General features: G+C 34.4%; 7 protein-coding genes and 1 non-coding gene across 11 annotated transcripts; 3 read left to right on the forward strand and 5 right to left on the reverse strand.

The window, feature by feature from the left end:
- The first annotated feature begins 23,942 nt into the window (after positions 1-23,942).
- LOC120072637 (large ribosomal subunit protein eL20) lies at positions 23,943-25,849 on the forward strand. The gene is made up of 4 exons (XM_039025057.2): positions 23,943-24,113; positions 24,310-24,425; positions 24,582-24,645; positions 25,307-25,849. The coding sequence occupies exons 1-4, from the start codon at positions 24,099-24,101 to the stop codon at positions 25,646-25,648; spliced, it is 537 nt and encodes a 178-aa protein (XP_038880985.1). The 5' UTR covers positions 23,943-24,098; the 3' UTR covers positions 25,649-25,849.
- Positions 25,850-27,423: 1,574 nt separating this feature from the next.
- On the forward strand, positions 27,424-31,230 carry LOC120072710 (uncharacterized protein At4g18257-like). The gene is made up of 3 exons (XM_039025173.2): positions 27,424-27,812; positions 30,249-30,566; positions 30,776-31,230. Exons 1-3 carry the CDS (start codon positions 27,538-27,540, stop codon positions 30,933-30,935), a joined length of 753 nt encoding a protein of 250 aa, XP_038881101.1. The 5' UTR covers positions 27,424-27,537; the 3' UTR covers positions 30,936-31,230.
- A 1,290-nt stretch (positions 31,231-32,520) lies between these two features.
- LOC150036980 (uncharacterized) lies at positions 32,521-33,662 on the reverse strand. The gene is made up of 3 exons (XM_090311835.1): positions 33,636-33,662; positions 33,165-33,389; positions 32,521-33,078 (listed from the first exon to the last, which is right to left on the reverse strand). Exons 1-3 carry the CDS (start codon positions 33,660-33,662, stop codon positions 32,599-32,601), a joined length of 732 nt encoding a protein of 243 aa, XP_090167961.1. The 3' UTR covers positions 32,521-32,598.
- On the reverse strand, positions 33,368-38,605 carry LOC120072826 (NAD(P)-binding Rossmann-fold superfamily protein). Of its 2 annotated transcripts, XR_016528380.1 has the most exons (8): positions 38,370-38,605; positions 37,951-38,166; positions 37,752-37,871; positions 36,336-36,608; positions 36,034-36,248; positions 33,805-34,625; positions 33,636-33,723; positions 33,368-33,492 (listed from the first exon to the last, which is right to left on the reverse strand). XR_016528380.1 is itself a non-coding variant. In XM_039025337.2 (5 exons), the coding sequence occupies exons 1-5, from the start codon at positions 38,508-38,510 to the stop codon at positions 36,084-36,086; spliced, it is 915 nt and encodes a 304-aa protein (XP_038881265.1). In that variant the 5' UTR covers positions 38,511-38,605; the 3' UTR covers positions 35,888-36,083. The 2 variants fall into 2 exon arrangements, 1 of the variants encoding a protein (XP_038881265.1); XM_039025337.2 differs by lacking the exons at positions 33,368-33,492; positions 33,636-33,723; positions 33,805-34,625 and having other exon boundaries at positions 35,888-36,248.
- A 2,161-nt stretch (positions 38,606-40,766) lies between these two features.
- MCM3 (Minichromosome maintenance (MCM2/3/5) family protein) lies at positions 40,767-46,802 on the reverse strand. Of its 2 annotated transcripts, XM_039025228.2 has the most exons (17): positions 46,614-46,802; positions 46,414-46,523; positions 45,833-46,041; positions 45,030-45,160; positions 44,711-44,949; positions 44,293-44,529; positions 43,885-44,039; positions 43,589-43,797; positions 43,302-43,467; positions 43,037-43,230; positions 42,790-42,849; positions 42,485-42,574; positions 42,186-42,370; positions 41,857-41,925; positions 41,609-41,750; positions 41,378-41,473; positions 40,767-41,054 (listed from the first exon to the last, which is right to left on the reverse strand). In XM_039025228.2, exons 1-16 carry the CDS (start codon positions 46,677-46,679, stop codon positions 41,414-41,416), a joined length of 2,322 nt encoding a protein of 773 aa, XP_038881156.1. In that variant the 5' UTR covers positions 46,680-46,802; the 3' UTR covers positions 40,767-41,054; positions 41,378-41,413. The 2 variants fall into 2 exon arrangements, with proteins under 2 accessions (XP_038881156.1, XP_090168568.1); XM_090312442.1 differs by having other exon boundaries at positions 46,414-46,784.
- Positions 46,803-47,738: 936 nt separating this feature from the next.
- Positions 47,739-51,333, forward strand: LOC120072680 (HMG-box (high mobility group) DNA-binding family protein). Of its 2 annotated transcripts, none has more exons than XM_039025121.2 (6): positions 47,739-48,155; positions 48,933-49,115; positions 50,051-50,108; positions 50,229-50,273; positions 50,789-50,869; positions 50,973-51,333. In XM_039025121.2, the coding sequence occupies exons 1-6, from the start codon at positions 48,073-48,075 to the stop codon at positions 51,021-51,023; spliced, it is 501 nt and encodes a 166-aa protein (XP_038881049.1). In that variant the 5' UTR covers positions 47,739-48,072; the 3' UTR covers positions 51,024-51,333. The 2 variants fall into 2 exon arrangements, with proteins under 2 accessions (XP_038881049.1, XP_038881050.1); XM_039025122.2 differs by having other exon boundaries at positions 50,229-50,266.
- Positions 51,334-51,450: 117 nt separating this feature from the next.
- Positions 51,451-51,522, reverse strand: TRNAW-CCA (transfer RNA tryptophan (anticodon CCA)). Its single transcript has one exon. It is a non-coding gene; the product is annotated as a tRNA-Trp (tRNA).
- Positions 51,523-52,635: 1,113 nt separating this feature from the next.
- Positions 52,636-56,948, reverse strand: LOC120072690 (uncharacterized protein ycf23-like). The gene is made up of 9 exons (XM_039025141.2): positions 56,582-56,948; positions 56,188-56,253; positions 54,762-54,836; positions 54,614-54,676; positions 54,423-54,482; positions 54,105-54,194; positions 53,911-54,018; positions 53,090-53,212; positions 52,636-52,972 (listed from the first exon to the last, which is right to left on the reverse strand). Exons 1-9 carry the CDS (start codon positions 56,777-56,779, stop codon positions 52,841-52,843), a joined length of 915 nt encoding a protein of 304 aa, XP_038881069.1. The 5' UTR covers positions 56,780-56,948; the 3' UTR covers positions 52,636-52,840.
- Between the last annotated feature and the right edge of the window lie 14,009 nt (positions 56,949-70,957).

A 70,957-nucleotide genomic window follows, 5' to 3' on the forward strand; every position in this document is an offset into this window, starting at 1 on the left:
GTATTCAGACTATAGCCATGGATATGTTTATTGGATTTTCATAATAGAATGCAAAATCAACAATTTACTATTATTGATAAATAGAATGTTTAACACGAACTGCGAGTTTTAGAAAATTCCCAACAATCTCCCACTTGGACTAAAAGAGAACAAATATATACAATATAATATTGAGAAACATAAAGGGAAAATAAAATAAACTAGGGCATCTCTAATACCATGGATATTCTCCCACTTGCCTTAGATTACATTACCCAGAGTTCTAGTCCAACTAGGTGGCCCTCGAACACTTTAGCCGAGAGGGCCTTTGTAAATGGATCAACAAGGTTGTCTTTAGAGACAATCTTTGTAACGATCACATTTCTTATGTGCACTATCTCTCGGATGAGATGGTACTTTCTTTCAATGTGTTTTCCACGTTAGTGACTCCTTGGTTCTTTTGAGTTGGCAACAACACCATTATTGTCACAATACAGTGTGATAGGCAGGTGCATATCTGGAACAATTTCCAAATCAACCAGGAATTTGTGTAGCCATACTGCTTCTTTAGCATCTTCACATGTAGCCACGTATTTCGCTTCCATCGTGGAGTAAGTGATATAACTTTGCTTAATGCTTCTCCAAACTATAGCTCATCCGTTAAGAGTGAAAACTGATCCTGAAGTAGATTTCCTCGAATCTATGTCAGTCTGAAAATCAAAATCAGTGTATCCTGTAAGGATCAAATCCTTAGGTCCATACACAAGCATATAGTCCCTCGTTCTCCTTAGATACTTGAGGATGTTTTTTACAGTAGTCCAATTACTATGTCCTGGATTGGATTGGAACCTGCTGACGATTCCAACTGCAAAGTATATGTTAGGGCGAGTACACGTACATCAAACTCCCAACTGTAGATGCATATGGAATTCTTGTCATCTCCTCAACATCTTGAGGTGTCTTAGGACACTGTTTCTTCGATAAATGAATTCCATGTCTAAAAGGTAACATACCTTTCTTGGAATTTTGCATATTATATCTTGATAACATCTTGTCAATATAAGATGCCTGAGATAGTGCTAATGTTTTATTCTTTCGATTCCGAAAGATCTGTATTCCTAGAACATACTGAGCATCACCCAAATCTTTCATTTGGAATTGTGTTGCTAACCATCTCTTTACATCAACAAGGAAACTTGTCTTATTCCTAATGAGCAAGATATCATCAACATAAAGAACTAAGAATGCTACAATTATGTTGACTATCTTCTTGTACACACAAGGTTCGTCAACATTATGTTTAAAGCCATAAGATTTGATCGCAGTGTCAAACCTTATATTTTAGGATCTGGATGCTTGTTTCAATCCATAAATGGATCGATTAAGCTTACAGACTTTTTGTTCCTGTCCTTTTTCAATGAACCCTTCTGGTTGAGACATAAAAATACTTTCATCAAGATAACCATAAAAGTTGTCTTGACATCCATTTGCCATATCTCATAGTCATAATATGTGGCAATGGAAAGAAGTATTCTTATTGACTTTATCATGGCAACAGAAGAAAAAGTTTCTTCATAATCAACTCATTCTCTTTGGGTAAAACCTTTTGCCACGAGTCTGGCTTTATAGGTCCGTACCTTGCCAGTTTGGTCTTGGTTTCTCTTGTAGATCCATTTACAACTTATAAGAGTAACCCCATGTGGTTTATCTATAAGTTCCCAGACAGAGTTGAAGTACATAGACTTTATTTCATCGTCCATGGCTTTTATCCACTATTCTCTGTCAACATCTTCCATTGCCTTTTTAAAAGTTAATAGATCATCTAAACCATCATCCTGTATGATGTTTTGAGTTTCTGTTAAACCCATATAACGTTCAGGTTGTTGAATAACCCTCCCACTACGTCAAGGCATCCTCAACTCTTGAGATGGACATGACGGGACAACAACAGTTGTTAATGGACTAGCTTTATCAACAACTCTTGTTGATGTTTCTGTAGTATCTTTAGTCAATTCTTGCAATATTAGTTTACTGTGAGGTAGATGATTTTTAATATGATCCTCTTTCAAGAATGTAGCGTTGGTCGATACAAATACTTTATCTTCTTAGGGATCATAAAACAATCATTATTTTGTCTATTTGGGGTATCCTACAAATAGGCATAATTTCGAACGTGTTTCTAATTTTTTAGGATTCTGTACCAACCAGTATGCTGGACATCCCCATATACAGAAATGACGTAAACCCGTTTTCCATAATTCATACAGTGTTTTCGAAACACTTTTTGATGGAACAACGTTTTTGAATAAATACTGAATACCCCCAAAAGGATTGAGGTAAATGAGCATAAGTCATCATAGACCGAACCATGTCCAACAAGGTTCGATTTCTCCTTTCTACAACACCATTTTGTTGTGTGCTTCAGGTGCTGTGAGTCTGGATTGAATTCCATGATCTACTAGATAGTTCTGGAATTGTAAATCCATATACTCACCACCATGATCAGATCGAAGTGTTTTGATTCTCTTACTTAACAAATTTTCAGTCTCATCCTTAAATTCTTTGAACTTTTCAAGAGTTTCAAACTTATGACTAATTAAGTAAATGTAGCCATATCTAGAGCAATCATCAATAAAACTGACGAATAACTGATAACCTCCTCGAATTTTAACATTCATCGGACCACATAGGTCTGAATGTATAAGTTTGAGAGGCTCTTTGGCATGAAGACCTTTGTCACAAAAAGATCTTTTAGTCATTTTTTCTTCAAGACATGATTCACATGGAGGTAAAAAACTATCTTCTAACTGATTTAGATTACCGTATCTTACCAATCTCTCAATCCTGTTGAGATTAATGTAACCAAGTCTGAGGTGCCAAAGATAGGCGTTAGGAGAAATTTTTCATTTCTTATTATGAGTCTCAGCCATTTTAAACATCTCTATTTTTAAAATGGCTCTTGCTTCAAATGGTTTTAATATATACAAGTTATTTTAAAGTCTTGCAGAACAAATATGAACACCTCTTGAATAAACAAACACTTCATTACATTCAAAAGATATACTGTACATATTTTCTAGCAGACAGGAAATGGAGATCAAGTTTCTTTTCATCTTAGGTACATAGAATACATTCTTAAGTAAGATAAAAGAATCTCAGAAAAACAATTTGACATCTCTCACTGCTTTAGCTAAAATGACTTCACCCGTACCCACCTTGAAAGTCATTTCTTGTTCAGAAAGTTTCTTCTAATAACTATTTTCCTGTAGAAAAGTGCAAACATGATTAGCGGCGCCTGAATCCAATATCCAGGTAAGGTGAGAATTCTCCACTAGACATGTTTCAACAATTAGTAAATAAAATTTACCTTGTTTTGCCTTTTTTTACTTTCTTTTTAGCTAATATTTTAGGCAGTTACATTTCCAATACCCAACTTCTCTGCAATGGAAACATTTTAGTTTTATTTTTGTTTTTCTTAGTAGTGGCTTTCTTTTTCCCTTTTTCTTTCTTCTTCATTTGTACAGTTTTGTCCTTTGAAGAATAAGGACTAGACTTCTTATCATCAGTGGGTTTCATTCCAGACGTAAACCCCTTATAAAAATTCTTAGGTTTCGAAACAACATTTATTTCTTTTTCCTTGAGTCTCATCATTAATTAATAAGTCTGTAACTCATTCAACAGCGTCGTCAAATTATAAGTGATTTTGTTCATAACAGCGTTTATTCTGAACTGTAGATAACTCTCCGGGAGAGATTCCATATCATGCTTACTTGATGCGTCTCATCTATCATCGCCCCGTGAGCCTCCACAACATTAAAATGAATCATCATATCGAGAACATGTTCTCTTACGTTAATTCCATCTTTCATGTGCGTAACATAGACATGCTTAATGGCTTCATGTCTAACAAAGGATGACGGCTGCCCGAACATCTCCTATAATGACGCCATTATCTCACGGGCGGTGGGCATGACCTCATGCTTTTTATTGTGTACATCAGATATACTCGCTAAGATATATGATGCGTTATTTTATGATGTGAAATTATGGATGAAATGCGATGATGAAAATGCGTTGAGCACTCAAGTTTTCTTAGTGGAATCCAAGTGTAAACCCCACTGAGTTTCCTGGTAAGTCAGGGTCGAACTCAGGGACTTAGGAAAACATGTTGCGGTGGTAATTTTCAGGAAAACTTTGCGGTAACCGGTAACTCAAATAGTTGTTGGTTTTGTTTGTTGCGGTAATGAAATAAATAAATACGGCGAAGTTTGAAAAGAGTTGATAAAATAGAAGATGCGATGAGTATTCGGTGAACGGGTTAAGAAAGGTGTCGGCTAACACTTCCTAGGATGCGTTCATACTATGCGATCATGCAACACACATACAATAGTAAACCATCTCTCGATGCGAATGCTACGGCTTCTAAAGCTAGAATGCATGCGATATATGCGATAAGTCTATAAGACCTACACATAAGCCTCTATTCTTATTTATGCGATGACAAAATGACACACACACAAATAAGGCAACCACATAATATCATACCTATCTCTAGGATGCATGCGATGCAGGTTGACAAACAGAGCTTATCTCTAAGTCCCTATCTCTTGTTTATGCATTTTAAATCTTGCTCTCTCGAGTCTAGATTCTAACCTAGCTCTCTCAAGTCCTAGGTTCTTACTTTAGACTCTCTCTCGAGTAGCTCTAAAGGGATGTTTGGCACATCATAAAACAAGATAATTACAAGCAATGAAAATCCTAGGTCATGTTAGCTTAGTTCTTCTCAACCCATTCGACAAGTTTAGCTACTCATGCATGCTAAGAGAGTGAATAGATGTAAAATAAGAACTTCCATTGTATAAATATAAAGATGAAGTACAAAATAACAATGCATGAAGAGAATAAAGAGCCTGGTAGCAATCTCTTGCTTCCCAGACTTTTACACTGTCTTTCTACTCTTGTTCAAAAGATAATCTCGCTCTCTGCTTTCTACGCCTCATGATTCTCTCTCGAGTTGCCTGAGCAATCTTCCGGCGTCTCTACTCTTCCCTTACTCTGCCTTAAAAATAAAGAAAACTATGAACACGGCTAAAGCTCCTAAATCGGTGAATAGGTGAACCCTTTTTCTGAAGGATGCCTTTGGTATTTATAAAGCTTCAGGGTGAAGGGCGACTTCTCTCTTATGATTGCACAGATGGGATGGCTTTAATTCCCTGATTGATGCGCCGAATATTTGTCACCAAAAAGGTGAATGTATTTGTTATCGTTAGCGGCTGTCAACTTAATTTGGATTCGACCGTCATCAACTTTCTGTCCCATCGTGATTAATTATGTCTTTCACCCAGATGCGCCCACCAGGTTGCGCCGGCTCTATACGGCAATCCTTCTTGAGCAGATGTTTGCGAACAAAAATCACCGCAAAGCCTTGCGGTAATGCTGCGCTCGTCCGTTGATTTCTTATGATCGCTCTTTTCGCCTTGCGTCACCCATATTCTGCATAAAAATACAAAAATAAGCTGTTTCTATACGATGAACACATGTGACCACAATATTATAAACTTAATGCTTTTGGACGCAATCTAACATATTTTATCAACACAAACCCTCATTGTTTAATAACTTAGCAATGTAATAACGTGCATTTCTACCCGTTATCACACCCCCAAATTTAAACAATGCTTGTCCTCAAGCATAAGCTAAAGATTTCTTTTAGCAAGTCGACCTAAATTCTCTTTTCTTAGATTTCTCAAGGATACTTCATTCAAATCCTATACACTAAAATTTCCTTAAGTCTTATTCAAGTCTCCTCTAAAAATATTTCTAAGACCTAGGGACTGCAAGTTTAACCTTAAAAAAGACTTTACTAAATTTCGGGACATCGCATGATTTATTTCAAAAAGAAAACTTTTCCACCAGGGTGTCAAATGATTTTTATCCTGGCATATTTCTTGACATTATTATTTTTTTCTGACCTTGTGCTGATCCAAGTGTCTTGCCTTCGTTTTGGCTTGCCCCCACGTGTGTCATGCAGACATCCAACAATGAGCAATGCGCTCTTTCTAAGACTAAACTCATACCTTCTTGGCAGCGAAGTTGTGGTCATTGTATTTATGCATTGATCCTGGCGACTTACTTTCGTTTTGGCTTGCCCTCACATGTGTCATGCGGACATCCAACTACGGGTAAGTGCCCTACACAACTTAAGTCTTATCAACATGGGATTTCCCATTGCGTTGACAGTGGAGTTGTTATTCTCAATTTTTTTTTATAAAGCTAAAAATAGCAAGGTCGAAAATAAATACCTCACCCCAAAATTTAAAATGCGGCAATGTCCCCATTGCCAAAAGATTGAAAGAATTCATACGATGTTCTTAGAAAGCTACGTAAAGAGAGTTTGAAAAAAAAGCTAGCAGACTTCTAACTTCTAGAAATGTTTCATGAGGTGACTTTTCTAAGATTAAATTGGTTCTAGTATATATGAAAAAAAAATAGAAGCATGTGTTTCATCATTGAAATTATAATTGGCAAAGAACTCATGTGGTGACTTACTGAATTTATCAATGTTAAATGATTGCAGTAATCAAAGAGGATGTGGTGATAAAACTTTCAAAATTAAAATGCGATGCGATAGTGCAAAATTTGAAATAAAGTTAAGGAAGAATACAACCCTCAAATTTGCGTTGTCGCCCGCATTGTTTGTTAATGCATCCTGCTTTGCGGCAATCTTCTATCTTTAGATTGCGATGACAAAATAAGATAAGTTGCTTCTTCGCGTAGCGCCTCCGCAATCATTCATCTCGATCGTTGCAAGAAAAATAGAGAGATGGTCAAATAATATTAAACAAAATCAAATTTTTACCGCAATCGTTCAGCACGATTGCCCCCTCTCCCCCTGTTTTAGAATAAGATAGATAAAGAACTGAAAAGATATAGTGAAGTGAAAATTCTGAGTAGTAGAGAAGAGTTGCAGATTACATGATTCCAAAACTTGCGTCCCTGATGAATTTCGATCGTCTGATAACACAAGGACCATACTTCTTTCTTTATTCAAAGTATCTCGACTCCACGGAGTGGACTTGGCGATGCTAGCCTTCTCCATGATACGCTTTTACTCGCTGCTCATTAACTTTGAATCTGTTGGTTCCGTCATCATTCGATAATTCGACCGCGCCATGCGGAAATACTTCTCTAATTATGAATGGTCCAAACCAACGTGATTTTAATTTTCCAGGGAAAAGTCGTAATCGTGAGTTGAATAGTAAGACCCTCTGCCCGACTTGGAGGTTCTTGACGCATATATTTTTGTCGTGCCAGCGCTTTGTGCGCTCCTTGTAAATCTTTGCGTTCTCATATACGTAGCTTCTCCATTCCTCCAGCTCGACCAGTTGAAGTTTTCTTGCTTCTCCTGCTTTTCTCAAGTCAAAGTTTAGCTTCTTTACCATCCACAGTGCCTTGTATTCCAGCTCCATATGCAAATGACACGCCTTACCAAATACCAACGCATATGGGGACATACATATGGGTGTTTTAAATGCAGTCTGGTATGCCCACAACGCATCGTCGAGCTTTGCTGCCCAATCTTTTTGCAAAGGCCTTACCACCTTCTCAAGTATCAGCTTAATCTCCCGATTGGACACATCGGCCTAAGCATTCGTCTACAGATGGTATGCGGTGGCACTTTGTGGAGAATGTTATATTTGCACAGCAGCTTCTTGACGGTATAATCGACAAAGTGAAACCCTTCATCACTTATTATGGCACATGGAGTGCTAAAATGAGTGAAAATATTTTTCTTCAGGAATTGAGAGACTACCGCCACATCGCTTACGCGTATGGCACTGCCTCTACCCACTTGGATAAATAATTGACGGCTAACAAAATATAATTTTTACCATTCGATGGAGGGAATAGTCCCATGAAGTCGATACCCTATACGCCGAACAACTCAAGCTCTAAGATGATGTTCATTGGCATTTCATGTTTCCATGAAATGTTACCTGGCGTTGGCACCAATCACACTTCATTACGTAGTCAGCTACATCCTTAAACAATGTTGGCCAAAAGAATCCACTCTGTAAAACCTTAGCTGTGGTGCGTTGTTCTCCAAAATACCCACCATATGGTGAGTCAAGATATTGTGATAATATGCGTTGTTGAGCAGCATTTGGTACGCATAGTCGCAGAATCTGGTATGCTCCCTTTTGTATAGATTCGACTCATCCTAGAAATATGATCTACATTCTTGCTTGAGCCTCCTCTTCTGGTGGTCAGTATATTCCTCCAAAAATTGCTCACAAACCAGATAGTTGACTATGTCAGCATACCATGACAATTCTTCAACATGGAACAACTGCTCATCTGGGAACATCGCACTCACCTCTGATTCGTTGCGATCAACCTTAGGGTTTTCCAATCTAGACAAGTGATCCGCAACTTGGTTCTCCGTCCCCTTTCGATCAATTATTTCTATGTCAATTCTTGGAGGAGGAGAACCCATCTGATCAACCTTGGCTTCGCATCCTTTTTTGTCATTGAATACTTTATCGTCGAATGATCAGTATGGATGAGTACTTTTGTTCCCAACAGATATGCTCTAAATTTTTCCAATGCAAAAATTACTGCAAGTAGCTCTTTCTCTAGGGTGGTGTAGTTGGTCTGAGCAGGATTTAACATTTTACTAGCATATGCGATGGGATGTAAGATTTTTTTTTTCTTCTGTGCCAGAGTTGCTCCCATCGCATATCCGCTTGCATCGCACATTAATTCAAAAGGAAGCGTCCAATCAAGTACAATTAACACAGGTGCAGAAGTCAGTGCATTCTTCAAAATTCTGAATGCATTGAGGCAATTATTGTCAAAATCAAATTTTCTGTCAGCCTCCATCAATACACTCATTCGTCGTGCTATTTTCGAAAAGTCTTTGACAATGCGTCTGTAAAATCCGGTATGCCCCAAGAAACTTCATACAGCCTTCACGTTTGTTGGAGGTGGAAGTTTTTCAATTGCTTCTATTTTTGCTTTATCCACCTCCAACCCGTCCCAAGAAACTTTGTGTCCCAACACGATGCCCTCCTTTACTATAAAATGACATTTTTCCCAGTTAAGAACGATAATCGTCTCCTTGCATCTTTTCAGTATCTTCTTCAGGTTGGCCAGACAGACTTCATAGGTGTATCCATAGACAAAGAAGTCATCCATAAATATTTCGATGGAGTCTTTAAGATATTCTGAAAAGATGGCCATCATGCACCTTTAGAACGTGCTTAGCGCATTGCAGAGGCCGAACGACATGCGGTGAAAAGCAAAGGTCCCATATGGGTAGGTGAATGTGGTATTGTCCTGGTCCTCTAGAGCAATCATAATCTGGTTATACCCGACATAGACATCCAGAAAGAAGTAAAAGTCATTTCCGGCTAGACGATCTAGCATCTAGTCAATGAACGGTAGAGGGAAATGATCTTTCTTTGTTGCCGTATTCAGCTTGCACTAGTCCATGCAAATACGCCACCCGGTGACGGTTCTTTGCGGTATCAGCTCATTATTTTCGTTTGGGACTACCGTCTTGCCACATTTTTTTGGCACACACTGCACGAGGCTCACCCACATGCTATCTGCTATCGGATAAATAATACCCGCATCTAACCATTTAATGATCTCCTTTTTAACGACCTCTTTCATCGCAGGGTTGAGTCTGCGCTGATGTTCGATCGCTGCCTTATGGTCTTCTTCGAGGCGAATTCGATGCATACAGTAGGTTGGCTAATTCCTCGAATGTCGGCGAACGTACAGCTGATTGCTCGCACATGTTTCCTCAGAATGCTCATCAACACATTCTCTTGGTCTTCATTATGTTCCAAGGAAATTATTACTGGCAGCTTCTCATTCTGCCCCAAAAATGCGTACTTTAAGTGGTTCGACTAGGTCTTTAATTCCATTGTTGGTGGTTCTACTAGGGATGGTTGCGTTATTTTTCTTTCTTCTTTTACTATTGGCTCTTCTGCTTGGGTTGCAATCATCTCAACTTCCTTGTTTGTTTTTTTTGAGATCGCATTACATGCAGCAATGGATGGGCTTGCATCCTCTTCTTCATTCTCTTTGTCAAGCTTTTCTTCTTCAGTCAAATTCTGGTCGCCGTCAGAGTCATGCAGGTCTTCTTCGTCAGGAAACTTCATGGCACGAATAATGTTGAACTTGAGCTTCTATCCATTTATGCTCAAAGTGATCTCCCCTTTATGCACATCAATCTGGGCACGACCTGTTGATAAAAATGGTCGCCCCAGGATGATGGGCATATCTTTATCAGCTTCGTAATCCAAGATGATGAAGCTGACTGGTAGAATAAATTTGTCGATGGTGATCAGCACGTCCTTCACCTTTCTCTCTGGATGCACCAGAGATCTATCTGAAACTTGGATAGTCGCGGTCGTGGGCACAAGTTGCCCCACATTCAACTGCTTAAAGATCGACAAAGGCATCAAGTTGATGTTGGCTCCAAGGTCACACAAGGCTTGCCCGATGTACAATCCTCCGATTGAGCACGATATAGTAAAACTCCCAGGATCACTCATCTTCGGTGGAATTATTGATTTTGAGCTTTGCGTTAAAGCCACCATGGCAAATTACCAACGCTTCCTGTCTATGTTAAAACAATTTTATATTAATATTCCATTCAGTGAAGCGATTGAGAAAATGCCTGCTTACGCGAAGTTTCTGAAGGATATGGTAACTAAGAAAAATACCCAGAAAATATCATATTCGTAAAGCAGAAACATAAACGTACTCCTATCAATGTGGAAAATATACTGGATTAGTCGATTCGAATTGAGTCTCTGCGGGAAAGATAGTAACTGCACTCTCACGGTCCCCTTTTCTGTTGGCTTAGAGGTGGACGAAACTTCTGGCTCTATCACTTCTTTTTCCCTTCCTTCTTCTTGGGCCACCACAATTTCAGGTTCCAATACAATGGGAGCAGTCCGGCTAGGCTCTTTTCTTTCTCCCTCCACAGTTTTTCCACACCGCAATGTCACAACCTGGCATTGCTCTTTACCTGATCCCCCCGGGTTACGTGGAAGTTCTATTGAACTCGATAAAGCCCCTTGCGATCTGTTCTTTAGCTCGCTTGCAATCTGGCCCATCTGTAATTCTAGATTGTGGATGGACGTAGTCTGACTTTGAAGCACAGTTTCGTTTTTCTCTATATATTGCTTCAACAAGCTTTCCAATGAGGAAGATTACGGCGGTTGCGAGCTACTGGCTTGATTGCTTGTCTGATCGTTATTCCGTGGGAAGAATCCAGGTGGCCCTTCTTTTTACGCCACAGATTGGATATTCTGCTATTGATTCTTCCATGCAAAATTGGGGTGGTTTCTCCACCCGGGGTTGTAGGTATTAGAAAATGGATTATTTTTCACAAAGTAAATAGACTGTGGATTTTGTGGGCATTCTTCCATTGCGTGTCCATCACCGCAAGTCGCACACCTTTTTTACTAATTGCGTTGACTTGCCCATTTTGCAATGTTGGATTGTTGATCGCAATTCCCTGAATTAAGTTCATCATTGCGGTTATTTGATTCTATAGTGAAGTAATAGCACCATTACTTGCGTCTTATCCTTGATTCTCAATCTCTGATCACTCTCTCTCCAATCCTCATGGTTTTTAGAGATGCGATCCAAGATGTTCTTAGCCTTATACGTTTTGTCTAGCAGACCACCAATGGCTGCCATGTTGGCAGCGGTCTGCGAAGCGAGATTTAAACCATGATAAAAGATTTCCATCTAAAGGCAGTCTGGTAATCCATTGTATGGAAAGTCCTGGACCAACTTCTTAAACCTCGCCCAGGCATTGCTGAGCGATTCGTCCATGTCTTGTTCAAAATTGGTTATGAGTTTCCTTCATCTAGCATTCTCAGTAGGTGGAAAATATTTCTTCACAAATTTCTCTACGACCTGTTCCCATTAAGTGATCTCTCTAGGCTCGAGGGAATACGCCCATTTTCTTGCCTGATCACAAAGAGAAAATGGAAACAGAGTTAGTCAAACTTCTTCGACAAAGATGTTCAAGAACACAAAAGTATTGCAAATTTCTATAAAGCTACGGAGGTGGGCGTGTGGGTCCTCGCCATGCCATCCTCTGAATTGTCCTGCAGTCTGGATCATCTACAGCATCACCGGTTTCATTTCAAATATGCTTTTCCATCGAGGGCAGACCTCATGATTCCTAGAGAGAAATCATAGAGGTTTGGCGATGCATAGTCCCTAATGGGCCTATTGCGATCGTTTGCCGGCAGGATTAGATTTGCCATGACGTTATTTTTGTTTGATACTCCGTTTCCAAGCTACTCCGTCATATCTTCTTTATCTGATTGTTGCTGTTGGCGGTCTCTTAATCTTCATCTGAACGTCCTCTCAATCTCCAGGTCGTAATTCGCCAGAGATTGAGAGTCTGCAAAGAAATTAGAAAAATTTTCGTTAGCACACTGTTTTGCCGAAGTCTCCGGCAATGGCGCCAAAAACTTGATACGTTATTTTATGATGTGGAATTATGGATGAAATGCGATGATAAAAATGCATTGAGCACTCAAGTTTTCTCAGTGGAATCCAAGTGTAAACCCCACGGAGTTTCCTAGTAAGTCCAAGGTCGAACTCAGGGACTTGGGAAAACAGGTTGAGGTGGTAATTTTCAGGAAAACTTTGCGGTAACCAGTAACTCAAATAGTTGTTGGCTTTATTTATTGCGATAATGAAATAAATAAATGCGGCAGAGTTTGAAAAGAGTTGATAAAACGAAAAATGCGATGGTTATGCGGTGAACGGGTTGAGAAAGGTTTCGACTAACACTTCCTAAGATGCGTTCATGCTATGCGATCATACAACACACATACAATAGTAAACCATCTCTCGATGCGAATGCTACGGCTTCTAAAGCTAGAATGCATGCGATATATGTGATAAGTCTATAGGACCAACACATAAGCCTCTATTCTTATTTATGCAATGAAAAAATGACACACACACAAATAAGGCGACCACATAATATCATACCTATCTCTAGGATGCATGCGATGCAGGTTGACAAACAGAGCTTATCTCTAAGTCCCTATCTCTTGTTTATGCATTTCAAATCTTGCTCTCTCGAGTCTAGACTCTAACCTAGCTCTCTCAAGTCTTAGGTTCTTTCTTTAGACTCTTTCTCGAGTAGCTCTAAAGGGATGTTTGGCACATCATAAAATAAGATAATTGCAAGCAATGAAAATCCTAGGTCATGTTAGCTTAGTTCTTCTCAACCCATTCGACAAGTTTAGCTACTCATGCGTGCTAAGAGAGTGAACAGATGTAGAATAAGAACTTTCATTGTATAAATATAAAGATGAAGTAGAAAATAACAATGCAAGAAGAGAATAAAGAGCCTGGTAGCAATCTCTTGCTTCCCAAACTTTTACACTGTCTTTCTACTCTTGTTCAAAAGATAATCTCGCTCTCGCGAGAGTCGGCCTGCTCTTTGCTTTCTACGCCTCCAGGTTCTCTCTCGAGTTTCCCTGAGCGATCTTCCGGCGTCTCTACTCTTCCCTTGCTCCACCTTAAAAATAAAGAAAACTATGAACAGGGCTAAAGCTCCAAATCAGTGAATAGGTGAACCCCTTTTCTGAAGGATGCCTTTGGTATTTATAGAGCTTCAGGGTGAAGGGCGGCTTCTCTCTTATGATTTCACAAATGAGATGGCTTTAATTCCCTGACTGATGCGCCGAATATTTGTCACCGAAAAGCTAAATGTACTTGTTATCGTTAGCGGTTGTCAACTTAATTCAAATTCGACCGTCATCAACTGTCTGTCCTATCATGATTAATTATGCCTTTCACCCAGATGCGCCCACCAAGTTGCACCACCTCTATTCGGAAATCTTTCTTGAGCAGATGTTTGCGAACACAAATCACCGCAAAGCTTTGCAGTAATGCTGCGCTCGTCCATTGATTTTTTGTGATCGCTCTTTTCGTCTTGCGTCAACGCATATTCTACATAAAAATACAAAAATTAACTGTTTCTATGCGATGAACGAATGCGACCGCAATATTATAAACTTAATGCTTTTGGACGCAATTTAACATATTTTATCAATGCAAACCCTCATTGTTTAATAACTTAGCAATGTAATAATGTACATTTCTACTCGTTATTAATATAGGCCCGAGCTTTCTCATTTTCCCTTACCCACCTATCATAGATGTCTCGAACATTTCGGCTGGTTGTTGAAATGGAAACTGGAGGACATTCCTCAGTCAACAAAAATCTCAGATCATCTACAACTAATATCGTATTGATGTTTGACTTCCAGTTCGAATATCCCTCACCATTAAATTTATCGGAAGCAAGTAATTGTATGATTGAGTTCGACATTGCTGAAATATTTTTAAACAAACTCTATTAAATATGCATCTAGATCCATTTTTAGCAAAAAATAATAAAGTATCCAATAAATATTTATTTATTTGTAACGATATTTTAGTGATTTAGAACAATTGCTACCGAGGGGCAACCATTAATTCCTTCACAGAAGCAAGACAATTCTTGACCAAATACTATCTCAAGAATAACTTATATTCCAATAGTTATTTTGGTTATCGTTTTCGGTCAAGATCTTTACTTACAATTAGTAATTATTATAAATGTGACCCGCCATTTTCAGATCTTATAGAATGGTATGAATATGCCTCCGAAATAGAAGACAATACCCAAGATGGTACTACAAGACCCTATTCATTCTACTGAAGCCTGGGTTGTTCTAAATCCTATGTTACAACCCTCCGAGGGGATTGTCACGGTTAATGACTAGCTAGTGCCGTCTAAAAACGACAGCAGGTGCAATATAGGAATCTCACGGTTTAAACTAATGGAGGAGACCGTAGGATAATGTTGACACATTTCCTTCACCCACTTACTATGAACTACCTCCCTCATTCACCTTGTTATTGACCTATGCAAACACTTTCTGAATGGAGCAGTCGCGGTAAAAAGACACGAAGCCGAGCATGGATCTCACGGTGTGAACTCTTGAGAACGTGAGAGCTAATAACTATATATCAACTATATTGTTAATCTCCCACTGAAGTGTTCTATGTGTTTGTGTAATTTACTTAGGTGTAACGACTAAATATAAACAACCTAAGTCTAAGAGGTTTATCCAAGTGTAATGCTTATAATTGGATTTAACCCACAATGTCTAGGTGATAAACCATTTTATTACCTCACATCGCTCACACAAGGTCATAAAATCAGTTAACAACGCTCAATCTTTCGATCATAATTCCCAGGTAAGAGGTGTTCTGTAAACTGTCAACTTAAGTACCCCAACCTTAGATAGGTTTACGAACCTATATGAGTTTGTAACTAAATTTTATAAGGTAACAATCTATTTTAATGATTAAAACTAGTTGTTAACCTAAAGAGCATGCAATTGTTCTTTGTTATGGATTTTAAATGTCTAACCCAATTTTATAACAGCTTACAAAATTTTAGACATATTAAACATCCACAACATTCAACAAAGGCACTCGATATCTAATATAACCATTATATTAAATATAACCCTAATATGCATACTATATATTATAACAATTATAACATAATTTCAATGCATGTAACATGCTTCCTATGGTGGGCTTTTAAATCTACATGGCATACTGTATGCATATACGTGATTTATTTGATTATTACATACATCACATGCATAAACAATTAAATACTAACTGATATGGTTTTAGTTTTGGCACAAACAAGCAAACAGATGCCTAACTATTACAAACAGTTTTAAAACCGTCTTTGAACTGCTCGAACCGCTCCAAACCGAACCCAAGAATTTTGAATCGGACCAACAAAGTCTGAACTAGACCAGCCAAAAACCCTTTTGAGGCTGAACCGGATTGGACCTCGAGAAAAGCGGTCGAACCGACTGTTCTCAGTCCAACCTCAAAATCTCGCTAAGGCCGATCGTGTAACACTAAGGCTATCGTCTAACGCCATTGCCTAGTGTTTTGCAGAGGTACACGATCACTTAGTGTCTTTTGTCTATCGCATAGTGTGATTGTTTAGCTCTTGGGTAGAACTACACGATCGCTTAACACCATCGCCTAATGCTTATTGTCATCGTTTAGTGTCCGCCGCAGCTACACGATCACTTAGTTCCATCACATAGAACTTTAATTCATCGTTGAGCGTTGTAGCTACACGATCGCTTAGTTTAATCGCATCGTTTAGCTCATGTCGCAGCTACACGATCGTGTAGTGCCATCGTATAGCACTTCCAACGCATCGTTTAGTTCCCACACAAAGCTACACGATCACGTAGTGTTATCGTATAACATTTCAATGCATCGTTTAACTCCCATAGATACACGATTGTCTAGCATCCACCATCACAACGAACAACGCTCATAGCTACACAATCATCTAGCTTTTCTTCACATCATGTAACGCCTGGAGCTAGACAACCGTTTAGCATTAAAGCCTCAATGGCGATTTTGAGCAGAAGTTGAAAAACTAGAAACAACAGCTCGACCTTTTTCGCTTGTTTCTACAATTACATCTTAATTTCAACTTTAATAACTCCAAATAAATTACTTACTCTTAATAACACATATAAACTCATGAATCGAAAGTCAATTGCAAATTTAATTAAGAAATTAAAGAGAAATAAAATGTCAAAACTCAGAAAACCATATCAGTGCATTAATTTCATATATCTCATGAAAAACACCCACCACACCAAAATTAAACCGAATTGAATGCTTTAGGATGCTCTGATACTAATTGTAAGAGTGTATCAACATGAAGCAGAAGCAACAAAGATTAATAAGCATTCAAATTCACTAATTTTGGCAGAAACTAAAGCATGCCCATCTAATATAAGAGGGTTTTTAGTCATACCTTTGTAGAACTCTTCAAGATCTTGATCAACAGAAGTTGTCTTCTCCAAAGAACATCGTGAACCACCTCAAGATCTTTCTTACTATTCTCTTGGAGCTTTAGAACGAGTTATAGGACTCAAGAACAACTTGAAGCAATGGAAAACCAGAGAAAAGCTCACTGCACCACTTGTTTGAAGAACTCTTTCTTCAACACGAAATTTTCTATAAAATTTCTATTGAATGCATGCCTCAAAATCACTCCAATCTTCTTTATTTATTGTAGGTGAACATGCAAAGAAGAACACTGCATGAGTCAACTCATGCTTAGAGTAAATGAAGAGAAGGAAATGGTGTTTGTATGAGCAAGTAGAAGATGGGTAATGTTTTTCCATTAGTGCATGTTTCCAACTTTTCAATTTCCATCAAGACCGATTTCAAAATCAATTTTGATTTTAAAACTGAAAATTTTATTAATTTTATAAAATTAATTTTTAAATAATACTAACTAATTTAATATCAAATATTAAATTATTTTTTGCATAAATCCATCTTCATATATTTAAATCATATTTAAATATAAATTCTCCTATTCCGTTTAATTCTAATTTGAACGTTTCAAATTAACTTATCAAGCTACTCTAAAGCTTATCCATTTACAAGCTAGTAGGGGGACCTCGCGGAACTATAGATCATGGGTTCCAACGATTCGAGATTAATCAACTAAACTCATTAGACCGAATTAATCCCTATTCGTTAAATAATGGGCCACTCCACTATAGCCCATAGTTGAACTCTAGATATATTATGTCCACTTTATATAACCATAATCATTAAGTCGATCCTTCATAGGTTGTTCGTAATCACAACTAGGTCAAGATGACCATTTTACCCCTATGAATACGTCTTGTTCCTTAAGTTTCCACTGACCCTCTAATGAACAATTTTGATTCATAATCCCTATGAATCAAGTCCTTTCTCTGTCATGAGAAGGCGAGGCCTCGATTGTTCAAGACCTGGAATCAGTACTTAAGAGAACAACCTATCTGCTAACCCTAAATCGGGTAGGAGTGAATTTCATCTTGCAGGGCTATGTCCCCAGCTATTCATCCGGTCTTATCCCCAAAATTGGAGGCTTATTGAGCAGTGTTGTTGGATTACTCTCACCATTTGCAGATCAAAGGATAATCTCGAACAAACAGAAGTTCATAGCTAGCTATTTAATATAGGATGCTAGCTATTTAATATAGGATTAAGATCGAGTTAACCTAGGCTATTTAATAAATGAAATAGTCAAGTTTAACAGTAAACGGTCGTTATAAAGAAAAGTGACTATTTTTGTGGTTCAGTCTATATACAAACTCATTGCATAGGATGCCCCCACTCACATGTCTCAACATGAACGATCTGTGGATCACATCGTTTGTAGTACTTTACAACTCTTTGTAACAACTACAAAGTGGGCCGCATCCAATAGTGTTACCAAGATGAGATACCTAATTTCATCCATATACTTATTAGACCATTTAGGCTATATACTATTTATGCCACTACATAAAGTTACAGTAGTTAGACTATAATCATGGATATGTTTATTGAATTTTCATAATAGAATGCAAATCAACAATTTATTATTATTGATAAATAGAATGTTTAATACGAACTGCAAGTTCTAGGACATTCCCAACAGTTTTGGAGTTTGATTAGTGGGTTTTACTTCATTTTAGGTTTTTTTTTGTTGTTACAGCTCCTGGGTTTTAATTTTATAATTAGGTTGGGGCTTGAGAGCAATTAGTGATAGAAAATGACCAAAGTACGATTCCACGAAATCAACAGCAAAGTTGGATACAGTGGAAATATAGACCTCTGTATATGGCTGTGGTAAGGAATATTGAAATGGAAGTATGTGGTTGTGATCCATATAATGACATAGAGAAGATGTGAGAAGCATTATGGTGAATTTGGGGTGCTTTCGTTAACCTTTTTTTTAGAGAGACTTCTGTACACATTGGAGAAGACTTGAGAATAGTGAGATTAATATGAAACTAGAGGTGTTATGGAATTTGAAACAATTTAAAAACCTTTCATTTCTTAACTCATCTGTAATAGAAAATTAAAAGAGAAAGTCAGTTACCTTTAACTAATTTTCGTTATTGTAAAACTCTTGCATATAAAAGGATAACAATAGAGAGAAGAGGGGGAGCAGAAATCAGAGAGAGTTTTCTATAAGAGAGAGGGATCTTATATTGATTCTTCAACTTTGATTGAATAAAGAAATTTCTGAGTGTCTTGAAGAGTGGATGTAGGTGTTCTTCACCCAACCACTATAAACCTCCTCGTTTTCTCCATCTTCTTCTTCTTCCTTAAGTCTCTTTCTCTTCACTTGTTGCATCAAAATTACTAGAATTTTCTTTGATAGGAGAAGAATCATCACAACTTCAATTTCTTTTCTTCTCTAAAATTTGCATGTGAAATAGAAAGAGGAAAGTTAGAAGAAACAAAATATAACTGAACTATAACTGTTTTTTTCCAATGTAGAATTGTGTTTGGATCATTGTACTTGAAAACTCCTTATACTCATGTTCTACCTTTTCCTGTTTTTTTTTTTCCAATGTAGAATTGTATTTGGATCATTGTACTTGAAAGCTCTTTATACTCATGTTTTACATTTTCTTGTTTTTTTCCAATGTAGAATTGTGTTGGGATCATTGTACTTGAAAGCTCCTTATATTCATGTTCTACCTTTTCCTGTTTTTTTTCCAATGTAGAATTGTGTTGGGATCATTGTACTTGAAAACTCCTTATACTCATGTTTTACCTTAATGTAACGAGCTACCTTCATGTTCCATACTAATTAGTCGTGTATTTTATTTAGTGATCATTGGTCGTTAATTGTTATTAATGCGTATGTTGACATGGTGTACTATTTTGACTCATTGAGAACAAGTTCGCAATAAGATATCAAATACGTAACAAATATGTAAGCTAACTTTGCTTGATTTTTTTTTTTTTTTTGTGTAAAGTTTATTTCATTCTGAATATTATACTATATTCTTTGCAAATTTAGGACAATGACCATTTTTCAGTCTCAAAAGAATTTGCAAAAGACTAAAAAAAATCACATTCTAGAAAACAATAAATTATAAGAGCATTGAAAAAATCAATAGAATGATGTTTATTTAGTGCATTTGTATGATATGTATTAATTATTGGTTTCGTATTGTAGTGTCCTTTACAAGTAGGAACTGTCGAATGAAGGTATTATGTTATGAGATATACGCGAGAAATTGTGACTAAAGAGAAGAATATTATCACAGATATGATATATCTTTAAACATTATATAGTAAATAGTAAATAATGTTTATATTTGACTTTCTATGTTTTATAGATTGATACGAGGAGCTCGTACTCGCAACTTGAATTGGATGAAGTACGCGTGGAATGAGCGGAATATTTAGGTCGCTATATCTGATGGACTTCCTATAAATTTTGTGTATGTGGCTACATGGGAATGCCCAAAACATTTTTTGTGTTAATGTTTTGTTCAACCATTATAGGTCATATACTTTAAAGAAATGTGTGGTGGAGGATAGAATTTTAATCTTGTGATTTTTAGAATACAAAGCACATATAGATTGGTCTTACAGTTTTAGGATTATCATATATTGGGGTAGGTTGATAGAGTATATATTATTGTACGATTTGTCTTGTAAATTTTGGAATCGTTCATATACATGGAAGGTAATAGAAGAATGGAATTGTATATTTTAGTATTCTAAATTGTTACATTGGATATATTGGGCTGATATGTAGACCTGAAATATGTGCAACTGTTTATTTTAGTTGATGAAATTGTCTTATTGGAACACATGTAATACATGAAATGAGAAATGGAAATTAAATTTGAATGTTTAATCTGAAAAAAAAAACATAGATGACATTGGAAATGTGTCAAGAATTAGATTACTTGACCATTATTTCGTGTCAAGATAAAAATATATTTGACAAATAAAAAATGTCGAGAGTAATCACATATGATACATAATAAGTGTCAAGAATTAATACACTTGACATGTCATCAGTGTCAAGTATATTATATTACTTGACATGAAAATTTTGTCAAGAAATATTTCTCTTAACGTTTTTCTAGTATCAAGTTATTACGTTATACTTGATAGTTGAATACTCAACGCTTTTATTAGTGTCAAGTATACCCTCTACTCGAAATTGAAAAAACGTCAAGTAATCCAATTTTTGTAGTAGTGTCGTGTGATTGTATCTATTTTTCCAAGTCAATATCAAAAATATATATATATATATATATTCAAGGCACTTAGGGGTTAATTGCTTCAACTCTTTCATGCACCTAATGAACTTGCACATTTGGTATCGATTTTTTGCTTTAAACACCAAATCTTTCAGTTGCTTCAATTTGTATTTCGTATTGAAATTACTGGCGACATGATGAAGACAATATTGATGGTACACTCTAGGTTCACTCCAACCTATTTACTCATTGTTAATTGCAGCGAGAATGCCCTTATGTCTATTAGAAATCAAGCAAATACCATCTCGTTGGATAACATATTAACGAATGCCCAAAGAAACCATGATCAACTGGACGGGTTCTCTCCTCCAACAATAGTAAAAGAAAGGGAAAATATATGCTCATTTGCATCAATAGATAAGGCAGTCAATAATTTCTCTTTATACTTTCCATACAGATGAGTTCCATCAATATGAATCATGGTCTATAATATTTGAACCCTTCTCTTGCAGGACTGAAGGATCATAAAACTCGACAAAAAATAGTCGTATCTGACATATCAGACGGAAGAAAATACCAATCATGTTTCAGGATTGTAATGCACAACAAAACTCAACCAATACGGAAGCTCTAAATATGATTTGTCCCAATTATCAAATACAACAATAAATGTTTTTCTCTTGGCTTGCCATACCCGTCTATAATTAATATTATACCCATATTATTTTTTAATTGCTTCTTGAAGTATGGCCACAAGAACCCCAGAATCAACTTTAACCATATTTTGGATTTCAATACTCACAAAATTTGAACCAAATTATGAATGATCCTCTGAAAATTTTGAGTACAGACATGGGTGGTCCCCTTCAAGTCTAGTAATTTCAAACATCCCATGAGTTTTACGCCACATGCCTGTAACCTTTAATCACAACCATCATTCCACTGTTTGCATCTCACATACCAAATATCTTGGCTCGATTCTACTACAATAATCTCATAGTGTTCCGTCACGCAATATTTTTTAACGACCAGTTGTAGATATTCTTTAATGTCAAATAACATTCTATTTTATATTAGACTAGCATTATCTACATATCTACTACTCTCCTCCAATGTCGACCCTCGTTCACAAGTTGAATTAGTAATGTCCCAATCTATTTGGGGTGAATATTTCTGATGATACCAACTCAAGATCATGTTCTGCACTTCTATTGTTTCCAAATAATTCAAGTTCTACGTCAATATCACTGTTCCCATCATTCTCAGGTTCAATAATGACTAAATCTTTAGGACACATCAACATATTTACTCAAATCCTTACAACTGTTATAGTTTACAAAAAATACGTTAATACTAATAGCCCAATCCAATATTAGTCCAAAAGATAATCCAAACTCTATTTTATGATGAGTCTATAAAATTTATTTTTTTCTTTCAAACAATCCAAACATTATTTTAAACAATCTAAACCATCCAAATAGATCAAAACTCCAAATAGTCCAAATATTATTTTTTTTATCAGTACAAACTTATAATATTAAAATAAAAAGATCAACCACAACCCAAATTTTCAATCTAACTTATAATAATAAACTACAAAAAATAAAAATAAAAATAAAACAATTCAAATCTTACACAAATAGATCAATTAAAACATATCAAAACTCTAGTTTTTTTATGCATACATTTAAATAAAATAGTAGATCTATGGAGTACAATATCATATATTAGGGGAAAAAAAGACAAAATGTTACCTACGGTCGGTGGTGACAGAGAGAGTGGTGACGATGGTGGACGGTGGATAATCGTCGACGGCGGACAAGAGACGAAGATGGAGCGGCGGACGACGACTGTGAGAGAGAGGCAAAAAGTGGAGAAAGTTTGAGATGAGGAAGAAAGTAAAGGGAGAAGGTCGTGGGGTTGCTTTTAGGACCACTAAGTTGTGTACACCGTACACGATTTAGGATAGTTGTGGACCCCGTCCACGATTATTTGGTCCACTTTGCATGTCTATATATGTGACAATCTGCATGTGACAGGTCACTGCTAGGTGTGGTAGATCAACGTGCTACGAAGGAAGTCGTGGATCCCATCCACGATCTAGGGGTAATCGTGTACCGGCTCCACAATTCCACTACCCCATTTTTATCAATACTTTTAGTCAGATCCTATTTTTGTTAATAATTATTAAATTAACATTATTTTAAAATAAAATTTAGATTTTTACATTGTTTCTCATTAAAATTAATAAATGAGTTAGCATAAATGGAATAGATTTTAAAAGTTATAACAAACTAATGAGTTTATGAAGATTTTTACATTTTGTTCACTAAAATTAATAAGTGAATTAACATAAATTAAATAGATGGTAGAAGTTGCAACATTTAACCAATTATGAAGTTTAATTCGAGGGTCAAAATGAGCATAACTTATTGATATACAAAATGTACTATTAACTTCAATGTTAGAGGTTTAATATTAACCGTCTTTCCAAGTTCCATATTAAAATTAAAAAAAAAAGTACAATTCCTATACAAATTAACTATCAAGAGTAAACTAATTAAAAACTAGGTTGAGAAAAACTATTTAAGATTTATAAAAATAAAATAAAATAAAGTCGAGTAAAATAAGAAAAATGGAATAGTCAAAGTAGGAGTAATTTAACTTTCAATTTTTTTTCATGTCTGAAAAAAGAAAAAAGAAAAAACCCTTTCATTTTTCCCCTTCGTGGCTTCCTTCAACTAATGTAAAATAATAATTCGAGAAAAAAATATATAAAAGAATAAATAAAGAACAATTGAAAAGTCCATTAGGGCTTTGGGCCAGTTGCACCAAAAATTAGAACGTATATAAAGAAGAGGGGAACTAGGGTTTTCGTTCTGTCTTAGCCGCAGAAGCCCTTCCATCTCCGAGAAAACACCAGACGGAGCGTCCAGAGCTCTAAACTCGTCGCAAATGGTTACTTTCAGGGTAAAGCTTCCCTCTTTCAACTCTAATTCTCTGGAGTCTCAACTGTCTTACTCATAACATTTGCGAAATAACTGAATGGAACTGAGACCTATCTCTTTCTCTGTGTTTTCATGGAGCCATTTGTAAGCAACGAAATGATATGGATTGTGTAATTTCTTGTTGATGTGGTTCAATTTGGGGTGGCTGTTTTTTGCAGTTCCACCAATATCAGGTTGTGGGAAGGGCTCTCCCATCCGAAGCAGATGAGCATCCCAAGATTTACCGAATGAAGCTGTGGGCGACTAATGAAGTTCGCGCTAAATCCAAGTTTTGGTGGGTTTTTTCATCCCTTTCCTTGATGGCATTGTTTGAAGAGTGTCATTACGTTCTTTCGCTAATCGATTAATAAAATAGAGATTCGTTGCCTGGTTCTGAAGTGTTAGCTGAACTCTATCCATCTCTGTTTTTCCTTTTCCTGCTTTGTCTTAGGTATTTTCTGCGGAAGTTGAAGAAAGTGAAGAAGAGCAACGGTCAGGTGCTCGCTATCAACGAGGTAATTTGATTTTGTCTCATGCCCCTTCTTCCAGTCAGGAGGATCTAAAATCGTCATGCCCGAGGATATTTGTCTGATCATTGATGTAGGTGGCCTTATGTTGGCTCACATAGTAAATGCTCGATCACTTTGCATGAAAAAGATTATCAGGCCTTGAGCTGAACTTTTGCTTCTTTGTAGCTTGTGACATGATTAACTTCTTGTTCAGCGTTTTATCTTTTTTGAATGTGGTAGAGAGATTAGGATGGGATTTTGATGCTTTTCCTGTGCTTGTTCAAATGTCTTTACTCCTCTAGAATGTTTTGAATAACTGTCACTGTGAATATATTGTGAGCGTAATAAACTAATGGTGGATGAGGAATTGGGTTTTCTTTGCTTTGTACTATTGATTCAATACACAATCACCCTATTCCATCAATTTGGGATGATTTGTGAAATGGGAATGTTTTTAATATAAGAGAAAAATTTGAGTCATGTTTATGAATCATTCTGATGTGTTTATACGGTGGAAGATTCTTCTGTGATTGCAATGGATTATTTGCTTAACATTTGGCTTTCTAATCTGTTTTCTGGTTTGGGTTGCTAAGTTCCAACGTATACATTAAATCATTGGCTATGTTTTCCATTTGGATTGTTCACATGGACTTGTCACTGTCTTCAGATCTTTGAGAAGAATCCAACAAAAATCAAGAACTACGGTATTTGGTTGCGCTACCAAAGTCGCACAGGATATCACAACATGTACAAGGAGTACCGGGACACCACCTTAAACGGAGCAGTGGAAGCAATGTACAATGAAATGGCTTCTCGCCATAGGGTCAGGCATCCTTGTATCCAAATCATCAAGACAGCAACCGTCCCTGCCAAGCTTTGCAAGAGGGAAAGCACCAAGCAATTCCATGACTCCAAAATCAAATTCCCCTTGGTGTTCAGGACTGTTAGGCCACCCACCAGAAAGCTGAAGACCACTTACAAGGCTTCAAGGCCCAATTTGTTTATGTAATTTGTTGCTTGTTTAAGGAATGAGAAAAAGTTATCATCAGAGTTGTCTTATTTTGAAAGCTTCGGTAGAGACCTTCCTATCAGCGGTTCTTCAACGTTTATTTTTATTTTATATTTGGGACCAGACTTTGATTTTTTGGGTTTATTGCCATGTCTTTTGGTTTCTTATGGAAGTATATCATCAGCGCCTTATGAAGTCTAATATGAATATCCATATTGTTCTCCATACTTTTGTTGCCTCCCGATGGCTGTCCGGTGATAGAAATACGACAAATACTGGATTCTTGAAATGTTGCATTCTAACGGTGGTTTTCCAATGTCTTATAACCATGCCGGATTTTTAAAAAAAAATTAGAAATTGAGCTTTCAAGGAGGAAGAACTATTTTATCCCAGTTATATAAACATCATTTAAAAAAAATGTCTTTCCATAAACTATAGACTCCTCTGCGTGATGCTATATTTAAGGAAAGAAAATGAAAGTTTAGTACAAAGTGAATACTCTCTCAATTTTGATATCATAGATTTGATTATAGCTCCATTGGCTAAGATGTTTTCGAGGAAGAGGTCAAATATTTATAATTTCATTCAAATTAAGGGGCAGCTACACATTTTTATAACTCAAGATTTTCATCTCTTTCTATTTTTTACATTTATCAAAAAACTTCTATCTTTCTCTTTATCTCTATTTTCACATTTTTCGAATAATTTCATCTTCCACTCTTAATCTATTTTGAGGAACTGCATCTAACTTCACTTAGTTTGCCAAACGTCCTTATTGAGGGTAAAGGTTGTCTCTTTTCTCTTTATGTGACTCTTCAATCTCTAATTTTACAAATCATTCATCTCCAATTACATCGAGGTAGTAGACTCGTAGTGAGTAGACGATGACAATGAACTGTTGATAACAATAAGGTATATAAAGGAAAAGGGAGGAAGATGGTGGCTATGTCAAACCTCAAATCAACAAAATACCACTTAGTCATAAGTGTCAATTGAGCATATTAATCTCCACATTAGCCTCCACTTCATTAGGTCAAATATTATTTAGATCATTTTTCAATGTCCAAACATGAGGTCATTTTTGAAACTCCAAAGACCAAATATATATCAACTCAAAACTTTAAAGATCAAAAGTATATTTTGTCAATCTTCAAATTGGAAAACATATTTTCTAAAAGGAAAAAAAATCATTTTGACCATAAATTTGGCAAGTTGTATCAATGTAAACCTTAAACTTTCTATTTCATTAATTTAAAATTCAAAGTTGGCAAATCGTATTAATTTTAGCCTTAAACTTTCAATTTCATCAAATTGAACTTCAAATTTGATAGTTTGTATCAAATTCAATCATAAAGAGACTTAATGAAGGGTGTAAAATTAATACAATCTAAATCCTAATGGAACTTAATGAGACTTAAACTTTCAATTTCATCAATTATTGAAATTGCAAGTTTAGAGTTAAAATTGATACATGTAAAGTTCAAGGTAAAAAAAAGGAGTTTTTTTCCCTTCTTTTAATCATAAATAAGAAAAAGAATGAGAGCAAGTGACTAAGAAGTATATGATTTGGAACATCAACCCTACTCATAACATTTATTTTTATTTTTATTTATTTATAAAAAAAACCGGCAGTTTCTTAATTATAACAATATCGGGTGGATTCTTTAAAAAAAAAATCGGGTGGATCGAACCGGGTTCGGTTGGGTTGAGCTCGACCCCAGGCCGAATCATCGGCAACCATATAGCCCATACGGAAGGTACAGATTGAAAGGGCAAACACCGGTTTCATCTCCGTAGTTCTTAGAGAAGAAGAAGAATCTGAACAATTAGGGCTTCTGAATCTCTCTTATTTTCTCTCTTCGATTGCTTCTTCACCATTATTGAAGAATATGGGAGAGGAGGGCAAGAAGAAGAGGGTGGTTGTGGAATCGCTGGGATGGCTGACGGAGTCTTCCATCATGCCGAAGAAGCACAAGGCCATAGCTGGGGTCGGCGCATCTTCGATCATGGAGCTCAAGGCTCACCTCTACAAGTCTCAAGAGGAGTCCAAGAAGTCCAAGGAATTGGCTGGCCCTGGCGTCGAGTTCCACCGTGCAAAGAACAAGATTACTCCCAAAGACATTCTCTCCTCCCGCAATTCCGGCGTCGAGGCCCGCGCTCTCAAGTATGTTTACGATTTCTTCTTTTATAAGCTCTCTATTTAAAATTTTTAGACTGAATTTGTGAGTGGCTGATTGGTTTTGGTCATTGGGAGTTTGGGGCCTTCGAGCATCGAAGACGAATTGCATCTCTATTTAGGTAGAAAGTGAGAAGGGAATTGAATCATGTGAGTCTGAAAAAACATACCTGAATCAAATGGATCTGTTCTTTTGTAGTAATTACAATTGCCATTAGTATAGAGAGAGATCCAGTAATTCATAAGCATCTACAAGCTCAGCTAATTTATAACAAACACCTTAATCCTGTGTATCAAGTGAAAGTTCAAAAGATTGAAGCTTATCTCTCTGCTATGAGTTCTATAAACATTACTCCGAATTTTGTTGCTAATGGAAAAGTTTAAGAAAGTTTAACTGGAGTTACTCTGTCTCCCCAATTAAAAATGGACCTGCTCCTGGCTGTTTGCAGAATGAAGGGCTAAAAGTAAGTAACCTAATTTCATCTGACGAGGGAAAGTGTCTGAATGTTTAATCGATGTACGGCTTTAATTGCTTGTCATTTTATGAGCCAGATGTTTAGAAGATGTGAACCAAGTCCTTTTTCTAGACTGCAACATGGATGCTGGATTGATATACTCATCTTTCCATATACCATAATTGGTAACCCCATTTGATGTTTATTGATCTGATTTTGCCAAATTATTAACTGTGGTTATAAGTGAGGAAATGTGGTTTAGTTTAGGAAAACCACCTCTCATGGTTGGATGTCAAAATCAGAAGACCCTTAATTGAGGAAGATATCACCGGATGACCCTTCAAGCCTTCCAGCTCTTTCTATGTTTTATCCCTTTTCAATAAGTTGATACAAAATTAGAGCGTTTCCCATTCTCTCTGTATTGGACTTTGGCATGGAATGGTAAATTTCCCAATATTTTGAAAACTTTTCTGTAGAAGTTCTTCAACCTTGAAAGTTCATACGCAGTATGATCCAGAAGAGATATCCAACGTGACGTCACTCCAGGTGGTGTATTTTGAATGATACCGAGACACAAGGTCATTTATTTCTCACTGTTCCTTTGCTTAACAGCCTCAGATTGGCTTGTGGTGCTCTTTTTTGACTTGACATTCACAATCCTTGTATGAACAAAATGGGAATCTTTGGCTAAAATATTAATAGAGCTTTCAACAGGACAATGGAACATTTTTTATATTTTTCTAGAAACTGTTTTTATTATTGCTCTATATTGATGTAAATGTTACTGAGTAGTCTCAATGTTTTTCTTTCTTTCAATTGGAAGACCTAGTAATGTTCTTTGGATCAGGGGTTTGGCTCTTCCCTCCATTTTGCAACATCTCATATTATCAGTGAAATAGCTATTTCTTATTTCCCAAAGGAAATTTTATGGCAGGCAGGTTGGGGTGTTCTTTTTCCAAGTCCAAGTTCAGTTTTAGGAAGAGCAACACAAGGTTAAACTGGTTATTTGGAAGTGGGACATTTGCCGTCAATGTGATGACTATATTTGAATGCAAGTTAAATTACAATCACAACCTATTTTCTAAAGCCAAGACAAGTTCAAATTCTAACCTAAAGTTGGAATGGGAAAAAGATAGAATTCAAGAGTTTGTGAGGTTCTCTCCAAAGGATTTTTTGTGAGGTTCCCTCCATAGGCTTTTTACATAGAAAAGATGGAGAGAGAAGGGAGAAGGAGAAAAGGAAAAGTAAATGTGAATTATTTCTTTTGTTGACAAAGAGGTCATTTATCCTTTCTGTTATTCTGCAGTGTGGTGTGACTACTACTTTCTAGATTAGATTCCATCCCCTCTTCCTGCTAGTTACGTAGTGTCGCGACGACGTGCGCTGAGGACTCAAATTTAAGCCATTCGCGCGATGGTGCGCACAAGAGGCCAGCATGTGCCCTCGCCTGCACGACGAATTGTGTGTGTGTGGGGTGGGGTGGGGGGGAGTGATGCATGATGGCTAGGCAGACGTGCCCTCAGCCAGAAGGCTCTGGGCACAACTTGTGTTCAAAGACTTGGTGGTTTGCGGGTCTTCCTGCTAGTTTGACTGGTATAGGGATAATATTTTGAATGAAGGCAAGATGTTTTTTAGATTTCACCCCTTATTGATTATATTCTGACAGACTCATGTTTAGGTGTTTTGAATCTATCGTGGTTCCTGTCCAACATCTTATTAGTAATGGTATTGAGATCACTGAGATCTTTTTCCCCAAATGTGAGGTATATAGATTTGAACCCCCGACCTCAAGGGAACTTGAGTGTATGTCAAATATCGCTAAGTTATGTCATGTTTGGTGAGTGATGGTTTTTGTTTTTTCCACATGTATTTGGTGTATCGTCAATATTTCTTTTTATTCTCCTTGTTAAGAAGACTTTAAAACAATTTGGCTAACTAGTTGTCCAATTTATTTCCTGTCAAAATCCAGGGACAAGCTTGAGCTGAAAGCTATCAATGATGGATCGGTGAGCTATGCTGCACTAGAGAAGAAGGCTGCGCTATATGACAAGCTAGTGAAAGGGGAACTCTCAGATGAGGAAGATCAGGAGAAGTATTGTGTGGATTTTTTCCGCAAGAATCTTGAGCAAGATGAATCGCAACTACCAGATCATGATGCTTCTGCGCCTGGAGAAACAGACACTCCAGAAGATGAGACTGAGCCATCATTCTTGTTTAACTCAAAAACAGTGGGACTTGGAAGGACGTCTGGAGCAATGGACAACAATGAGCACAAGCGTTTTGTGAGGTAAAACTTCTCTTTCTCCTGTTTTGGAATTATGCCATGTCATGTGTGGTAGCTTCATCTATTGAATGCATTGCAATATTGAACCTATTAAAAGAAAACCTGAAAGAATGACTTTTAATAGACGTAGAGCCCTTAGCTACAGCCTCCATTATAATTTTGTTATGAAATGAGGCTCACTCGATTATTATGTTGATATTTGTTATCTTCAGGGAAGTTCACGAAGAAGTAAATCAAGCAAGAGAGAAGGCATCCGAGCTGAAAATGCGTAGACAAGAGCAGGCAGCAGCACGTCGAGAAAAACTGAAACAAGCATATCTCCGCAAACAAGTAGAGAAGTTGAAGGCTTCATCAAATTCAGGACAAACGTAACAGAGGAAGAGAAATTTAGTGTTTTAGTACAGTTTACCACTGAAGCAGGACACTGCCTCCATTGACAGCAAATACACATACCTTCGTCAGGATAATGATGGATTTTGTTTGTTTTCTTTTCTCCATCAAGTCTTTCTATTTCCTAACCCATCTTAATTTTCACCTTGTATTATAAATTGAATGTCAGGGAACTAGATAAATTTGTGCCCCACTGTATTATAAAATTAACGTTGGAAAGAGGGGGAAAAAACCCTCTGGTTTTGCTGAAAAATCAAAATTTAAGTTTGAGAGGGCATCTCTTCTTCCTTCCTCAGTTCTTGTAATTCTTTCTTTATATTCTCATCAAGAGGAAGCATGTAAACTACATATCATCATTAGCAAATGAAATAGGAAAAATTAAAAGGATATTGTCCTTTTAGAAATTATTTAGGAAAATATCGTCGTTTTTTATTTTTTTTAAATAAGTCGAGGGTTGAAAATTCGACCTACATAGGTCGAATTTTGAACCCTCGACCTTCCCCTTTCGTATTTTTTGTACATCGAATTTTGAACCTTCGATCTTGTCCTAACATTATTATCGAGTCTGTTTAATTATCATTCTGGAAACCTTCCTCATAATTTTTTGATGTGGAGAGAACGAAAGACTTTCCTCATTTCGGAGATCTTCCTCATAACACTTGTAATTATTTGATGTGTTAAAAATAATTTTGTATTGGGAGAGAACAAAAGAGGGAAGAGTAAGAGAGAGAGAGCGAGAGATTGAGAGAGCTGAGAGAGCTTTTTAACTTGGGAGTTTTCAGCTTTGATATGTTATTCTTTCTAACCCATTCATTGGTGCATATCTAGCACGAATGGGAGTTTCCAGTTTTTTTCTTTTTTGGTCTGATTTTTTTTTGGAAACTTTATGAAGGGTAGTTTTTTCATCTCAAGTGATTTGATGTGGAGAGAACAAAAGACCTTCCTCATAACACTCATAATTATTTAATGTGTTATAAATAATTTTTTATTGGGAGAGAGCGAAAGAGGGAAGAGTAAGAGAGAACGAGATTATGAGAGAGAGCGAGATCCAGAGAACGAGAGCGAGATATCCGTACAAATTTCCCTTTTTTTCTTTATTTAATTCCCCATTCCACCTTCTTCTTTCTTTCTTCTTCTTCTTTTTTTTTTTTTTTTTTTTTTAATTTTACATTTTATAAAAAAAAATTATAAAAATATATTTTTATTATTTATAACTTTTTTTAAAAAAGAAAAAAAAACTCCATCAAAATCTTGGTACCAAATGTACAAAAGGAATCCAAGATCATTATTGTAAAATCTTTTAAATTATTGATCTCACTACTGTGATTAAAATTTCTGTTCTTTATATCAATTAGTCTTATTTATAGACTTGCATGTGAAGGTTTTGAGTGTTGATTTGATTTATTATGTCCCCAAATTATTATCTAAAATATGTAAATTTGAATATTGAAGTTTTTTTTACCTAACTTTTTAGATTTAGACTATCTGATGTTATTATTTATGTCAGTGACATTTAAAAGTTTCTATATCAAAATAATTACTATTCATAATATATAAAAAGAATAAATTAAAAAAATAATATCTCATAAAAATTAAAAAAAAATGTAAATTAAATATCTCATGTATATAAAAATAATTACAAAAATCAATGTGTCCCACAAGGCGGACATCGTCGATTTCGAGCTGGTTGTCGTCGTCGACTTCGAACTTGAGGTTGCTCGGGTTCTTCTTGATGTTGCTCTGGTACCTCTGTAGGCGCTTCATAATATAAATATTCATTATGCTCTCCACGACTCCGGCCATGTCCATGCACGTATGAAGACGAAGGACCAGCCTCTGAGTCATAATGTCTTGAACCAAATGTTGGCATCATCATCATCGGATTAACATAATAAGTTTGACTCCGCGTCTGCATCATAGGGGGCAACTCTTCCACATTATGTGCAACCTCATCAAACTCATCCTCTTCCCGAACTGGTCCTTTACGTCTAGAAGCTGGTGGAGGAACAATAGGTATATCGTACATATAATGAATTTTCTCCATATAGCTTTGGTTGTCACTACATATAGCAAGAACCTGGTTCGGATCATTCGTAACCTCACGGAGTCTATGGTTGTTCGATCTCTGTGAATTATAAAACAATTAGACAATATTTAAAATAAATTTAAATTAAAAATAATTAGATAATATTCATTTATCAAATGACCCACAGCTGCTCCTGGACGAGTGACGTAGTGCCTTGTGATATTATTATACCAATGAATATATTCTGGAGTGACATATGTGTCAAACTGTTCAAGAGAAACCCCCACTGCAATAAACCTTGCACGATAGTGCCATCGCACTACCAAATGTGCAACTTTTTCGGACCAATCTCCAGTCCTTAGGTCAATATCATGCAGTACGGGTTCAGTATTATAAAGCGATGGGACATCCTACTGAAAACCGAATTGTCTCATCACCCTGTCAGGAAGATGCCACTCACCAATGTGAAAACATATGAGATGACTCATCGTCCGCCATATGTTTTGACCATTCCTACAAAAATTAAGCAAATTATGCATAATAATTTTGTACGACTTCCAAATAACTTGAAACACAAAATATTATATTAGAGAATATTAAAGACAAATACAATAAAAATGTGTGTAAAATAATCAATTAGGTTCAGTGTAATGTACCTGTTTAGGTTGAAACAGATCAAACATGTATCTATACTGGTTGACTACATGTGTGGCTGTCCTAGTCACATAAAATTTGTCTCTCCACCTAAATTTTTAAATTGATAATTTAGAATTTAAATTAATTAGATCAGTGATATAAAAATTAAATTGAATTAAAACAACATACCGAGAATCGTAGGCTCGTCCAACTAACTTAGCGACATTAACATGTAGTTGTTGAGCCATTGTTGGAAATCGCTCCCAAGCCCATAGTTGCAAAAGTATGAGAGGCCCAACTATCTCTCGAACCTCAGGTCTTGTTGCTTTGCATAGTTGTCTATACAACCATGCCAAGCATGCTCCACCCCACGAATACCGCCCCGCATCATAGAGGTTAGCTAACAGTGCCAGGAACATCAAGTGAACAAAATGACTTCATTTATCTGAAAACAGACTTCCACCCATCCTTTGTAGTATATATGCTCGCGCATATCTTACGAAGGTTTCCTCGTCTGCATCATCTGTGAGCTGACGAAATTGTGTTCCTAACCATATTAAACTTAACCTCGATCCTTTAATCTTGTCGGCAGGTGGGGTCGCACCGAGATACAGTTGACAAACTTCTAACCAGTCATCGTACATCACTCCCGTGACCGGCTCACCGTTAACAAGTAACCCCAACAACACTTCTATGTCTTGTAGAGTAATAGTGTACTCTCCAACAGACATATGGAATGTATGTGTCTCGGGCCTCCATCTCTCGACCAAGGCTGTGATCAGATGTCAGTCCAACTGAATAAATATTAATCTAGCAACCCCATAGAATCCAGATGTGCGCAGTAGTGGTAGTATTCGTGGGTGAAGCGGGATAGTGCGTTGGAGAACTGCCTCTCGACGCCTGTAAGATATTTCTCCAATAGTACGATCTCGCCATACAACAGATGATCAATGAATGGACTAGTCGTACAAAACATCAGGATCAACAGGTCCTGGGTTTAAAGCCATGATCTGAAAAAAGAATATTTATTTCTCAATTAAAAAAATATTTGTTTCTCAATTAGAAGAATAATGTACAACTTAATTAGAAGAATAATGTACAAGACAAGTTAATTAAAAGTTATGTACAAGTTAATTAAAATAATAATGTACAATTTAATTAAAAGAATAATGTACAACTTTATAATATAAAAAAATTGAATATACAATAGGAGAGAGCGAGATGTTCAGCAAGATTATAGGAGAGAGCGAGATGTTCAGCGAGATACTCTCAATCTCACTCTCTTCTTCAATCTCGCCCTCTCCTACAATCTCGCTCTCTCGATCTCGCTCTCCCCTCCAATGGAAGTAATATACAAACCCATCTCTGAGAATCAATCTTTCGTCATTTTATTCGATCATTGAATTTATCTCAGCCGTTGCCTACTGAGAGAATTTATCATTATTTTCTCAGAATTTTGGTTATTTTGTTTGTATGTAAATCATATTAGATGAAAGTCCATTCTCGAGCGTGGTAACTTGCATAACTAAACCTTTGTTTTTAGTTTAATTATATAAAAGATGGAAGTTTGAATATTTTATCTTACAGATATGTAACATCTTGAGTTAATTCAAAGTGTACTAATTAATGATAACATAACATCCATTAATGATAGTTCTTATGGTTAAATTAATTAAAACCTTTTAATAACGTATGTATGAGAAATGTTGAGGATATGGGATGATTGCATAGGATTAATTAGACTAAGCTTATCCTGATTGTGTAAAGAGCATTAGTCATGGCCGCTCTCTCCTTCAATCTCGCTTTCTCCTACAATCTCGCTCTCTCAATCTCGCTTTCTCTTACAATCTGCTTCACCCACTTATCTTCCTTGTCGAGGGTTGAAGTTTCGACTTATGTATGTCAAAACTATACAAAATTATCTTCCTAGTCATGGCCGCTCTCTCCTTCAATCTCGCTCTCTCCTACAATCTCGCTTTCAATCTCGCTCTCTCCTACAATCTCGCTTTCTCCTACAATCTCGCCCTTTCTTACAATCTGCTTCACCCACTTATCTTCCTTGTTGAGGGTTGAAGTTTCGACTTATGTATATCAAGACTATACAAAATTAGCGAGATTCTCTTCTAGAGCGAGATCCTCATCACAAAATTAGCGAGATTTCCATGTATGTTGAAACTTCAACCCTCGACAACCCTAATTTACGTATTGTTTCCAAGTTTTTGTTTGTTTGTCGATTAGTCGAATCTTCAATTCTCGACTTCTAGCCTCGAACTCCCAAAACAACAATATTTCTCTAATAAGTTTCAAAACAACAATATTTCTCTAATAAATTTTGAAAACAACAATATTAATATTAAAGGTTCCAATGAAATATAGCAGGAATATCCCAATGGGGCTTGGAAAATGAGGCATTGGTACCAGGAAGCAAGATATCATGCACTTCAATTCCGAGGATAAGACATCTTCAACTAACGCTGCTTTATGGAGCCAAAAAGATCATCATACGAACGCTTTGGTGCATCAGCTCGGGAAACTATTTCGACAACCTTGTAAGAGGCTTGGGAATGAACCAATGCCTCAACAGCTACTTCTCCAACTAAATCTCTTGATATGCTTCCTTCATAAAGAGTGTCCTAAAAATAACCCAGATTCAGTTAGCCGTCTGAATGTCATAGAGAAGTAATAATCAAGGTAAACAAGAGAAGAAAATTTGTGATTACTTCTGGTGTCATGACTAAATTTCCAGTGGGAGGCTCATTTTTCAAACCTCCAGGCCTTATTATTGTGTAGTTAATACCCGATTTCCTAATGTGCTGCTCTGCTTGAAGCTTTGCAATCAAGGTGAGTCCCAAGACATTTAAGAAGATATAAGCTGGGTTGAGAATCTGTCCCATCGCAGCTCCATTGACTAAAATAGAACTGATCAGAATAAATCTGTTTATGCCCAGCTCACGACATGCTTCAACTAGGTTTACAGTGCCAAAATTGTCAACCTGCAGTAATGTAATCATTTTGAGATTGTACCTTTGAAACATATGATATATAAGCTCCCAGTATTTGAGATCTGTGGATACTGTGGTTCACTGAAAAAATTAGTCTACTTTCTTCTATATTAATATATATATATATGTATATATGTATATGTATGTATGTCTACATCTCTGATAAGCAAGGGCGTTCAATCCATAGCTTAAACACCTCAAATAATTTACAGGACTAACCACCTAAACTTATTCACTTTGAAAATTTTGTATGATCTTAAATATTTAGGTGGTTGCCATACTCAACTTATGACTTCAAAAGCATCTGGATTATCGAGATCTCTTCTGTTTTAGACCAATTCCGGTGGTTAAAAAATTGTTAACACTCATGAATGAATAGTACTGCATGAATGAATTGTTTACACTCATGAATGAATAGTACTGCACGAATGAATTGTTTACACTCATGAATGAATAGTACTGCACTATGAAAACACACATTCTGATCTTCATGTTTAGTCCTTAGCATTAACATGCTGATATGAAAAATCAGATAACATTCGTTCATTATTTTAAGGCCTCCAATAGGATCAAGCAAAATATCATTAATTTTTGGCTAAAATATTTATAAAAAAAAATGCATGTAACTCACCATTTGTTTAAAAAATACCTTTTTTCTTTAAGTTACAATATTACCTTTCATTACAAATCTACATTTGCCATGAAAATTTATTAAAATATTAGACATCAATGCGGCGGAGACCTAAGAGGAAATTTAGGATCCGAATGGCAAATACCATCACACTTATTTCCACTTCCATCCTTGGTTTTAATGGATATCTAATTGAATGTTAATTTTGAAACGTTTATGAATAGATAAGGATAATATTACTTTGGGAAGAATATGAGTATTTTTTAAATAAATGGCAAAATGTTTTTTTTAAAAAAAAAATTAAAAATTTAGCCTAACAAGAGTTTATTTAGTACTGGTGGAAAGGTGAAGCAAATGATATTTGACCAGTTTTTCACATCTTATAGAAAATTAAGATAATTTAAGCTACAGCTTCTACTTTTCAACACAACTTTCGTGGCAGTTCAGAGGTCATTAAGTGAAATTAAAATATTGGAGAAATTTGAATAGCATCGGAAGCAAACCTTCCATGGCGCAAATAAATCCCATCCTGGGCGAAAGCCCGTCGCACAAATTACTGCTTCAGAATCAGAACCTATGGCCTCTGCCAACTTTGCAGAGCCTTCAGTCACATCCGCTTTTACCTGTTATAAGATTAACATAATTTCAACGTCACACATAATCAATGGAACTCCGAAAAAAAATTTTAATGGACAAACTTACAATTTGAAGAGCAGAATTGCCTGGGGAAAGAGTAGTTTTAGCCTTGCTTACATCTCGAACCCCGGCCTTGACTGCAAAGCCTCTAGCTAGCAACTGCTCCACAATCCTCTTTCCAGTACTTCCGGTTGCACCGGCCACAAAAATCTTTCTCTTCATATTTAGATTGTCCTCGATCTGTTTCTCTGCAACTTCTTCCGTAATTTCATTTCCTTCCATCTACCAACAGACAACAGAACTTAGAATAATTCACTAGAATTCATACGCAAACCTAGAAATCAATAAAAAAAAAACTCCAGTGACTTCCAATCCTTTCCGCAACATCATGTACGCGATCAGTGGAAAGGAAAACCATGTCTAAGAGTGGTGTTAGTGTGCTCGTAAGTAATGGAAATCGAGCGTAGAATAGGGATTAGAATTACCTTGGTGGAACTGAGAATGGAAATGGAGGGAAATCTGTTGGAGGAGAAGGAGACGGGGAGAAAGGATTTGCAGAGAGGACAAAAATGGAGACGTTGAGAGAAGGAAGAAGTGATGGCGTTGGGAAGGGAAAGAAAGGCCATTGCGGAGCCACGGATGTCTCTCCCTTGGTTCTACTGCCGCCATGTAATCTCATTTTTACTTTTCCTATTTTCTTTCTTTCCTATTTCTCTTTTTCTTTTCGTCTTCTTCCAAACCTCAACCTATAACTTAAAATCTTTATTTATTCGTTAATTTTTAAATTTTGGACTCTTCTGGTCATTTCAGAAAATATAAAAATAAAAATTTGAAAACAAGGGATTCTGTTTTTATTTCATGTTTTCAAATATTTAATTAATAATAGACGTAGTAATTGGACTATAATTTAAATAAATGTTATTGAAAGTATATTTATAAATCATAAAATTTGGGTTGTTGTTCACAAAATATTAATTAACAATAAATTATTACTGATTTATTTATAAACATATTTTTATGTCAATTTTTTTTATAATTATTATTTTGTAATATTATATAATTTATAATACATTACCTAATACATATTTTACTTTTAAAAAATGAATTGAATTTATAACATGACATAATATAGTTCTAAACTTTTAAGTGTTTTTATCTTTATTGAATATAATTTTGTACTTTAAATTCAAAATTCAAAATCTTGATACAATGAAAACAAAAAAAGTGTTGTTTTCAGAATTTACATTGTTTGGATCACAGAATTTAGGGATGTTCAAAAAACTCGATGACTCGAAAAAAATCGATCCACCCAACCCAATCCATGCGGTTTGGGTTGGGTTCGATTCAAATAAATGAAAAATCTATGGATTAGATTGATTAATGTGTTTGCTTAATATAACCTAAACCAACCCAAACCAATCCAAACTTATTATTAAATTCAAAATATATATTTCTTGTTACTTATAATACGATTATATATACATATATAATTTTAGTTTTATTTAATTTCATGATTTTTTTAAACAATTTATTATCTAACAACTCTTAAAAATAGTTTTTTAACACTTTAGAAATAAATTTTTCATTATATAAATTAAAATTGAGTTTTTAATTTAATTAAGTATATGAAAATAATTAAATCAGATTTTTATGTTTTTACATTTTACTTTTTTTTTTTAGAACAAAATTTTAAATAAATGTCCCAGGTAAATTGAACCAATCTAACTCAAATATTTCATGGTTGGATTGGATTCATTTTTTAACAAGTGTTATCTAGGTTGAACAAATTTACAACCTAGATAATTGGGTTGGGTCTAAAAGATCCTTAAACCAATCCAATTCTAACCCACAAACACCCCACCGAATCCGAAAATAGTATTCAGAAACAAAATTCAAATGGACTGTATGTGTTTAGGTTGGTGAATCTGAAAACATAAAATAAAATCTAAATTCTCTACCAAATAGACTCTAAGTAATTAACTCTGAAATTTGTAAAAATTAAAAATAGAAGATTCAAATTTTGACCTAACTATAGAACATGTTTTGAAGCTTAACCAAATTGGAAAAAAAAAAAAAAAAAAAGGAACTTGTATTCTTAAAAATACAAATATTACCAATATTACAATATTGGTACAATGAATGCTATCGGAGGATTATGTGTATATATATGATGAATGATTCCATATATTAGGTGCTCACATCAAGGATGAATGTTTGGTCAATTTTAACAGTAAAGAGCATCAACTCACGAAATACATGATATCATTCATATCAAATGAAACACATTGCAAATCATACCTTCCTGTTAGTATAGCAACTGTGGGATGAAGAATGTTGGCCTAAATTCACTTTGGCTCCAAATTACAACTTTATTGCATAGACCAATTTAATATTTATTCCCATTTAATAAACATAGAAAATTAACTTACCATATTATATTTTTATTTTATGTTAGAGTAGCATGGCCAATAACAGATGGAGGTTCAAATTTGTACCTTTCACATTCATTAGTACAAGGGAAGAGTAAACTGGAGAATAAGATTTAAAAAATCTGATCAATAAAGAAAGGCTGGCAACCAAGTGAAGGCGTGTTTGCCCTCAAGTCTAAACTCAAAGACATAATGTGCCACCAGCACTATTCATCCACTAAATGGTTCTGCTTGACATGCTATTTAAACATTTAATTGACTAAAATGTCAAGTGTTCATGATTTGCAATTTTCAGTCTTCTGTAACCAACTAGGACAAAAACTAGGACTGAAGCCCATATATAACCCATTAAGATTGGTCATTTGTTCTCTCTTCTTAGGCTAGAAGGATTCTTCAGCAATACGCTCTGGACCTGTTGACAAAAAACAAAAACAAAAACAAAAACAAAAACAATTCTTCTCTATGAATAAGTTTCATTCTATCAAGCACCAAGATGAGGGCTATCGCACAATTTTTGAAGAAAATATATACCAACTGATCAATCAAGCAAGTTTTAGAAAGGTTGCTCAGTAACGGGAACAGTTCATAATCAATAAAATACAAACACGGGAGATGGTTTTCCTGAGCATAAAATGCTGATTCCGACCAATTTTTTAGCTTGGTTCGCCAAAGTACTCCGTGCATGTTTTTCCAGGGAAATAATCTTCCGCCAAGTCAGTCTACCCTGGAAGTGTGCTACTTCTGTTACCAATTGAGGAACATATGAAAAAGGTTATTGCTCGATCCAAGCTATGAGTTGAGACATAAATTGACCAATTAAAGCCAGCTAGCAATTGTAGAATGAGTTTGTCCTGATATCTTTAGAGAAACAATAACATAGATCCAAGCCACTTCAAATGAAAAGAAATTATGGAAAAAGTGAAACTCAAGTCATCCAAAAACAGGCATTTACAAGTACCCTAGAAAAATAAAAACTAGCATTTACAAGAGCAAGACTTTTTGGAAAGTTAACCAAGGCTGTTGTCATGGCGGGAGGGGGAAAACAAACTAAACTAAAGCTTTACCTATGTTAAGTTCCTGCTTAAAATAGTCCTCACGAATCATGATATCATATGCACCATGGTATCAGCTATCATTATCCTGTTATCATCTTGCAGTCTCTGCAAATTTTGAAACTGTAAGATTAGATCTCAAACAACATAACTTACAATTAAGAAAGCTTCGTAACAGATGCTGGCATAGATCAAATTACTTCAAAGAAAAGTGTCCCAGTTATTTAAAGTTGTTTCATTTACCTGCAAGAGCAGCATTATTTCTGCTGCAGTGTAATGAGTATCTGCTGCAGCATTAACAGCATTCTCAATGTCTGCAATAGATATAACATCCAGGTGGTTTGCACGCATGTGCTGACCAAACAAAGAATTGAATGCTTCTATTCTGCAAGACAACAGTCAAAGCATTTGAATGAAAATGGCTATAATCCTTTAAAAAAATGAGAATAAGATGTGGAAAAGGCCACGTGATTGCTAGCAGCTTGACAAACCTTTCTGCAGACAGATCAGGTACAGGTTCGGAAGGAGGATCATCGATTTCCATGGTGTCTGTCCTTGAGCTAATGACAAAAACGAGTAAAATCATTGAATGGCAACTTATACAGGAAAATTAAAAGCTACAGTCAGCACATCGTTTATTTATTTATTTGTCTGTCAATAAAGAGGGTCAGCTTATTACTGATAGAAAATAAGATATATGGAAGAATCAATTTATATTCGATGCTTGGTTGAGATTATGCTTTAGGCAGTGAACTCAAATATAGAAACATCTAGACAAAATAATGCTGCAAGACATAGGAGCCTTATGTATACTACTTACCCCTCCACTCTTCTTTTGGTACTACGTTCTGGTCTATCATTTTCCACTGTTTGATGTTCAGCTCTGCGTTTTCTTTCCAGTTCTTTCTCTCTTTCTTGCTCACGCTCTTCCATGTCAGTCAACTCTTTATGATATATGGCAAAATTAAGAACTTTCAAGGCAGCTTCGACATCAGATTTGGAAACCTTACATTTTCAGATAAATTGTCATTGAAGAAGACGATTGTTCAAAACACATTCAAGTAAAAAAAATTCATTCACGTAAAATATAGTATTAGGATCATAATAACACCAATATACCTTTCTACTCAACTTTAATTTTGCATGGGCAGTTGAGAGTCGTATAATGGTTTCCAGGGTTCTCGCAGTAATTGGAAGAGTTCCTCCAGTCTGCAGAGTATGCATATTGTATCAGATGATAAATTGGAAATCATAACTGCACTGGTTGTACTTTTGAGATAAATCTAACTTGCCTTTGCTTTTTTTTTTTTTTTTTTTTGCATCAACAAATAAATTTATAATTAGTCCATAAAAAAACCACAGGGGACCAAATCAAATCCCTTTTTCACAAGGCAAATAGAAGCGCATATCTAGGTCAAACTTGCCTTCGCATTTGAAGTTGAATTTCTAAGTTCTGCATATGCTGTTGCAATTTGCTCAGATGCCTGCGCTAAAACATATGACTTGATCAAAATAGTGGAACAGAACAAAAAAGAAGATCATGGATAAGCAGAGAGGAGTTTGAGGACCAGGACTTCTTATTTGTTAAAGTAGTTGCCATTCAAGTGCACTATCGCGTTCCAGCATTAGAAGTGAAATAAAAGCAGTATATAGCCAGCAAATAAAGGTCACCTCATCAGTTAGATCGGGTTGTATCCTATGCTTAGCATAATGAATGTACTTCTTAAGAAACTTGATGGTGAGAGTATCACGCTTCCGACCACGTTCGGTTTTTTTCCCATGAAGCATTCTATTATACTTGACAAAGACAGAAGTGTCAGCTTCAGCTTCATCCTCTTTTCCATACACTGAGCCCCCAGCCTCACCTAATTGTTTTAGGGTAATTAAATAGTGTCTAGAACTAAAAAGAATGAGCAAGTGAATGCAATTTCCTTACCTCCATCAAGTACTGAACGATACCGGTGCATACGCAACACATGTTCCGAAATATGACGATCAATATCGGGATCCATTTGATCCAATACAATAAACAGTAGATCAAATCGAGAGAGTAGAGAGTCTGGAAGACCTATGTTCTTTGTTGGTGTCAATGAACGATCGTACTGCAAATTTGAAGTGCAAACAAAAAGGAAAAAGTGTTTAACATATAATAATCACCATATTTGCATAAACAACTATATGTTTTAATGAAATAACTGGGATAGTAGGCCGCATATCACTTACAGATCCATATATGGGATTTGCAGCTGCTACCACACTGCACCGAGCATTCAGTGAAGCATGAATGCCAGCTTTGGCAATAGTCACAGTCTGCTGCTCCATGACTTCATGTATTGCAACCCTATCTTGATCGTTCATCTTGTCAAACTCATCAATACAGACAACACCTCGATCAGCAAGAACCATTGCACCAGCTTCCAGCCTTCTTTCACCTGATAGAAAGTAGGATATAGTCATCCTTTTCAATATTATCAAATGATGTCAGACATGCTAGAAGTAGAGCCACCAAAAAGAGTCACCTGTTTCCTGATCTGTTGTAACAGCGGCAGTTAACCCAACGCCAGATGAACCACGACCTGTCGTGGATATTGCTAAGGGTGCAATATTCATGATTGCCCTTAAAAGTTGAGACTTGGCAACAGAAGGATCACCAACCATCATCATGTTGATATCACTAGAAGAAGAAGGTAATACTGTTTTTAGGAAGTGTGGGCAATGGGCAATGCTCAAAACGACGTAATAGAAAATAGACTTTCATTATTATTGTTGTTGTTATTATTAATATTATTATTAGTAGTAGTAGTAGTAGTATTATGCACACAAGCACCCGACCTGTTTGTTGAATGTGTGATGTTGGACACTTTATGGTCCAACCTACAACATGGATCTATAAAAGATAGAAAATGAGAAAAATTCAAGGTACTAACCCTCTTAAGTGGGTGCCATTCTTCAAGTTCTTCTCCACGCCACTAAGCATCAATAGTATCACTGCTTTTTTTATCCATGAATGTCCATATATGGAAGGTGCAAGAGAATTTCCAAGAAGGTCAAATGTGTCATCTCTTTCCGCTATCTTTTTAATATTCTTCAAGTCCTCAGGACTATATATTGGTGCATTAGCCTCTTTGTTTAGTAGAGAAACATTGTTAGCAACCAGAACAGTCCTACAAGAAAAGATTGCAAAGTTTAATTTCCAACCAGAAGTCGTGAAAGGGTTAAATGAGCACGATATCTAAGAACCTTAATTTTTAATGGGAAGCATACTTCCACAGAGCAAATGAAAGGATGTACAAAGCAGCCACGAAATATATAGTAATGTTCATAGACAACAATCCTGCAAGCTACCTGAACACTCCATTCAAGCTGCCCTTGCTTTTTCCTGGAAGAGCTTTATATATTCCTACAATAGCAACACGATCACCTGGCTTGCAACAGTCAACTAAGTCATCCTCAACTATGACATCCACTGTTCGTGGAAGCTGACCAGGTGCTGAATTCTCAGGCATTTCTTGCATTGATAAGGTCTGATGATCTTTATATCTACACAGGCCATACTCAGTAACCAACAAGTTGCCATTGTCATCCTGAGAAAATAACTTATTTCAGCACAACTTCTTGAGTGTTGAAAACATAACTACTTGGACAACAGTTAATTTGATGTTACCCTTGTGGGATATACAGATCCTGTGGGCAAGCCCATGTTGGATGTAATGTCACGGTATTCACGGCTGGTAAAACCTCCAGTTGTGGGGCAGAAGTGGACACTTTTAACAACTTTTGGTCTAACAAGGGAACCTATATTCAGTGACCATACCATTAAACTCGTGTATCAAATGGGATTATTGAAACAAAGGTACAACCTCTATAATTAAGAAGACATCAAAATTATTGTGAGATACAATCAAAATTTTCTTTCATTCGATACTTCAAAATTTTAAACCAACCTACACCATGTATATGACCGAAAACAATTCCAAAATTTACAGTGTGGTTGTAGTTTTCAATTTTAAGACAACTTGACAGAATTTTCACTAAAATAAAATAGTTTAATATCTGAGTTTATAAAAATTTTGCAATCACAATAGCACATTGTGCATGAAAACAAGACCTCACTAGTTTGAGCATTAATATAGAAGCCATATACTGTGAATTTTCAATTGAACAATAACATAGTTGAGATAAGATCACTTCGCAGCTATGTAATAAATATGTGTTTGTATGTACTTCCAATGTCCTACAGTGAAGTTTCAGCATTTCATCCTGGAAAGTAAGAGATAGAAATAAAACAAAGCATATAACTTCCCTGTCCCAAGTACAGAATTATTTGATACAAGGTCCAGGCTTGTTCTTGCATATTAATATCCATTTGCCCGTGTCATGACCAAGATTATGCATCAAAATTTTGAGAAACAACTAGATCGGTATAATTAAAGACGTGTGTAAGTTAGTGAGCAAAAGTAATTTTACATTTGGTAACAATGCCCTCAACGCAGACCATAGAGCCAATGAACTGAGAGAGAAGTTCCCTGGGAGTAACACGGCGCGAAACAAAAGGGCCCTCAAACCCCACCAAAACTTGCTCTCCTTCCTTGAGATATTTTGGGTCAATACTGCGAGCAGTTTCTGTGACTGCATCGCAGAATGGCTGAATGTACTCACTGGGATTCCTGAGCACCCTAGAGACAAATGAAAGTAAACAAACTATAAAATCCATTACTTCAAATCCTCGTTGATGAAAACTATGATGCAAGATGCAACCAGTCACGAAATCTCCAACAGAACTACCGGAGAAAAAACGGACGAGAAATATTTTCTTTGCTTACCACTTACCACACAGTATGCGACAATCATAGTATAAAGATTACGTTCTTCCTCAAATTCCCAAATAAGAAAACTATTTCGCTGTGGCAAGTAGCCTACTTCAATTTGACAACTTAAACCCAATTAACTACTCTCCTAATTACTCTCCACTGAGCTATAAATTGGAACTAACCTTGCAGATAAAGTAAAATATACGATAAAATGATGAAGAAAGAATGCAGAAAAACCTGGGACCAAGATCCCTGAAAGAATGAAGATCAGAAATGTTGATTATGAGGCGATGTCGTTTATGATTGATCATGGCTTTGATCTCGTCCATGTAAATTCCTTTCCCAACCTGATTCAAACCAGTAAAACAAGCAGATATAGTAAGGAAAGGTAGTAACAGAAGAAGAAGTGCGTGAGGGTTTAGGAAAAGGAAACGCACATCCTGTTCAAGGAATTCCAGAAAGTCTCGCTTGTGAGCTGCCCTAATTTCTTCGCCGACGTCCATTTCCCTGGCCCTAACTTTTTGCTTCGTCGACGAACCGGCGGAGAGAGAGCGAGTGAGAGAGAACCTTGAATCGAGAGACGAAAAAGGTTTTGCGATTGGCCACTGCGAATAATGGGTTCAGATTTGGCGCGAAAATTGTTTACTTTAGGCGGGAAGTTTCCTACGCGGCCCATATAGGCAAGTTCAATTCAATGGGCTGATAATTGACGCCGGCCCATAGGCCCAAACTCGTGGGCCGCCTAAATATTCAAAATTAAATAATTGTTAATTATTGAAAATTTAATGGAAGTTACGTTTTTATAGAGTGAGGAAATGTATGGATCTTTTCTAAACAGCTTGCGAAAGACGTAAGAAATATATTACAACGACGTAAAAAAGAAAGAGAAAAATCAATTCATAAAATTTGAAAGTATGATCAATGTAATAGGTTAATAATCGGGTCATATTAAAGATTTCTGAAATTAAAAAAATGTTAATAAGTCATAACACGTTGTGAAACATCGTGAATAACTATATTTAAAGATGTAACAATGTAAGTATATCAACTCATTCAAACATTTTTAAAAAGTTATAGATAACTAATGGTCTTTTTTTTTTTTTTTTTTTTTGATAAACACAATAAAGAAACTTCACATATTTTATATTCTACGATGTTTATGTACTAAAAATAACTGAGGGAAAATTTACATATAAGGAAAAGATTGATTGCGTGTAAAAATTTAAATATTTTAAGAAAAAGTGGTCATTTAAAAAAAAAAAGATTTACTTTTCAATATAGAATAGGTAAAATTCCTTGCAACGCCCCGCCTTGATCGGAATGGGGAATCCCGAGTTTGATCAGGTATGGGTCAAATTGGGACAAGGATGAGGAGGGTATCCTGCCCCGACCCCGTCCCGATTAGGTTTTTAAAAATGTATATTAGATATTTAACTTTTTACCTTTAGCCTAATTTTTAATCTAGCTCAATTGAAGTGAGCCAAACCAAATAGAATTTTAAGGAAAAAGGTATTTTTTAAAAAAGGTCCCAATAGAAAACAAAAGGGAAAAGGATAGGACCCGTTTCCCCGATGAAGAATTCTCACCTCCGTCCTCGCACTTCAAATGGTGGGGAGGTGAACGGGGATGGGGGCAAAATCTCGAGATGGGACGAAGAATCATACCCGCCCTGTTTCGGTTTGCCAACTCTATTAAGAACTTTTAAACATTTTCATTTTTTTTCCTTTAAAAATATTATGGAAAAAGGGGAAAAAAAACAAAAAACAGTCTAATTATGTCCGTCGTGAAACAAACAAAAGGGCACTCCTAGCCGGTCCAAACTCGCACTCGGCAAGAGCGAGTCCGGGCCGAGCTTTGCCAATTGAAGACTAAGGGAGAGCACAACGGCGCAGAACAATGGCGAAAGCGAAAAAGCCCCAAAAATCACCTTCAGCTTCTGCGCATGATTCTTCCGAAGCTTTTGAAGAAGCGTCTCCAGAGTAAATACTATTCCTCTGATACGTCTCTTGTTTAAATTCAGTCATCATTTTTCGAGCTATGCTTCTGAAGTTTCCATTGGTTTACAAGAACCAGAAAAGACCGTGAAACAAAGTAATTACGCATAACGAGTACATGGAACTTCTTATCTAAAGCTGTATAGCTACTTTAGTTCTTTTCAAGTGCTTCGTTTCTGTCTTAAAGTTATAGTGACTTGAACTCTGAGTTGCTGCTTTTCAACTATCCCTTCCAATTTTAGGTAAAAATATTAATGGGGAAGTGTGGGTTGTGTCCAAACATTAAAATAGTAGTTGTCCGCAAGATTCAAGCGAGTGATGGACTGAAAGCACCATAGGAGCCCATAACATTAGTTTTAAGTCTCTGTTAGAAACACTTTAAACTTGATTGTGCTAATTAATTCTTTTTGAGAGAATGCTTCTGTGATCGGGATTGGAGAGAGTGCTCTTGCAGATTTCTTTGTGGTGTGCCATGATTTTTTTTTTTTCCAGTTTTAGAATTCTCTAGGTAAATTCATGCGCTTCCTAGTTCCATCATTTTATTTTAATCTGTCAATTATTTTCTAATCATTCTTCCTGTTGTGGAGGTTCTTTTCCTAGCAGTTAGGTTGAATTTCGTGTTTTCCCAACAGGAAGCAGTTAATGAATTTCTACCCATTTGGGCTTTTGTAGTTTATTCTGTTAATGCAAATGTATATTTAAAATGATTGCCAAGGATCCATAATTCCCCCTGCTCATTACAAATTTTGTGGAAACATTCAGGGACACGGGATTATGTGTAAAAAGAAGCGAAGAGATGAAAAGGGCAGCAAAAGCTAGCAGATTTAACACGGATAATAAGAGAACGAAGACAATTAAGAAGCCAAAATCAAAGCAGAAGAAAAAAAATGATAAATTTGACGTCAATAAGCCAAAGAAACCACCTACTGCTTTCTTTTACTTTCTGTACGATCCCTTCTCTTACTGTCATCTCATTTATGAATTTATTTTGTTTAGCACTTGAAGTGTGTAAGTGGTAGGCATTTTCATGGTTCTAATGCGCACATATTAAAAGACGTAGGAAGTTTCATGGTTCCTATGCACACATATTAACGTGGGGATGTAAAACATCATGAAAATCTTGGTTTGGTTGTTGATTGTTTGGTTTGTAAGTGGCTTCAATATGAAGTACTTGCAATCTGCAAACGTAACGCCCATCTGCTTATATATAATGCATCTCGTTCATCTTTTTGTTATTCTGACCATCATGATTGTCATCTTAAATATGTTTGCCAAATGCTTCTTTAAAAAAAAAAAAAAGAAGCGGTGTTTCTTTAACTTTAAACTGAATGGGGTTAAGTGGTACGTGCGTTAAATGCTGTTGATTTTGATGTAGCCTGTATTTTTCATGCCTCATATGTATATATTAGTTTAGACATGGTTTGATATTGCAACTACATCGAAAGCTTTTGAGATCTTTAAAGATATCCTGCTCAAGTATACACCTACGAAATGATACTTACATGCTTTGGTGAACTCATGCTGATTTGGAACTCGTAATTTTGAGAATCTAATTGAAATGTTGGTAGTATCTTGAGTGGAAGAACAGATAAAGAACTGCGTCAGCAACTGCTGTAAGTTTCAATGATAGGTATATGAAGTAGCATATTGAGCTAAAGTTTCATTCTTTTTAGAGTTGATAGCAGACATCTTTAGCAGACTCTTGATTTCTAAATCTTGCAAGGTTGATTTTCACTTTTACGTTCATATTCAGCATGGGATAGCTAGGGAAACTTTCCATTAGTCTTCTTAGCACGCATGTTTTAATACTATATTTGATGAAACCTGGCACCATTTAGGACTTATAGCTTACAGAACTAAATTGTATTATCATTCTCAAGGGATGACTTCCGCAAGGAATTTCAAGAACAGAATCCAGATGTCAAGACAATGCGTGATGTAAGTTTGGGAAAGTTCAATGCTAGTCCCTCAGGATTTGTGGGGTTTCCTCCCATCTGTTTATCCTTTCACACTTAGTCAATTGTTACCTTGATGCTTTTTTGTGATTCCATACATCAGGTTGGCAAGGCTTGTGGGGAGAAATGGAAAACAATGACGTATGAGGTTCATGTTCTATCAATGCTTAACTTTGTCTCAAATTTAGTGATTGATAGAATACTTCAATTTGGTTTCCTACCCAAAACTTAGATCTTTATGAATCTTAGCAATTTGCTTTGTATTGAACTACCTTCAAGCTTTCTTCAGATGACAATGACATATGCATAAGTATGGGGTTTTTACATTGTTATTGTTGCTTGGGGGGTATTGAAAAGTCGCAAGGATAACGCAGCTGATTATTGTTTCTCTGTCAAAAGAAAAAAAAATATATATCATGCAGCTGGATAACACTTCATCAAAATTAGACGCTATGATGGTATATCTGTTAACATATTAATTACAATACTAAATGTATGCTACGTTCAATCTGGCTTTGTCTTTTAGGTTATTAGTTCTAATTAAGACTTGAAATCTTCATTATGGAAGTCGATGGCATCGTAGAAGTTAAGTTAATTTTTTTTCCCTCCAAAAGAGAGCAATATCTTAAACGTTCCATGTATTTGGTTGGTTTCTTATACCAGGAAAAAGTACAATATTATGATATTGCCACACAGAAACGTGCAGAGTTTGATAAAGCCATGGCAGAATACAAGAAGAGGAAGGTAAGCTCTGTCTTGGTTTGCTAATTTTCTCATTGAACAGCAAACTAATTCAATGTTTTGTAAGATAAAAACAGAGAATGAGCTTTTACACAACCCAATGCAGGAAAGTGGATTAGATCAAGAATCTGAGGAAGATTGGGAGATTGATGAATAGAGCTGGGGAAGAGCTCGTTCAAGGGCAACAATATTTTCCCCTTTTCTTTTCGTGTCTTTTTAGAACTAATTTATTTTCTGTATTAATTTCTGCTGCAAATGGCCTTTTTTTATTTATAGATAATTAGTTAGATTTAGATCGGGCCTTACAATATCCATCAAAGAGTTCAATGTTTATTTTTAAGTTAGAACTCGCTTCATTTGTTAACCAAATGTTTGTAATTGCTTTATGCCAACTCCAAAAGACTATGCCCCGATCGGGATGGCGTTTGTTACTGTTAGAGGAAAAAGCTATTGTTGGAGAATCAAAACTTGGTAAATTTATATAAAATCGCATTTCGAATTCAAATTAAATGTACTATAAAAAAAATAAAATAAATAAAAAATAAAAAATAAAAAATAAAAAATAAAAAATAAAAAGGTAAATTTGAACCCGACGTGAATCGAACACGCAACCTTCTGATCTGGAGTCAGACGCGCTACCATTGCGCCACGGATCCACTTTTGATTACCCTAATAATAACCAATATTTGTGTACTACATTTTTAGGTTTAAAATTGAAACCGATCCGAATGCTATTATTTAAAAAATAAAAAAATAAAAAAAAATCATGTATAACTAATTATTTTAAAAACGTAATTATTAAGGTTTCGTTTGATAATTATTTAATTTTTTTTATTTTTATTTTTTTTAATTAAGCTTATATACTCTACTCCTATATCCAAATTTCTTTCTTTATTTTCTATTCTTTATCAATGGTTTAAAAAATCAAATTAAAATTTGAAAATTAAAAAAGTAACTTCTATAATTTTATTTTTAGTTGTAGAATTTGACTAAAAATTTAACCACTGTACTTAATAAAAATGCAAATCATTGCAAGAAATGAGATCAAAATAAGCTTAATTTTTAAAAACCAAAAATAAAAAACAAAATGGTTATTAAACGGGATGGAGTTTAAGTTAGCGTAATTCCAATCTAAGCCTATATTATGTACCCTACTCTAGATTTAATGTCTTATTATACAAGGTTTCTCTTTGACAGTATTTTTTTTGGATCCCTTCAACAATGCTTTTTAGCCAATGTGATTTGAGTGTATGTTTGAGAATGATTTTTTATTTTTACTTTCTGACTCTTTTATTATTCTTTTGTTTGACAATATGTACGGTGGGGGAATCAAATATAAATATGATTTCAAAGTTAATAGTGTAGACACTACCATTTTATCTATACCCATTTTGACGTGATTTTAAAATAGTTAAAATCACTTTTATCATATTTAAAATTATTCCAAAATACACATTTAATCACTCAAAATCAATTCAATGTTGAAAATGACAAAATTGATCTTAACTATTTTACTCCTAAATATGCTTCTATGCGGCCTGCTACAGAAAAATATGCTTCTATGCAGGAAAATACTTACTGCTACAGAAAAGTCATCTTTGAAACATGTGGTGTGGTGTAGATTGAGTGCTTCTCAACCAGAATATTGCAATGTGAGTGACTTGCAGATTTGAATTCTTATCCAATTCTTATCCCGAAAATGCTGACTGCTCTGAAATATCATCATCATCTTTGAAACACGTGATAAATTCCGGTTCGATCCTTCGTCCTTCCAGAAACTAAAATGTTGTATGCAATTATTGTGTAATAACATAGGAGGAGGAAGCAATAGGAATCAGTAGTTGAAGCCTTAACAAAAAGGCATATCATGGGGAAAGCCAAATAAAGGGGGGCTCTCAACTTAGAGGGCAAATGTTTCCTATTGTGCCCTGGCAAAGGGAAACTAATATTCCCAAATGCACAAGAGAAACAAATCTACAAATTGAAAATCACGCTATTGGGCCTGCTAATCTGGGCAGCTGATGGCGCTATCGAATCAGCAATGCTCCTAACCTCTGCAATCATCGCTACGACATCATTGAGCTTGTTAACTGCCGATCCCACACCCTGTGTTATAGAAAGATATCAACATCATTTCTCTCTATTATAAACATTAACTCACAAACCCAGAATTGCAATCTGAGCAGACTATATAGAGAGAGAGGTCAGGAAAGAATAACATACCACGCCTGCAGCTCCAGCAGTGATAGCCATTGGTGCTGTGACAGCACTTAATCCAGACGAACACATGACGGGAATCTTAACAGCCCTCGAGATTGAATATGCAGCTGCTAGTGTGGGCGCTGCCTGTAATTATCAAAACCAAAGAGGCAAGTTACAATATTTACATCAACGAGAAATTCAAACGGTAGAGTTGCAGTCATATAAGACTGGTATATGTACTTCACTAGGCTTTTGCTAGAGGACATATTTAATGAAGTTATATAAGACTAAGAGAGACTCTTCACCCTTGCTTTTTCATAGTTTAGCAGAGAAGAGTCTGAATATCAAAAATCAGAAAAGACCTTTGTTAAGGGGAAAACTTGAGCCGTATTAAGCAGAGAATTCTGATAGGAATGGTATTACAGTGGTATTAGCATGTTATTAGGTAATTAGTTAGAGAAGTTGTTGTGGTATTTGGTTATAAATAGAGAGGCAGAGGAAGGGAGTAGTTAGTCAATATTTTGGTTAGTAAATTAGGACTTGAGAGAGATCTCAAGAGAGGGTCCAAGTTCCTCGAATTACCTGGCTATTTTGTAAGTTTTTGTCGTTTACATTTCATTAAACATCTAGTTTCCTATCAAATTAATGTTGATATGCCCTGGCAGAGGGTAGATATTTCAATTAAAGAGTCATTTCTCCAACTTGTATTGATTTTCTGAACTTCAGCTTTTATTTTGGTTTTGGGAAAAGATTGCCACACACTCATCTTGAAACATGGTGTTAATTTAGGCTCTGTAAAATAAATATCGTATAGTTCTTGACCAGTAGATTCTGCATCCTACCTTCTCGATCAAGCCGAGAATGCCAGATTTTGAAGGATGAGAACATTTTCCTCCTTCAGTTTGTATAATGTCAACACCTTCCTGTTCCAGCAACTCTGCCAGCTTGACCTGTTTATATCTCAAAGTTTCAGTTAGTACAACTACAATGAGAATGGTGAAAAATTCCTTAACTTGCATTCAGCCCCTGCTCTAACCTGATCAGGAAGTCCAAGTGTGTGGGGCACGGTGACTGATAAGGCCACAGACGGTAGTAACCTCCTAGTCTCTTTTGTTAAATTTAATATCTACATCACAGAAACATCATTCAAATATTAGAATGTATGGATCGAGTAGTTTTATTCACGAACGAAACATCAATTGAATTTGATTATAATCTATTTGAGCTTTTAGCCTCTTAGCCATCATATTATTTAAGTTTTTCTTGCTTGGAAATTGTTTCAACGAAATGCAATATTAGTTTTTAGATGCTTCAAACATAAACATGTTCATAATGCTATCGTAATGCCTTGTACCTGATCTGCAGAGAAAACTATTCCCGCCTCGTAAAATGAATCATAGTTTCCAATTTCTACCTGCAATTTTCAATTAGTTTCATTGTTAGGAATGTACTCTCGATAGGGTTGTTACTGCTTGAGAAAATTCTTCTTTAAAGTGAAGTATGCATAACTCAGAGAAAATTGAAAGCAATTAATTGGGGACAAACCATTAATGCTCCAGCTTCAACAGCAGGTAAGAATTCTGCTGGATCCACAGATGAAACACAAACCTGTAACATGCAGAGATAGGATGGATGAATCGTTTTCAGAAGAGTGTGACGTAGACTCTTTAGAATTTAAAGTTCATTAACTTACTGGAAGAGAAGTTAAGCTAATTGCAAGCTTCACTAACTCTGCATCGCAAGCTATATCGACATGAGTAGCTCCCCCCTGAAAATGAACGACAGTAACATGTTGAAGAAACCTTGAAATAGAAGTAAGAACTTCCATATCTGATGAGAAAAGTATTATAGTTGAACTCACTGTAAAACTATAATAGCTTAGCACTAGAATGAAGAATCAAGAAGACAATCATGGAGATAAGAAAGGAAAAAAAACGACCATAGGGCTTGTATAATCATAGGTTTCATGGGCAGTTCTTGATTTCTATTTTGTTTATACATGGTAACTTTGGATATAGCCTTTGGTTTAGTGAGACAGTTCTACAACAATACATTTCAAAGACAACTTTCCTTCCCTTTCCAACCCTGAGTTCATTGCTTATAGATGGTTTATAAATGATGTATGTTAAATTACCAGTACCCCAGAACTTAAAATTGTTACCTTTTAAGGTGGATTATATATGAAACACAGATACTTCATGTGAGACAAAGAATCCGTATCAGATACATATCTGACACGCGATTTGACGTATCTATTTTTATGCTTACTTTTTTTTTAAAGAAAAAAGATAAGCAACTCATCTAATCTTTCCAAATCTAAAACTAGGCAGCCTATTCAAAAAGCTCACTACTCGAATCTAAAATTAGAAGGAAAAAAAAAAAGACTAAACTCTAGAATCATCTAATCTTCATCTTCATATTTGAGTCCCAATCCACCAAAATATAACTCACTTGAATATCTTCAATAATTCAATAAAGAAGTTTTTTGTTTATCTTCATACTTCTCTCTCTAATCTTCTTCTTCTTCTCTGATCAATATGAATTACTTTTCTATTGCCTTTTATTGTCTATTTTATTTCAATATCTTAGAGGTTGTTTTTTGTGTTTTATTTCAGTGTTTGTATTGTATTTTGTATTATTGTCATTAACTTGTATGATACTAAATTGATCTATATTCTAGATTTTTTTTAAGAAAAATAAAACGTATCTACAACGTATCGGTATCCTAGTTTTTTTTTTAAAATTGGCGTATCGCCGTATTCTATCGTATTTGTATCTATGTCTGTGCTTCATAGGGTGGATATCACTACATTTATTCCTAATATACCATTTTACATGTGAGTTTAACTATAAATTCAATTATTGACATTCAACCCATGAACCATGAAGACTATATGGCTGGTTTGATAATTGTTTGTTTTCTTTGTTTCTGTAAATCGTGCTTGATTTTTCATCGTTTCTAGACAATAATAGAAACAAAAATAAGTTAAAAAAAAATTGCTTGAATTTTGAAAACAGATGTTTACAAACAAAGAAAATCATAAGTAGATTACTGTTTATAAGTTTAATTCCAAAAACAAAAAACTAAATGGTTTGATAAATTACACCAAATAACTCACCTTGTCTGCTGCAGTGACTACAGAAGCCACATTTTCCCTGTCCAAGTTCTGCAGACCTGAAATAATCTGAAATCCACACAATGCAATTGCATTACAGACTTAGATAGATAAAGAGGTAATCAAACTCAAAATAGAGCTAGATGTTCGCTATAATCACCCCTTTCTTGGTTACTCACGAACACTATCTTACTTGAGAGTTTTTTTTATTATTTTGATTATTATTAATGGGTTGCAATGGTGTGTAGTTAAGTGACAGAAACAAACTAAAAATAGCCAAATTAAACCTAATCTTTCTCAAATTCCAAACTCAATTGCGGTATCCTCAAATGGGAACGTGTTCCTTCCTTCGGCTAAACAGAGATTATCAGTAGAAGAAACCTGAAAATAGGTTTACCTTGAGAGCTCGTCGCTCATGAAAATCCTTCAGAACTGATTCTCTATGAGCTGATAGAAGTGCTCGAGTGGTCAAAGCGGGTCTTCTTTTGAGGGAGAAACGCGGTGTAGAAACAAGATGGCCCAGAAGAGGGTTTTGGTTGAGCTTCAAAATGGCAAGGGAAGAAGAAGAAGATGCGGAGCAGAATGAGGTCTGCATCCTTTTCTGTAGATGGGGTTTCAGAGGCGAGGTTAAAGAAGAAGAAGAAGCGGGCGGGAATGGATAAGAAAACGGTGCCTCCGGCAGTTATCCTTCTGCTACAGAGCCTCCTCTGAAGAAGATATTTATGCATCGAAGTTCGACGATTTTAACCAAATGCTCACGCGACTTTTTTTTAATATATATATATATATATATATTTAACAAGAAGATAAAAAACATCTCAACCATCATTAAGTTAAACTCAATTTAACTTAATAGAATATATGCTAGTTGTTCTCTTTTCTTCGAGTAAAAGATTATAAATGGTTCGTAAATCAGGTAATTGATGAATTACAATTAACAAGATAATTTGTATAAATCTCCTAATTATCATAACTAAAAAGAGACAAGAATATATATGAGATATTGAAGTCAATAGAAACTTAATTGGGATAATTATCAATCTTGAGAATAAGTATCACAATAATCCAACAAAACAAAAGTCGAGTAGTTTGTAAATTAGCTTGGACGGTCAAAATGTGAATATTTTTTAAAATACTCAATCAAAAGAAAAATAAAAATGAAGGCGAATTTTATATATTAGATCAAGTTGATAATACAAATTTTATGTCAGTTAAATTAGATAATGATATTTTAATTATTATGGTCACTCTTGGCTTGTATTCTTTTAATTTTGAAACTTTTTATTCTCAATTTTTGAGCTAACAATATGTTCCAACAAAATTTAGAATAGGTTTTTTCGTGAATGAGTGATAAAAATTTAAATATTGATAAGTATTTAATTTTGTGAATAATGTCGTACAAGATGTTTATGATATATTTTGTGTTGAAATTAATAGTTACTTGATCGTAATATTCTATATTATTTGATAGTTTTATTTATCTTTTATTTTTCTTAAAAAAAATTCTTGAAATGATTTTTTTTAGTTGAATCATTTTGAAGAAAGAGGAATCAAACTATCAACATTTAAGATAATAATAAATATTTGGATAAAAAATTAAACTAAACTTGTAATAATTTTACAAGTGATTTATATGTAGTACCATAGTACCAACCTACCATAATCATTGAAAAGGTGGACTTTTGGATTTGTGATATTGTTAAAGCTTCAATAAATTTTTTTTACATTAAATAACAATTAGAATGTGACTTTAAAAAAGAAAAGGAAAAAGAATGTGACATTTGTGCAACGTATACGTTAATGAAGATAGTTAATTTGCATAAATTTGTCAAAACTACACACCTAAATATATAGCTCTAGTTAGTACTTCGAAATTTAAAACTATATGCCATCAAACTTGAATAAAAAAACTTATTATACATTGCAAATTGACAATAACTTGTAATGCAAGTTATCCTTTATTTCTGAGATATTTCAATAATTAGTTTAGACCAAATAAGAGTTTGACTTTGAATAAATCGGACCTTTTTTTTTATTTGTTATAGTTCAGCTAAACATATCATTTTGTTCCTAATATACACTACTAATTTATTTGTCAACGTCATCTACACAACAATATACATCTGTATATATATAATTTCACTTCAATATTTTAATAATTATCATTATCAAGAAAATAAAAACCTGAAAAAGTTTCAAATATGTAACATATCTAAATTAAACTACAAGATGTTGACTGTTGAAGAATATCTTATATCAAGAAGATTTTTTTTTTCGCACATTTGATCAAGATTTATATCATATTATATATTTTTTAGTACAATTAAATTTTATTTAACCTTTCTTCAAACTGTTATAAATAATCTGTAAAAACTTAAGGGTATTTGGGACAAGGAATTAGTTATTATAGTCGTAGGTTATTATGATTGTGTTATAATAATTTGTATTTGAGGTGTATATTATTTTAATTTGAGTTATAATAATATATGTCTGAAGTATAAACTATTTTAGTTTGATAAGGAAATAGTAAACACTGTAGCAAAAAATAAAAAAAATAATGAATGTAAAATAGTAAAAACGTTAGTAAATAAAAGTTTTAAGATAGTGTTGACTATAGTTAATCGAGAAATATAAAATAATATTTACTACAGTAAGAGATGGTTATTATAGTCTTAAGATAGTTATTGCCCCAAACACACCTTTACCGACTAGTGACAAATAAAATCAACAGTGACATTCTAATTTTTAAAATAATATAGAGAAAGTTTTGACATTCAATGCAATGGTATGTCATTAAATGTATACCTAACCTAGGAAAAGTCGAAGTGACACTAACCAAATGTTTAGATGTTTAATTTTGTGCATTTGATTTTACATCTTATGGTTTCATTCAACATTCAAAAACTATTTTATTGTCTCTATCATTATATGATTGAATCGTTTACTAAAGTTATATCAAAACAATATTCACTAATTTTCTACTCAAATCTTTATTTTGCCCCATAAACTTAGCTTTCAAAGTTGTATTATTTGGTTATATGAGCTTTTAAAATTTATGATTTAGTCCTGGCCTACACGATCATTTAGTGCGCGCACCATGCGTCGAGTATCATATACTTTATGTGATCATTTACCCCGAACGTCTACGCGAACGAGTAGCCAACACAACACGATCAAGTAAACTCTTTACTCGATCACGTAGCATCAGTCATGCGATCGTTTAGCAAATACTACATGATCGAGTTAAACTTTTCTACACGACCACATAGTTAAATCTAAATGATCATTTAGCCTGGGCTACACGATGCGACCAACCTTTGGTCTTCTTTCTCGAAGTAAACAGCATCTCTATACATCTGAAGCTTCATCACGAACGACTCAAACAAAACAAAAACTTGAATACAAACTTGATTGCTTGTTAATTATGCCCAAAAACACTGAGGTCCTTACAAATTAACTTTGAAAATGTAAAGAAAGCTTTAAGCAGAGGCAATTATCCTGAAAACATCCATCAACAACATCCACAACTACACTTAATACTTAAATGTATTGTAGAATACTTAAAACCCACCAAGACTGTAAATGAAATTCAATACAACAATGGAATTTGGAATATCAGAACAACCTGGCTCTGATACCAATTGAAGGAACTCTATAGCTATAGAACCAGTGAGTGGAAGCGAATAGTTCCAAACTCCATTGAGAAAGAACATATACATTTACAGTCATACAGAAACAGTTATGCATAAAGAATAAATTACAACATGCTTCTTAAGTAAATATAAAGGGATCAGGTATAATACCTTTGAAGAACTCTTTCTTCACGTATTTCCCTCGGTCAGTCACTAACACGTCCAAACAAGAACTCAAACGCAACCAGAACTCGATCTCAACGAATAACTGGAAGATCCTCGATCACCAACGAGTAGAACTCGATCCTCGATCCTCGAACAGAACTCGACACCACCACAAGGTTACCTCGGTATTCTCGGTGTGAGAATCTAGGAGTTGTAGGCTCTGTATGATTTTGGATAGAGGAATGAAGAAGGTAAACGATCGAGTATGCGATCAAACGATCGTGAAGAAGAAGAAGCTCATTGTATAGACTTGATACTCGATCGTGTAGCAACGAGTGACTATCGTATAGTAAACTCGATACTTGATCGTTTAGGATCTAAAGCTATCGTTTAGTAAAAACACCTTTTACTCGATAGTGTTTTTGTGAGAATGATTCGAATGACTGATTTGAAAAACAATTTTTCCTTTTAGCTTACAGTTACCATAAAACCGCAAATAACCTCCCACTCAAGTCGGTTATTAAGAAAAAGAATGATTAATTATCATATAATTAATAAATTATAAATAAATACAATAACTAACTTATCATATTATATTTATAACCTATAGTTTTAATATTGCATCATATGCAACATATAAACCATAGTTCTTTTTTATTTTATGGTATTTAATATAAATCATATTTATATTAATTCTTCCACTTAAATAATTTATCACATACATCATATCAATTATATCATATATAATTGAATCAATTTAATTATATTATATATAATCAAATTTCTTCTTGTTAATTTGAACACTTCAAATTAACCTAAAATCTTATTCTCAACTTGAACCCATTGAGCTACCGAGGGGACCTTATGAACCTTTAGCTTGAAGCTCCGACGGTATGTGAATAACTGATTAAACTCTTTAATCACGATATCCACCATCCGGGCACTCTACTAAAGACTGACAGTTGCACTATTCGCACTACAGATATATTTGTGTGTCCATTGGATATAACCAATCAACAGTGCGATGACCTTTCACAAATCACTCGTAAATACATCTGAGCCAAATTACCATTTTGCCCCTATAGTTACATTTAACTCCTTAAGTACCACTGATTTCTCTAATGAACAATAATTCATAGTCCCACTATGATTGAGTCCTCTCTTCCCAAGAGAGGGTGTGACCACTATGTTCAAAACCCAGAATTAGCCCTTAAGGGAGCAATTTATCTACTTACTCATGCTTCAGGGAAGGGTGAATTCTGTCTTGTATAGTTGAGTTCTTAACTCCCCAATCAGATGAATCCCCAAAATGGTAGGCTTGTTAAATTGGCAATCTGGCCACTCTCACCCATACAAATCAAATGACCGTTCTCATAGGCAGGAGTTCCCGACTCACTCAGGATTCAAGTCATGTCACCTATGGTCATCCTAGTGAAATGTAAGTTTCAATTATCAACGCGTTATATAAAGAGACTAATCATTTCATGGTCCGGTCTTATACACTCTTTGTATAGGATACCCTCACTTGTATGTCTCCACATGAATGATCAGGATCATATCATTTGTAGCACTTTACAACACTTGTAACATCTACAAAGCGGGTCGTATTTGTAGTGTTACAAGGATAAAGTATCTCTTCTTTATCCATATACTACAAACCATTTAGGTTATCACTAAAGGCACGACCCACTTATATGTCTCCACATACATGCTTAAGTTACATAAAATAACCTCAGATCTTAGTTTATTGGATTGAGTAAATGCTTATAAAAATAACATTTATTTTATTAATAACAATATGATTACATAGTTTACAAACTACGGGACTACCAGAAGATTTAGGACACCATTCCCAACAAGTCAATCAAAGATAATTCTTCTAAATTTCAAAGATATACATTGCAATGGTTATCATATTGACATTGATAGTAAGAATAATGTGGAATATTTATATATCATATCCACTGTCTCAAATGAAAAACGTATATTGAAAGAGTTGTCTGTTTTATCTTCTGGATTATATTATACTCATATACGAGTAATTGAAACATATGCAACAATGAGCCTAAAGTTTATGAATCCAAACATATTTACAATTTGGCATGACCGTTTGGGTCATCCAGGATCTATAATGATGAGAAGAATTATTGAGAATTCAAATGGGCATCCATTAAAAAGCCAGAAGATTCTTCAATTTAATGAATTATCATGTGATGCTTGCTCTCAAGGAAAATTGATAATTAGACCATCACTAGCTAAAGTGAGAACCGAATAACCTGCATTTTTAGAATGAATTCATGGTGATATATGTAGATCTATTAACCCACCAAGTGGACCATTTAGATATTTTATGGTATTAATAGATGCATCAAGTAGATGGTCACACAAATGCTTATTATCAAGTCGAAATCTTGCATTTATAAGATTACTTGCTCAAATAATTAAGTTAAGTGCACAATTTCCAGATTATACAACTAAGACCATTCGTCTTGATAATGATGGTGAATTTACATCTCCAGCTTTTGATAATTATCGTATGTCAATTGGGATAAGTGTTGAACATCCTATAGCTCATGTTTATACACAACATGGTTTAGTAGAATCATTTATAAAACATTTGCAATTAATTGCAAGACCATTACTTATGAGAGCTAAGCTTTCTTCATCTGTATGGGGACATGTTATTTCGCATGCAGCATCACTTGTACGCATTAGGCCAATAACTTATCATAAGTACTCGCCATTACAATTAGCTTATGGACATGGTCATGAGCCAAATATTTCCCATCTGAGAATTTTTGGGTGTGCAGTATATGTTCCAATTGCACTCCAACGCACTAAGATGGGTCCTCAAAGGAGGTTAGGAATGCATGTTGGATATGATTCCCCATCAATTATTAAATATCTTGAACCTTTGATGGGTGATTTTTTACTGCACGATTTGCTGATTATCATTTTAATGAGACAATTTTTCCAATATTAGGAGGAGGAATTAAGAAGTTGGAAAAAAAAATTACATGCAATGCATCGTTATCGTCTCATTTAGATCCCCATATAGATCATTATGAACTTGAAGTTCAGAAAATAATTCATTTGCAAAATATAGCAAATCAATTACTAGATGCATTTATAGATGCAAAGAAAATAACTAAGTTGCGTATACCAAATGCAAATGCTGCATCAAAAATTGATATCTCAACACAACAAGTTGTCAGTAATGAGTCTGGAATATGCCAGAAGCGTGGTAGACCAGTAGGTTCCAAAGATAAAAATCCTCGAAAATGAAAAATAATTAATAGTGAAAAAGACGTGGTTGGGGATGTAAATATCCATGAAGAAATCCTCGACGTGACTAGTGAGGAAGGTGAAATACCTAAAGATAATAATGGGATTTCAATAAACTATTTCATGATAGGAAAAAGACGGAATCGAACTAATGTAATTATTGATAACATTTTTGCGTATAATATTGCTCTTGATATTATATCTGAAAATGAGGATCTAAACCAAAATCTGTTGAAGAATATCGAAAGATTGGTTTCAGCGGAAAGAAGCAATCCAGGCAGAATTAAACTCACTTTTAAAATGTTAGGTTTTTGGATTAGTAGTCCGAACACCAGAAGATGTTAAACCTGTGGGATACCAATGGGTATTTGTGAGAAAAAGAAATGAAAATAATGAGGTCACAAGATATAAAGTAAGACTAGTTGCACAAGGTTTTTCATAAATACCTGATATTGATTTTGAGGAAACGTACTCTCCGGTTGTTGATGCAATTAAGATATTCAATTGGCTTGACTGTGTATAAAAGTCTGGATATGCATCTTATGGATGTAGTCACAACATATTTATATGGATATCTTGATAATGATATTTATATGAGAATCCCATAAGGATTTAAGGTACCTAAAACATATACATCAAATTCCCGATAATGATATTTATAAAAGTTACAAAGACCATTATATGGATTGAAACAATCAGGACGGATGTGGTACAATCGTCTGAGTGGATATTTATTGAAAGAATGATATCAAAATAATCTAATTTATTCATGTGTTTTTATAAAGAAATCACAATCAAGATTTGTTATTATAACTGCATATTTTAATGACTTGAATATAATTGGAACTCCCGAAGAGTTTTCAAAGACAATAGAATATCTTAAGAAAAAATTTGAGATGGAAGATCTTGAAAAAATTTTTTTTTTTGCATTGGTTTGCAATTTAGCAGATGAAATATTTATCTATCAGTCAACTTATACAGGAAATATTTTGAAAAGATTTTATATAGACAAAGCACATCCATTAAATATTTCAATGGAAATCCGTTCATTGGATATAAAGAAATATGTATTTCAACCTTGAGAAGATAACGAAGAATTTCTTGGTCCTAAAGTACCATATCTTAGTGCAATTAGTGCACTTATGTATCTTGCTAATAATACAAGACCATATATTGCATTTTCAGTAAATTTATTAGCTAGATATAATTCTTCTCCTATAAAAAGACATTGGACCAGAAGTAAGCATATACTTCGTTATCTCCGATGAACAATCGATATAGGTTTGTTTTATTCAAATAAATTAAATTTTGATCTAGTTAGTTATACAGATTCTGGATATTTATCCGATCCATACAAAGCTAGATCTCAAACAGGTTATTTGTTCACATGTGGAGGAACTGCTATATCATGATGATCGGTGAAGTAGACTATAACGGTCACTTCCTCAAATCATGCTGAAATTCTTGCAATTCACGAGACTAATCGAGAATGTGTATGACTAAGTTCAATGACTCAACACATTCGTGAAACGTATGACCTGTCTTCTAATAAAAATCTTCCAACAATTTTATACGAAGACAATACAACTCACATAGCCCAAATCAAATGAGGATATATTAAAGGAGATATAACAAAATATATTTCATAGAAACTTTTCCACACTCATGATCTTGAAGAAAATGACAATATCACTCTACAACAAAAATTTGTTCGAAAGATAATCTGGTAGACTTATTTACAAAGGCATTACCAACCACAATTTTTGAAAAAATGGTGCACAACATTAGAGTGCAGCGACTCAGAGATCTTAAAGTGATGTATTCATGAAGGGGAGTAAATATATTATATTTTTTTAGGAGTATATATTATATGAAATATGTATTCTTTTTTCTTCACTAAAGTTTTTTCCCATTGAGTTTTTCCTAGTAAGGTTTTAAGAGACATATTATATATATATATATATATGAGCATTTAAGAGGGAGTATTATAAATATTATAATAATAAATAGATGCTCATTACTTAGTGTTCCAAAAGCCATGTGTCACTTTTTATGTTGTCCATGTACTTTGTAAATTTTTAAGTTTAATATCCATGTAAATCCACATCCTAATTGCCACATCTTAAAAATACACATGGAACAAATTCCACACAAATAGGAGAAAGTAGAGAAATTTGAGAATTTTCTCATTTCTTATTTTATCCCTTGTAATTATTTATGAAAATGCTCAACATGTACTACTATTTTTGTTTGACATTATGTCAATATCGGCTGCCCGAATCCTAATTCCCAAAGCTTTAAGTAAAATTCTATTAAAAGATAAAAGAGAAGTGAATATTGCCAGAGAAGACACAAACGTGAAAGGCTCTAATATTCGAATAATTGAAGACAGTTGGAAAAAGGATTATTCAATCCTTCCATCATAATCACTCTTCCTTCTTCGCCGCCGTCGATGACATCTTCGTTCTCACTAACAATATTCTGACCTAATTTATTCATCTCTCCACTCTCGTGAAAATTATATTCAATATGACCTAAATTCTTTCCAAATTCATATCCAAACCAACAAAGACATCTTCAATACGATTTTATAATGAATTGAATTCAACTCGAACTCCAGAGTTTTGCTCGATTAACGAGTTCATTCTAAACCACAGAGAAGCGTAATTCGAAAGCCGATCGACATTATTTTCGGTTGCAGAGTCGGAATTAACGAACGAATTAAGAATCCTTGAAAAGAATACTGAAGAGGAAGAAAAGTTTTATAACAATTAACAAATACATACAGAATTCGGTTAATTGGGAAGCACATACAAATTGATCGAGAATCGATCAGAAGCGGCAACCGCCACAACAAAGGAAGAAGAAACCGGCGATGCCTACCAAAGCAATGGCCTCAAACAGAGAAACGATTCGGAAGATTATAGCATCAAAGAAACCGATCTGGAGATTCAATCTCTTCCACTTGAAATCTCTAAGGAATTTCCACTTCCACGAATCTCTTAGCCTCTGGAAGCTGAATGCTCTCCTCTTCTTCGTCTTCTTCCTGTCAATTGCATCATCCATCAGTGCTCTGTTTCTCTCTCTAAAACCTTTCTTTTTTCTCTTTCTTCGACTCGGTATCGACTCGGTTTGAATACGGTTGTTTATTTATACAGAGGAGGGAAGGGCGAGTTCGGCCATTTGCTTGAGGCTTACGAGTCAAGTTAAATATTTCAAGCGTTGTTCAATATAAAAGAAAAAGGAAAATGGTAAGGAAGACGCCTAAATTATTTTCTCAAGGAAAAAAAAAAGCCTAAATAACTGGGTGAGCGAAGATTTGGAAGGGTTTCTGATATTTGTCGAGGGTATTTTAGTAATTTCGTGTTTGGACGAGTCGTTATTGCGTTTTAGTCTCCGCGGTTTTGATTGGTCAAACGTGTAGAAATTGTTATTTCCACCCTCAAGAAGTTTTACTCCTTCCACTCGTTCGGTTCTCAAGTAGAAGTGGTGTTATAAAGTTTGGTTAAACTGTACAAAGACAATTCTGTGGTGAATTTAAAAACAATCAAGTTTAAATTAGGTTTAAATTAAATAGGTCATAGATTTTGAATCGGGTTCTATTTTGATCTATAAATTTTCAAGAACTTTCATGTTAGTCTCTAAACTTTTTTGAAAGTATTTATTTATTTTGGTTAATACGATTAAAATGTTAACTTTTCAATAGAAATAGGAGGGAATTTGTATTTTTGGATGACTAGGTTCTACATGTATTGAGCAATATGAAGGTGAAGTAAGATGTCAACAACCAACACTCTAAAACATTGAACGACCAAAATTTTGAATTAAAAGTGTCTTTTAAATTCTCCTGCTTTGCCATCTTATTCAAAATTGAAACTTTAGATTTTTTAGTATACCTAACTTATTTAGTAGCCTAATCAACCAAAAATACAAGTCACCTCGAAATTTTGTTAAAAATTAACAAAATCTTAATATATCATGAACCAAAATAAGTACTTTTTAAAAATTTAGGGACTAATACGGTCATTTGTAAAAGTTTAGAGACCAAAATAAAATAATATTCAAAGGGACTAAAACAAACATTTTAAAAATGTAGAAACCAAAATAGAATATTATTCAGACTTTAAGGACCAAAAGAATATTTAAACCTTTAAATTGTTGGGTAAATGATTTACTTTCTTTGTTCAAATCAATGGTAAAAATGTCTTTTGATTTTTACACATCAGTTATTATGTTAGATTTTTGTCTTTAATTTGATTCGTAGAGCTCTCGTTTTTTTTAATAAATAATACTTGCTTGCACAATAGGCGATGGATAATATTCTATAAGAAACAAAACTAGCACTCTCCACATATCTCCACACATATTCTGATATTATCTACTTTATGCATCAACATTTTTTATTTTGCTATGGACTTTATCAAAAAAATTCATACTAATTGAGATATTTTCTCTCACTTATGTAATCTTAATCAGAGCTTATACAAACCAACATGAACACAATATGGTCGAACTTAATAATAACAATAAAGAAAAATTATCTTTTAGTCCATGAATTTTGAAGAATTAGATATGTTTGGTCTTTGAATTATCTATATACGATTTTAAGAGTAGTTGTATTCGTTTTTTTTTTTAAATATAACTTTTTTGAAATTATATTAAAATTTCTGTAAAGTATTTTTTTTTTATTATCTTAGATAATGATACTATAGTTTAAATTAAAAACAATTTCTTAAAAAAACTACATCCATTTTCTCATCTCTCTCCTCCCTCCATTCTCATTCCCTAGTTGGGTTAGTAAAAGAAGAATAATATGAAAAAAAATAAATCATAACTTCTCTATTTCAATAGGATATTTGAATTTTAAATGACATGATTTGCAAAAAGAGTTGACAGAAATATAATAAAGTAACAATCTTTGAACATATTGAAAGCATAATTAGTGTTCTAAAATTAATTACTTTTTCATCTCTTTTCTAAAGCAAGTGAAGAAGAAGAAAGAAGTGAAGAGGAAAAAGGAGTGAAAGAGGGCAGTGAGAATATGTATTTTTTAAAAAATTTATTTTCTAATTTAAAATGTCATATAATTAATAAAATTAAAAAAATATTCTATTTGACTTTTTAAACCCATTCTCACAAATTTAGATACTTAAGATATATTTTAAAATTTGAAAGATTCAAATATATTTTTCTTTAGTACAACATAACTATGGGGTCAAAAAGTGAACATCCGATCTCTTAAGATGAAAATCATGCAAATACTATCGAGCTAAACTTACTTTGACACCAAATGCAACTATTATTAAAAATTTAAACTAAAAAAATAAAATTTAAAACTAAATGAGAAAATGCATTTAATATTTGAAACTCATAGAAAAAAAAATATTTAAATACTACTTTGGTCCTTGTACTTTTGATTTTTGTTCATTTTGGTCACTCTACTTTCGAAAGGTTCATTTTGGTTCTTATACTTTCAACTTTTCAACTTTAATTCATTTTGGTCCCTATAGTTTAAAAATGTTTACTTTGATCCTTGAACTTAAAAAAACGACCATTTTTATATTTTAAAATGAAAATGAAGGGATCAAAATGCCAATTTCTTAAAAATATAAGAGTCAAAATGAATAAAAATTAAAAGTATAAGAACTAAAATGAATATTTTTAAAATATAGAAACTAAAATAATCTAAAATTAAAAATATAAGAAATAAAATGAACCATTTAAAAACGAGAGCCAAAACAAAAAGTATAAAAATTAAAGTAATATTAAGAAAAAGAAAAAAGTGGCGGTCTAATGTTTGAGTAGAATAGTATTTGTAGGGCCTATCCATTTCGTGTGAGATGACGGCTGTGGATCGGTGGGACAAGAAAATTCTATTTTCGCTGCGTGTAGGCGTAATTACTAAGATGGTTGCCTCTCTCTTCGTCATACTTCTATTTTAATACTTGTCCTTAATGCTTAATTAACCAACTATAATTGTTCCATTCTCCTTATTAATTTGAATTAAGTTGACCTTGTGTTAAAACAAACAATTTTCAAGTTTATTACTCTAATAACAATTTTCAAACCTTTTTAAATCTAGATTAAAATAATATTGTACTAAAAAGTTGGAATAATATCAACGACTTGAATAACTTATTTTATCCTCCTATAAATTTTCGCACTTACTCGATGTTAAATGAATTAACTTTTAAGGTATATTTTCAAAAATATCTCAAACAACTTTATTTTTTATTCATCAATTTTTGTAGTTTTCTTTCCAACCTTATCACAATTAGTTATTATTGATTTTTATTATTTTTAATTTGAAAATTTTGAATGTTTTTATTACATAATTTATTTTGAATCTGGTAGGTTTGAGAAGTATCATACCATAATATATATATATTTTTAAAAAGTATCTGAAAATTTCCACACATTATTTCCTTTTCATATTTTATCCTTTGATAGGAAAATTACAAAACCATCAATTTTTTTGTTAAATATTTTTTTATTTTAAAACAAATAAAAACTTCGGCATACATGTTTTTTTCCTTCATTTTTCAAAAAAAAAAAAAAAAAAAAAGGCATAGAATTTTTTTTATTGATTTATTGTTGTTACAATATCTTCACTTTTAGATTTTGTTTTGAAACCATCCATTGCATACATGGGTTTAAAAAAAAATCGACGTCATTAATTGCATACATTTATGTTAGTTTATAGGTTTTTTTTGGTTTTTCAATATTTTTAGTATTATTTTCTTAAATAATAAAGTTGCAAAAACCTCAAAAGAAAAAAGAGACTAATATAGAGTATGAAATGAAAAATGAAATATAGTAGTGAAATGTGTGTTTATTGCTACAGCATGTTAGGCTATTTAGAATTACAGAAACAATTCATGGCTAAAGAAACTAATATAATAATATATATTAACTAATTTAGTATATATTAATATTAAACCATTGGTATATAACCTATACTATAGTTTATATTATATCACATATAATATGACCTATAGTTCATAATATTCTCATATAGACCTATAGTATTAATATGAATCATATTCATATTAATTTTAACTTATGATTTTTATATGAATCACATTCATATTATTAATATTTGAATCATATTTAAATAATTATTTCTCTCATAAAACTACCTATATTTAATATGAATCACATTCACGTTAATTTTAACATATAGTTTTTATATGAATCACATTCATATAACAAGCATTCACATTCAAATGTTTATTTCTTTCATTAAATTATATCATGTATCACCATACATTATACTTTATAATATATAAATATACCTTATTTAATTGTATCTTGTATAATTAATTTTCCTTAATTAATTTCACAATTCAAATTACACGAAAAAAATTAATTCTCATTAGTTCTTATTGAGCTAACGATGGGACCTTATGGACCTGTAGAATGAAGCTTCAATGATACTTGATTAACTAATTAAACTCTTCAATTAACTTAATCAATCTTCATTAACTGTCGATCACTCAACTAAAGACACTCTTCGCACTATAGATATATTTTTGTGTCCTTTGGATATAACCAATCAACGATGCGTAGACCCTTCACAATTTGATACAGTTGGGCCAAAATTATCGTTTTACCCCTGTAACTACATCTAACTCTTTAAGTACCATCTGATCTCTCCAATGAACAATTAGTCATAGTCCAACTAGGACTAT

This window comes from Benincasa hispida, chromosome 3 (assembly GCF_027475165.1).
Source record: "Benincasa hispida cultivar pf3 chromosome 3, pf3_genome.v1.1, whole genome shotgun sequence".
NCBI classification, from domain to species: domain Eukaryota; kingdom Viridiplantae; phylum Streptophyta; class Magnoliopsida; order Cucurbitales; family Cucurbitaceae; genus Benincasa; species Benincasa hispida.

Coding starts and splice junctions, on each gene's coding strand:
- LOC120072826 (XM_039025337.2), bottom strand. CDS start 38,510: ATGGCCTTTCTTTCCCTTCCCAACGCCATCACTTCTTCCTTCTCTCAA. Junction 38,167..38,369: donor CCATTCTCAGTTCCACCAAG/GTAATTCTAATC, acceptor GTCTGTTGGTAG/ATGGAAGGAAATGAAATTAC. Junction 36,249..36,335: donor ATTTAGTCATGACACCAGAA/GTAATCACAAAT, acceptor GGTTATTTTTAG/GACACTCTTTATGAAGGAAG.
- LOC120072680 (XM_039025121.2), top strand. CDS start 48,073: ATGGCGAAAGCGAAAAAGCCCCAAAAATCACCTTCAGCTTCTGCGCAT. Junction 49,116..50,050: donor ACTGCTTTCTTTTACTTTCT/GTACGATCCCTT, acceptor ATCATTCTCAAG/GGATGACTTCCGCAAGGAAT. Junction 50,274..50,788: donor GGAAAACAATGACGTATGAG/GTTCATGTTCTA, acceptor TTCTTATACCAG/GAAAAAGTACAATATTATGA.
- LOC120072710 (XM_039025173.2), top strand. CDS start 27,538: ATGGGAGAGGAGGGCAAGAAGAAGAGGGTGGTTGTGGAATCGCTGGGA. Junction 27,813..30,248: donor GTCGAGGCCCGCGCTCTCAA/GTATGTTTACGA, acceptor GTCAAAATCCAG/GGACAAGCTTGAGCTGAAAG. Junction 30,567..30,775: donor GAGCACAAGCGTTTTGTGAG/GTAAAACTTCTC, acceptor TGTTATCTTCAG/GGAAGTTCACGAAGAAGTAA.
- LOC150036980 (XM_090311835.1), bottom strand. CDS start 33,662: ATGTTTGATCTGTTTCAACCTAAACAG. Junction 33,390..33,635: donor ATCTGTTTCAACCTAAACAG/GTACATTACACT, acceptor GGTTTTCAGTAG/GATGTCCCATCGCTTTATAA. Junction 33,079..33,164: donor TCACTCGTCCAGGAGCAGCT/GTGGGTCATTTG, acceptor TATAATTCACAG/AGATCGAACAACCATAGACT.
- MCM3 (XM_090312442.1), bottom strand. CDS start 46,679: ATGGACGTCGGCGAAGAAATTAGGGCAGCTCACAAGCGAGACTTTCTG. Junction 43,798..43,884: donor TACAACAGATCAGGAAACAG/GTGACTCTTTTT, acceptor ACTTTCTATCAG/GTGAAAGAAGGCTGGAAGCT. Junction 41,926..42,185: donor ACCAAAAGAAGAGTGGAGGG/GTAAGTAGTATA, acceptor TTTTGTCATTAG/CTCAAGGACAGACACCATGG.
- LOC120072690 (XM_039025141.2), bottom strand. CDS start 56,779: ATGCAGACCTCATTCTGCTCCGCATCTTCTTCTTCTTCCCTTGCCATT. Junction 56,254..56,581: donor ATGAGCGACGAGCTCTCAAG/GTAAACCTATTT, acceptor TGTGGATTTCAG/ATTATTTCAGGTCTGCAGAA. Junction 54,483..54,613: donor TTGAAGCTGGAGCATTAATG/GTTTGTCCCCAA, acceptor TGAAAATTGCAG/GTAGAAATTGGAAACTATGA.
- LOC120072637 (XM_039025057.2), top strand. Junction 24,426..24,581: donor CGCGCTAAATCCAAGTTTTG/GTGGGTTTTTTC, acceptor GCTTTGTCTTAG/GTATTTTCTGCGGAAGTTGA. Junction 24,646..25,306: donor AGGTGCTCGCTATCAACGAG/GTAATTTGATTT, acceptor CACTGTCTTCAG/ATCTTTGAGAAGAATCCAAC.